Source organism: Poromitra crassiceps, assembly GCF_964638095.1.
Source record: "Poromitra crassiceps genome assembly, chromosome: 11".
NCBI lineage: Eukaryota > Metazoa > Chordata > Actinopteri > Beryciformes > Melamphaidae > Poromitra > Poromitra crassiceps.
In genome coordinates this window covers 25,594,368-25,666,456 of record NC_139643.1, presented here as the reverse complement: position 1 = coordinate 25,666,456, position 72,089 = coordinate 25,594,368, and the positions used below count along the sequence as shown (strand labels likewise).

The 72,089-nt window shown below is 43.3% G+C and overlaps 1 protein-coding gene and 1 pseudogene across 2 annotated transcripts; both read left to right on the top strand.

Annotated features, from left to right (window-relative positions):
• The first annotated feature begins 39,414 nt into the window (after nt 1-39,414).
• Nucleotides 39,415-45,816, top strand: LOC310784559 (uncharacterized protein). The gene is made up of 4 exons (XM_083645550.1): nt 39,415-39,439; nt 40,913-40,981; nt 42,431-42,586; nt 44,644-45,816. The coding sequence occupies exons 1-4, from the start codon at nt 39,437-39,439 to the stop codon at nt 44,749-44,751; spliced, it is 336 nt and encodes a 111-aa protein (XP_083501676.1). The 5' UTR covers nt 39,415-39,436; the 3' UTR covers nt 44,752-45,816.
• An 8,386-nt stretch (nt 45,817-54,202) lies between these two features.
• Nucleotides 54,203-55,162, top strand: LOC310784921 (mRNA turnover protein 4 homolog pseudogene; annotated as a pseudogene). Its single transcript has 2 exons — nt 54,203-54,682; nt 54,949-55,162. The product of its transcript is annotated as an mRNA turnover protein 4 homolog pseudogene (transcript).
• The last annotated feature ends 16,927 nt before the right edge of the window (nt 55,163-72,089 follow it).

The window sequence follows — 72,089 nt, the reverse complement described above, 5'->3', positions numbered from 1 at the left end:
ATTGCCTCAAATTTCCGCCCTCCGGACGGCGGCTGTAGTGCCCTTTTATGAATTTGAGCCCCTGCCCCTCTAATGTTCTCTGCACGTCCCTGCTTACAGCGATAGTTGAAGCTGCACAGCTAGCTGATGTGGAACTTATCAGCATACTTCTGTAGCCTATGTGTTAGCAGCCGCGACAGCGTGTGGCGGGGATTCTTTCCACCTTGTGAGTCTGTGTGTCATCATGGCAAAATGTGGTCCTGGAGACATGTATTCTAGTCGGAACTACCACAGAAGCTGTTTTGAGTACTTTGCCAAGGCGGGTATTTATATGTCTGTGGACATCAGATTTTGTCAATGTGAGTGTCACAACTGTGCGAGATGCAGTCATGAATCTTTACACGTGTGTAGTTGAGATCATGACGACGGCTGAGCTCGAAATTTTTTGGGTGTGATCCGCGCAAGGGTAGGGGGTAGGAAGCAGGCTAGGGGCATTTGGTGCCACTCCACCCCCGCTACTCTCCCCGCCTCAATGTACGCCCCGGGAACCATGTGTATAATTCCGATCACATTGAAGGCGGAGTTTGAAAATGGGTGTGTTAAGGTTCCTCCTTGGTGGCAACTAAGAGTTTGAGCTTAAAGGAACACTCCGCCAATTTTCAACCAGCTTTGTATCATTACAAAATCAGTAGTATATTACAGAACAGTTTTGCAGACATTTATTTAGTTTGACAGTTATTGAGAGTTCATTTGAGTTAGGTTGATGGACCAGTGATGTCATTCATGCACAAATGACATCATTGGTCCACAACTTTATTCAAATCAACTCTCAATAACTCAAACTAAATGAATGTCTGCAAACTGTTTACTGTTTTCAGATATGTGTGAAATATGTGCAAAAATAAATCAGCATTGTTTTTCGGTGAAGTATCCCTTTAAGTTAAGGTATTGGTCTTGTTAAATAAGAAAAACTTTCTCTGAAATTGAAAACTTCACTCCCAGTAGAAAACAGTTGGGAATTGAACCCAGGTTGTTGCAGTTGAAGGTAAATGTATCCGGCTGTTCTCTACTGCCTGTTTCTAGTTGTGTCTCCTTCATGTACAGTAATCCATTCCTGGTGGGAAAACCACCAGGTAAAAGCTATACAGTATATTGTGTCCCTGTGGTGGCAGGAGATATTAAAAGTTGGAGGGAAACTTGTGAGGGGAAAATGAATATGTGGCGTCTCTTATGAGTGAACAAGCGCACTGCAGCAGCTCAAGGTGCTTGGTGGTGCTGAGCCTCCTGTGCACAGCGGGGGGTTATGCAGCGTGAACAGCAGCACCTGTGTGTCTGCTCTCCACACACCACGTCTTCATCAACAGCTTCTTCACCTCCTCTAACCCTCCTCCTCCTCCTCCTCCTCCTGATTCTGGACATGCAACATGTTTGCGACGCTGCCGACATAAAGTGTCTCTCTTCCTGAATCTCTGCAGCCACGCCCCCCGGCTTCATTAGCCAGTCTAATGATATGCACAGGAAAGTAGGTTATGTATTGTTTTCATACCTCTATTTTACCATGGACTTGTGTGGTTTATATCTTTTGTTATGCCTCCGCTGGCGATAATCAGGTCGGAGGCATTATGGATCCGGGTTGTCCGTCCGTCCATCCGTCCGTCCGTACCGGTGCGGTCATTCTAGTTCTTTTTATTGTTGATTGTTCTATTTTGTTTATTTGATGTTATGTGTTACCGTATGTCCTGATTTATAAGACCAGGCCATGTTGGAAATAAGTGTTCACACTTTTACATGTCTAGTTCTTGGATTTTGTTCTGCTATATCCATAAATAAAATCAATCAATCAATTTGTTGAACATTATAGCCAATGTTTCTCTGGTCATAAGAACAGAAAAGAAAAAAGGCAGTTGGTTCCTTGTTTTCTGCACACACATGAATCACAACAAGTCCTCTATAAAATATTTAAAAGGATACTTATTCTAAAAGATTGTTATAAAAAATATATATATACTCTTCCAACATCTGTAAAATCAGAATCTGAATTGTCTTTATTGCCAAGTAAGTACTGAGCAATTAAATCGTTTCTCAGTCTCACCTGTGTAGACTATCATGTGTGACTTCAACTCTTCTTTACGACCAAAACCTTTACCACAGACTGAGCAACTAAATTGTTTCTCACCTGTGTGGACTATCAAGATTCAAGATTTTTATTGTCACTCCATGGTACAAGTATCACGTGTGAAATTCTTGTGCTGTGGACTCCGTTTACGACATAGTACAAATAGGCAACAAGCAATGAGCAATAGGCAATAAGAATCATGTGTCTTTTCAAGTCCTTTTTATCACCATATCTTTTACCACATTCTGAGCAACTAAATTGTTTCTTCCCAAGAACTTCACTGTTTTTCTGTGAGTCTAAACCTGACTGAGTGTTACGACCCAGTCTAGGGTTTAGGCCGCAGCAAGGACGTTCACACAGAAACCAAGATAAATTGTACAAAAATACTTTACTTTGATTAAAAACAGTTACAGGGTATGTTCCTTTTCACTGGTACACTTAACACAATTTAACATAAAGACAGACATTATAATTACCTTAACTTAACAGACACCAACCAGAACCAAATACAAACAAAAGTGAACATGGGTTTCCATGTGAGCAGACCGATGAGAGCGGAGCCCCTGTCGCCTCCACTCTGCTGTTCAACTGTCCGTCCTCCACATTTGTAGAGGAGCAGTGGCTGATCTTCTCCAATCAGCCACCATCAGCAACAGCCTTGTAGAATGACTTCTCTCCTTGATGAAGCAACCAGCATGCAGACACCTAGAACACAGCCAATCAGTCACACAGCACAAACACACTGACATGCACCAGGCTCCCATCAGTCAATCAGGCATGCAGATGAAGAAAAGAAAATACAGAGGATCCCAGTAGGTTACAGGGAATAAAGTCACCTATGACCCCCAGGGTCATAACACTGAGGTCCACTAGTTTCCCTCCATTCACCATCACTGTCTTCAGTCTCAGGATCAGGAGAGTCTGAAGTCTTGTCATCACTAGCTGGTTGTAAACTACTAGGTGGATCGAAGTTCTTGGCTGGTTCTCCACAATCCTCTCCACCAGCTTCGGTTTTCATCTGTTCAGTTGAGCTGCTGGCTAGAGGCTTTGCCTCTCTGTTCTCCTCAGTTTGGCTTTGATGAAGCTGTGAGGACTGAGGTTTCCTCATCTCCATTCTTCACAGAAACAGTAGAGAATGGGAACTTGGTGATATCAGCCTCTTTCAGCCTGTGAAGCTGCTCTCCCTCCTGACTGATCCAGAGTTCCTCCTGTTCCTCTTTAATGTGTGGGGGCTCTGGGTCCTCCTGACTGGTCCAGAGTTCCTCCTGTTCCGCTTTAATGTGTGGGTGCTCTGTACAACTACAGTAGGCTACATACTTGCATACATAAACACTCCATCACAGATAGCAATTAAATGTTTACTCTCTTGTGTGGACTATCATGTGTCTCTTCAAGTGTTGGTTATAAGCAAAACATTTACCACAGACTGAGCACATAAATTGTTTCTCACCTGTGTGGACTATCATGTGTCTCTTCAAGTGTTGGTTATAAGCAAAACATTTACCACAGACTGAGCACATAAATTGTTTCTCTCCTGTGTGGACTATCATGTGTCTCTTCAAGTGTCCTTTTTGCCCAAAACATTTACCACAGACTGAGCAATTAAATTGTTTCTCTCCTGTGTGGACTATCATGTGTAACTTCAAGTTTCCTTTATGATCAAAACATTTACCACAGACTGAGCAATTCAATAGTTTCTCACCTGTGTGGACTATCATGTGTCTCTTCAAGTGTCCTCCTTGATCACCAAAACATTTACCACAGACTGTGCAAATATTTTTTCTCTCTCCTGAGTGTTCAGGTTCAGAAGAGTCTGAAGTCTTGTCATCACTAGCTGGTTGTAAACAACTAGCTGGATCTAAGTTCCTGGCTGGGTCTGATACTCCACAGTCCTTTCCACCTGCTTCTGTTTTCATATGTTCAGTTGAGCAGCTGGCTAGAGGCCCTGCCTCTCTGTTCTCCTCAGTTTGGCTTTGATGAAGCTGTGAGGACTGTGGCTTCTCTTCTTCATCTTGACTCTTCACAGGGACAGCAGAGAATGGGACCTTGGTGATATCAGCCTCCTCCAGCCCTTGAGGCTGCACTCCATCCTGACTGATCCAGAGTTCCTCCTGTTCCTCTTTAATGTGTGTGGGCTCTGGGTCCTCCTGATTGGTCCAGAGTTCCTCCTGTTCCTCTTTAATGTGTGGGGGCTCTGGGTCCTCCTGATTGGTCCAGAGTTCCTCCTGTTCCTCTTTAATGTGTGGTGGCTCTGGGTCCTCCTGAAGCTGCTCTCCCTCCTGACTGGTCCAGAGTTCCTCCTGTTCCTCTTTAATGTGTGGGGGCTCTGGGCCCTCCTGGTCCAGACTGGAGCTCCACTCCTGCTGCTCAGTGGGAGCCTCTTCTTTAATGACTAACAGCTCCTGGAGGTCTGGAGGCAAGGCTTCTCTGTGCAGCTTCTGGACTTTAGACATTTTTATTTTCACACAGTGACAGGAACTTTTCCTCCTGAACTATTACTGACAAATGTTCCAATAGCTTCACAGCTAACGTTAGCTTCACAGCTAAGCTAAACCAATCGCTGAGAGAGGATCGAGCTTCTTCTTCCCCTCAGAGTTAAACAGAGCCCTGGTTCCAGTTTATATATATTCGTGATAATATCATCCACAGATACAAGTCTTGTGTTTGTAAATTAAACTTCTGAAGTACCAAGGATATAATACCAGGAAAAAATAATACATTACTGCTACTCCTTTATTGTCCTGTATGTGAATGAATCAGGGAGCTGGGGCTCTGTGTCTGTCTGTTCCACTGATGACATCATCAGTGATGTCATAAATTCACAGTGATGACTTCATCAGTGATGTCATAAATTGTGACATCATCACTGATGCACACATACACACACACACACACACACACACACACACACACACACACGCACACAAGAGACAGACAGGCACACACATGCACACACAAACACACACACAAGAGACAGACACATCAGCCATGCAGAGATGCCTAGTGATAATAATGTTGTTCAAGAGGGAGAGAGAGGGAAAAAAATGTTACACTTCTTCTTCTTCTTCCCTAATTAATCACGGATCGCAACAACGTGTATAGGTGCATACATACCGCCACCTACTGTACCGGTGCCGGTATAGAAACTGTCGCCCTACCGGATGTGGTTGGGGTCCTGCGACTACAGATTAAGGTTTACAGAGTGCTTATGGAGTTATTAATGTAGCAGAATTGTAGTTGCAGAATTGTAGATTTTTTTCTCTCCCACAAACACAACACAACAGTTACTCCTTCTGAAATTCTTCATTACAGGTGCCCAAAACCTATTATACAAATCACAAATCAAGAAACCCATACACTCACATTTTTGCACTAACTGCTGCAGTGAATTTGGTGCAAAACACATTCACATACCTGTATAAAATAATGTGAACATTTGCACATCCGCAGGTCAGGATTTGACTGTCAATGAGAGTTGTATACCTGTAAATATTTTCTCACAAATATGTTTTTTTTCTTGGATATTTTTAGGCCAAACTGGCTTTGTTTTCTTATTTCCTTCTTGTTTCTGTTGTATTGTGTGCTTTGTACAGATTGTTATTTGGTTTTCTGAGGTAGAATAAGTCCTTCTAGGCTTTCCTGTCTCTACCTGCATAATATTATCTTGTTTGTATTTTGTTTTTAATCCATTTCTGTTATTTCTGTTATTGTGTGCAAATAAACAAAACAAAAATGTTGGCTGGCTTTTCTAGAATAATGGTTTACTGCAATTGACAGCACGCTTTCATGTCACAAAAATCAATACGGCCAGACAAAGTATTACAACCCTAGAACGGGTTGTCCATCCAATATGGCTCAGGATAAAGGAGATCAGTGGGGAGATTGTTTGATTGCCGTTTTAAAATGAAGGTGCACATTCAAACCCACATGCTCCGGCAACTGTTGGTGCCCTCTATGATAGCTAGCCATGTGTTTTTCACACTTGAGAGAGGCCCCTTTTCATTCATTCCACCCCTCTTCTAAGAGAAGCACTTCAGCCCATCAAGAAATGCACCACAATGACACGTCACATGACACATGACATTTCTCTGCTGGCGTTGTACATGTACAAAACATCTTCCTGCTGCACAGGAAGTGTGTTTTTTTACTTTTAAAGGGGAGCTAAGCCCCCAGAATTCAATACAACAACTGGAAGAAGCAGTGTGAAATACAATTCAAATAATAAAGGCAACTGATACAAATATATTCAATTCATATTTACAGATTTATTACATATAAAAGAGACATACAAAGATACAAACACCATAAAAAATGGTGGAACTTTTTTTTTCAGACTCCAATCTACAAACGCATGAAGATAGTGGGAAATCTGCTGCTGCTTCTTCACCAGTGACTTGCAGTATGACTGCTCTTCTGACACCTTCCGCTTGTTGTTCTTTGGGGCCTCCAACTCCATCAACTCTAATAATGGTGGAACACGACAAAGAAAAAAGAAAAAAAAGAAAATGTGTCCAAGAGTTTGATTGATCACAGACGGACGTTTCGTCGTCTGGCAGTGACCTGCCTCCTTGAGGCAGCTGGCTCGGGGTGTTTCGGGGGGGGAGGCGGTGTGTTTCGGGGGCAGGCAGTGCGGTTTCCTGGTAGCTTCTTCTTGCGGGGTCTCTTTGCCCGGGGTGGAGTGTTTTCGTCCCTAGGGCTGAGAGGACGCTTGGCTGAGGGACGGGACACAGGGCTTGGCGTTGGCGTGGACGGGGAGAAGCACAGGCCCCGGGGAGGACAGCAGATCACCGGCTGTTGAAGAGGGGGGAAAATACAATTCAGATTAGATTAGATTTCACTTTATTGTCGGACAAAGTGCGAAATTTGTCCCAAGACACTTTCCCATAATTACAAAAACATTGAAACAAACAACAGTACGACAAAGTGCTACAACATGTATGACATCATCAGAACTTATAAGGATGCAGACATTACAGGAATGGGAAAACAAAAGTGGCTGCAGTGCCTCAAGAATAAGAATAAAAGGCGTGGTCTAGGTAGAAAACCAATGTAGGAGCACATGTGCACTTTGCTCTGAAATAAAAAAAATCATATTTCCCCCGGTGGCAAATGTTCACCATAGAGGCCTCGTTACTTACAGAATCTTGTCCTGTGTTGTTGGACACCAGTGGGGCGCTGAGCAAGCTGGCCATTGCCGGAGTCATCCCAGAGTGCTTCTGTGGGTGAAGAGCCATCCCAGAGTGCTTCTGTGGATGAAGATGGGACGTTGTCAGACAAACATTAAGCAAGGGTATTTTGTGAGCAAAATAATACAATACGACTATATATATATACTATATAAATTATATATATATATATACTATAGACTATAAATATACGACTAGGGTCACTAAGCACCTCAATGTCGTCATCCGGCACGTCCAGGAAGCAGTCGTCCTCATCGTGGTCCAGAGGGCTGGTGAGGCAGAAGCCTCTCAGATGCATGGGAAGAGGGGAGAGCTGGACAGGAAGAAACAGAAGAGGGTTAGATATTTCAGAGAGATCTGCTGGCTATTGTAAGTCCGGCTGTTTCCAGGTCTATGTGTGAGTATGTACTGTGTGGCTGATCATTTGCAAGAAAATGTCTTATACATTCACATTTTACTTTTTGATCAAGTTTTTTTTCCGGATTTTCTCCCATTTTCTCCATAAGTGTACTTGGCCAATTCCCCCCCTGCTGTCCCACATATTAATGCAATGCTCCACCTCCTCTGCCGATCTGGGGAGAGGCATAGACTAGCACATGCTTCCTCCGATACATGTGCAGTTGCCAGCCGCTTCCGTTCACCTGACAGCGAGGAGCTTCACCGGCAGGACATAGCGTGCGGGAGGATCGCGCTATTCCCCCTAGCTCCGCTTCCCCCCCGAACAGGTGGCCCGACTGACCAGAGGAGGCGCTGGTGCAGGGACCAGGACTCTATACCCCACCGGCTTCCCACACGCAGACACGGCCAATTGTGTCTGTAGGAAGTAACGTCTGACCAAGCAGGAAGTACCACTGCCGGGAACTGAAGCCAGATCTCTTGCATCTACACTAACCCAGACATGGTCTTGTACATTTATTGTGCTTGGTGATCAAATGTGATTCTTATCCGTGTGTGTGAAGGCAGGAGTTGACGTACCGTGAGGGCCGCTGCTGCGAAAGCAGTGTCTCCGCTGTTGAAGGAGGGCATGCAGCGCCGCGGCACCGTCTTGGTTGGTTTCTTGAAAGCAAAGCTCTCCTGTAAACTGGTGTGTTTCAGGGGGGACGGCAGTGTGTTTCGGGCGAAGGCAGTGCTGTTTAGTGGTCCCTTCTGGAGGCGTCTGGACTGCTCCGTCTTGCTGCGCTCGCCGGCCCAGGTGCGACTCTTGAGACGAAACGTCCTCAGGTCCTCTCTGAAATCTTCGTGATGCATGGGACGATATGACTCCGGCTCGCATCGAGACTGCAGGCGAAAAGGAGACAGATATTCAGACGACCGAACAACAAGCTGTGTTCAAACTACAATAAGGTCAAAACAAATGTGAATTTTTTGGGGCTCAGGATTCCTATGAAAATACCCCCCACCCCCAAAATAAATAAATAAATAAATAAAATGAAATTAAACATGCCCCCAGGGTAGAAATATGGAGAAAAAGGTGGCATTCTAATGCACGTGCTCCATAAATCATGTTATCTGCCCAGCCATCTGGGCAGATAACACTTATGACATCACTCACCCAGCCTGCTGCTGTACAGCACTGCTGTTCTGAATGAATGAGCCCAGCCTGAGACCAGATCATCATAGCAGTGCTGTACAGCAGCCAGGCTGGCAGTGATGTCATAAGTGTTATATGCCAGTTATATGTCAGTTGCTTTTTACAAAAACCAGTCTAGATGCAGCCATGTGTGAAAAAGAGAGAGAATCCTATTGCTACATACCAGTCCCACACATTTATGCAACGTGGTCTCCAACCTGCACCATGCTCTTTAAAGTATGCAACTGAAGTCCGACAAAATGAGAAACAGATTTGGAAACACAAACCTGAAAACGAGGGAAGAATTCTTTGTATCCTCCCTTGAGGATGTAGAGTTCGGGGTAGTGGAGATTGGGGTAATCGTTCATGTTGCGGTCGCTCTCTCTGACGAAGCGGCACATGCGCGGGCCGCGCTCCGAGGAGAACTCGCAGTGGAAGACGATGAGGACGCGTCTGTCTGGGGAGGACGCCGTGACGGGTACTCTGAGGAGGTAGTCTTCCACCTGCTGCTCCTGGTGTAGGTTCACAGCTCCCTGAGACAACAACAACAACAGCTACTTTACTCACAATGTACAGGAAGTTATCTGATGACATTGGTGCACAGGCGTCAAAACAGAGTCAACACTCAGTAACAAATAACAGGGGGAACAGGACCTCAGACCCAGTAGACTAGAATAATATAGAGATGGTCATACACTTCAATGTACAGCCACTACATGAAGTGGTTAAATACAATGCCAATCTGGGCACAGTCTGACACCTCATAAGACAGACGGCTGATCATATTTGGAAGTTCTGGTGTATAGGGCGGTTGCCCCCGGCAACACTTCCACTTCCATGGGCCGGGTATGGGTATTGGCAAGGACCTCACGACACGATACGTATCAAGATACATGGGTCGCGATACGATTGTATCACGATACATTGTGATACAATATATTGCAATATATTGCAATACTCTACACAATTTACGAAAAAAAAGAAAAGAAAAAAAAAGAGCTAAAAATACAACACACTGTGTACCACCCAGGTAGTGTAATAATATGTACATCACTTTATATTGATAACTTAGTGGACAAATTGAGTGCAAACTACTGAGTGTTGAGTGTGTTACTGAACGCACTGAAATCAAAAGTATTCTTATTGTGTCACTGAACACACTGTTCAGATATCGATATGGGAAATATCGATACAGTATCGCGTAAAAATGTCTAAATGCCTTTTCAGAAGCCTTTCCATCCTACCAAGACATTCCGGCACGAGACAGTCAAAACAAAATCGATTTTTACACCAGTCCTATACTTAAGCAATATATCACGAGAGCAAGTGTGTTGTGGTGAATATATCCTGCTGATAAACTGTTATCCCACGAGGCCGCAGGCCGAGTGGGATAACAGTTTATCAGCAGGATATATTCCACAACACACGCTGCTCGAGTGCTATATTGCTTTTATAAAACGGTTTCCAAGTATGATAATATAATAATAATAATAATACTATAAGTCCGACTCCGACTGGCATGTCATTCTGATAGAGTCAGTTGAAACACTACTGTAAGGCGGGACCGCAAGAACATGCGGGTGATTTGATTGGATCGTTCTGGAGACTGAAGTTGACATTGGCCAATCCTGGCGCTTTCTGAGTAGCTGAGATTTTTCTGGAAACCCCGACAGGCAGCTCGAGCCGCAGCGCTGCATTCTCAGCGCTTGTTGAGAAGCTGAATGCTCTCTGCAAAGCTGACACCAACTAACGTTACGGGGTTAAATGCGGAGTTAAATGCGGGGTTAACAGCCTTTCTTTTGCAAAGAAGACATTAGCCCGCATCTATTCTTGTACAAAACATCATTTTCTGCGAAGTATTAGTAAAGTTATAAGCGAAGATCGATTCACAAGGATCTGACAGCTGTCTCCGCCATTTGTTTTTTTTTAAACCAAAGGCTTTTAGTAAGAGAGTTGCCATGGCAACCAATAACCGAGTCCAATAACCCATGGCCATGGGTTATTGGACTCGGTTATTGGATTTATACAATGGCTGTGAACCAATCAGATTGCTTGATTTGAGAGAGCCGTTTTATAATATAGTCTTATAGTATAGAGGCGGACATGTTGGCAGACGCTCACCTTGATGTGTCCGCCCTCAAACTCGTAGGGGTAGCGACAGTCGATGACGATCACGCGTTCCACGAGCTGACTGAACTGTCCGCTCAGAGCTGCCACCATCTGAGGACCACAGAGGGGACACTTTAATGTCACGTTTGAAATACTGCAATTCATTCAATACAGAATAAAAGACCGATCAAACAAAACAGAAATAGACAAATACTCTACTCACCGTCTCTGGGGTAATGTACTTGAGGTCCACATGTTTACCGTTCACTGTGGGAAGTACGAAAGGCTGAAGGAGAGGGGAATAGGGTTAGGAAAGTAATTATTTGATGCAATTTAGTTATTAGGGCATGAAACACAGCTGAAACAATAGGAGGATCTTATAAGCACACGATGGAATTGCATTTTTTTTTTTTTTACAGTGCACCTGAACGCAATATGCAAGATACCCGCTGAATAAGTGTCCAAATGTTCATGTCATTCTGGCCAATACTCTACTTCTGTTATAACATTTCAGTCTGGAATATGGAATATCTTTCAATAATCTTTATGACTAAAAGGCTAAAAGTAATCTCATGTGTAAGAAATGACTGTTCTACAGTCATTTCTTGCGGCCCTGGGGCCTAGAGTCTAGAGCACACATGGGCAAAATGCGGCCCCAGGGCCGGACTCAAAGAAAAACAAAACGCCCCCAAAAACTCAATAAAAGGCAGAATTATGTTAATAAATCTGATCTGCTACAGCCATTGGATTTGTATCACTATTATATCAGGAGATTAACAAGAAATTACCAATCACAACGGGAGAGAGGGTTAAAAATAGGGAGACTCCCGCGAAAATCAGGAGTGTTGGCAGGTATAATCTCCAATGTGTGGCCCTTTGCTTACTTGATGTAACTCAGTATGGCCCTCAGGATTTTTTTTTTGCCCACCCCTGCCTTATAAGCCTTACCTTGGTGAAATCTCCTATCAGGTCTTCTTCATCGCTGTCATCACCGTCCAGCGGCGTGTCAATCTCCATCTGACAGGACTGAAGGTCTGACGTGGACCTCTGGAGCGGAGAGCAGCCCTGGATAAAGAAGAGAAATTACTTTTTAAAGAGACTAGAAAGCTTGAATAATGCACTAACAAACTAGGTTTTGCAGTGGTTCTCAACGTGGGGGTCGCGAGATTATTTTGGGGGGGGTCGCAGGGTGATTGTCAAAAGAGAGAGAAAAAAATCTCCCATCATTATTAAAGCTCCCATACCAAATGGCTTAATGTATTATAAAGCTATATCAAGTATAAAAACTATTCCAGTGAGTGAGTGAAATCAGTGTGTGAATGCATGCCATGCGCACTGTCATTGGGTTGGGTTGTGGCGGGAGAGGGGGGGGGGGGGGTGTAAACGTGACACAGTAACAAGGTGTTTTCAGCAGGGATACTGTGAATTGTCTGTGTGTGGACGTGTGTTACAGATCTACCTGCTTGCGTGACTGTCCTTCCTCTATGAAGCCGGTTTGCGTCTCAGTTTTCTCCACCTCTCTCTCTGCATTCTCAGGCAGGACCATCTCAAAGTGGTTCTTGGGAAGAGGGCGTGACATCAGGCTCTGCTTCAGCTGCTCCAGGCTCTCCCTCTGCTGTGTTTCAGAGACAGACGGTGGTTCTTCATTTGTGACTTCATTCTCCTCTTTAGCATTGGCAGGCGGTGTGTTTCGGGGGCAGGCAGTGCGGTTTCCTGGTAGCTTCTTCTTGCGGGGTCTCTTTGCCCGGGGTGGAGTGTTTTCGTCCCTAGGGCTGAGAGGACGCTTGGCTGAGGGACGGGACACAGGGCTTGGCGTTGGCGTGGACGGGGAGAAGCACAGGCCCCGGGGAGGACAGCAGATCACCGGCTGTTGAAGAGGGGGGAAAATACAATTCAGATTAGATTAGATTTCACTTTATTGTCGGACAAAGTGCGAAATTTGTCCCAAGACACTTTCCCATAATTACAAAAACATTGAAACAAACAACAGTACGACAAAGTGCTACAACATGTATGACATCATCAGAACTTATAAGGATGCAGACATTACAGGAATGGGAAAACAAAAGTGGCTGCAGTGCCTCAAGAATAAGAATAAAAGGCGTGGTCTAGGTAGAAAACCAATGTAGGAGCACATGTGCACTTTGCTCTGAAATAAAAAAAATCATATTTCCCCCGGTGGCAAATGTTCACCATAGAGGCCTCGTTACTTACAGAATCGTGTCCTGTGTTGTTGGACACCAGTGGGGCGCTGAGCAAGCTGGCCATTCCCGGAGTCATCCCAGAGTGCTTCTGTGGGTGAAGAGCCATCCCAGAGTGCTTCTGTGGATGAAGATGGGACGTTGTCAGACAAACATTAAGCAAGGGTATTTTGTGAGCAAAATAATACAATACGACTATATATATATACTATATAAATTATATATATATATATACTATAGACTATAAATATACGACTAGGGTCACTAAGCACCTCAATGTCGTCATCCGGCACGTCCAGGAAGCAGTCGTCCTCATCGTGGTCCAGAGGGCTGGTGAGGCAGAAGCCTCTCAGATGCATGGGAAGAGGGGAGAGCTGGACAGGAAGAAACAGAAGAGGGTTAGACTCCCAGGAAAAGATATTTGAGAGAGATCTGCTGGCTATTGTAAGTCCGGCTGTTTCCAGGTCCATGTGTGAGTATGTACTGTGTGGCTGATCATTTGCAAGAAAATGTCTCACACATTCACATTTTACTTTTTGATCAAGTTTTTTTTCCGGATTTTCTCCCATTTTCTCCATAATTGTACTTGGCCAATTCCCCCCCTGCTGTCCCACATATTAATGCGATGCTCCACCTCATCTGCCGATCTGGGGAGAGGCATAGACTAGCACATGCTTCCTCCGATACATGTGCAGTTGCCAGCCGCTTCCGTTCACCTGACAGCGAGGAGCTTCACCGGCAGGACATAGCGTGCGGGAGGATCGCGCTATTCCCCCCAGCTCCGATCCCCCCCGAACAGGTGGCCCGACTGGCCAGAGGAGGCGCTGTTGCAGGGACCAGGACTCTATACCCCCCCGGCTTCCCACCCGCAGACACGGCCAATTGTGTCTGTAGGAACGTCTGACCAAGCAGGAAGTACCACTGCCGGGAACTGAAGCCAGATCTCTTGCATCTACACTAACCCAGACATGGTCTTGTACATTTATTGTGCTTGGTGATCAAATGTGATTCTTATCCGTGTGTGTGAAGGCAGGAGTTGACGTACCGTGAGGGCCGCTGCTGCGAAAGCAGTGTCTCCGCTGTTGAAGGAGGGCATGCGGCGCCGCGACACCGTCTTGGTTGGTTTCTTGAAAGCAAAGCTCTCCTGTAAACTGGTGTGTTTCAGGGGGGACGGCAGTGCGTTTCGGGCGAAGGCAGTGCAGTTTAGTGGTCCCTTCTGGAGGCGTCTGGACTGCTCCGTCTTGCTGCGCTCGCCGGCCCAGGTGCGACTCTTGAGACGAAACGTCCTCAGGTCCTCTTTGAAATCTTCGTGATGCATGGGACGATATGACTCCGGCTCGCATCGAGACTGCAGGCGAGAAGGAGACAGATATTCAGACGACCGAACAACAAGCTGTGTTCAAACTACAATAAGGTCAAAACAAATGTGAATTTTTGGGGCTCAGGATTCCTATGAAAATACCCCCCACCCCCCAAAATAAATAAATAAATAAAATGAAATTAAACATGCCCCCAGGGCAGAAATATGGAGAAAAAGGTGGCATTCTAATGCACGTGCTCCATAAATCATGTTATCTGCCCAGCCATCTGGGCAGATAACACTTATGACATCACTCACCCAGCCTGCTGCTGTACAGCACTGCTGTTCTGAATGAATGAGCCCAGCCTGAGACCAGATCATCATAGCAGTGCTGTACAGCAGCCAGGCTGGCAGTGATGTCATAAGTGTTATATGCCAGTTATATGTCAGTTGCTTTTTACAAAAACCAGTCTAGATGCAGCCATGTGTGAAAAAGAGAGAGAATCCTATTGCTACATACCAGTCCCACACATGAATGCAACGTGGTCTCCAACCTGCACCATGCTCTTTAAAGTATGCAACTGAAGTCCTTCGACAAAATGAGAAACAGATTTGGAAACACAAACCTGAAAACGAGGGAAGAATTCTTTGTATCCTCCCTTGAGGATGTAGAGTTCGGGGTAGTGGAGATCGGGGTAATCGTTCATGTTGCGGTCGCTCTCTCTGACGAAGCGGCACATGCGCGGGCCGCGCTCCGAGGAGAACTCGCAGTGGAAGACGATGAGGACGCGTCTGTCTGGGGAGGACGCCGTGACGGGTACTCTGAGGAGGTAGTCTTCCACCTGCTGCTCCTGGTGTAGGTTCACAGCTCCCTGAGACAACAACAACAACAGCTACTTTACTCACAATGTACAGGAAGTTATCTGATGACATTGGTGCACAGGCGTCAAAACAGAGTCAACACTCAGTAACAAATAACAGGGGGAACAGGACCTCAGACCCAGTAGACTAGAATAATATAGAGATGGTCATACACTTCAATGTACAGCCACTACATGAAGTGGTTAAATACAATGCCAATCTGGGCACAGTCTGACACCTCATAAGACAGACGGCTGATCATATTTGGGGAGTTCTGGTGTAGGGCCCCCGGCAACACTTCCACTTCCATGGGCCGGGTATGGGTATTGGCAAGGACCTCACGATACGATACGTATCAAGATACATGGGTCGCGATACGATTGTATCACGATACATTGTGATACAATATATTGCAATATATTGCAATACTCTACACAATTTACGAAAAAAAAGAAAAGAAAAAAAAAGAGCTAAAAATACAACACACTGTGTACCACCCAGGTAGTGTAATAATAATGTACATCACTTTATATTGATAACTTAGTGGACAAATTGAGTGCAAACTACTGAGAGTTGAGTGTGTTACTGAACGCACTGAAATCAAAAGTATTCTTATTGTGTCACTGAACACACTGTTCAGATATCGATATGGGAAATATCGATACAGTATCGCATAAAAAATGTCTAAATGCCTTTTCAGAAGCCTTTCCATCCTACCAAGACATTCCAGCACGAGACGAGACAGTCAAAACAAAATCGATTTTCACACCAGTCCTTTACTATAGTCTTATAGTATAGAGGCGGACATGTTGGCAGACGCTCACCTTGATGTGTCCGCCCTCAAACTCGTAGGGGTAGCGACAGTCGATGACGATCACGCGTTCCACGAGCTGACTGAACTGTCCGCTCAGAGCTGCCACCATCTGAGGACCACAGAGGGGACACTTTAATGTCCGTTTGAAATACTGCAATTCATTCAATACAGAATAAAAGACCGATCAAACAAAACAGAAATAGACAAATACTCTACTCACCGTCTCTGGGGTAATGTACTTGAGGTCCACATGTTTACCGCCCACTGTGGGAAGTACGAAAGGCTGAAGGAGAGGGGAATAGGGTTAGGAAAGTAATTATTTGATGCAATTTAGTTATTAGGGCATGAAACACAGCTGAAACAATAGAAGGATCTTATAAGCACACATGCGGCCTGCGATGGAATTGCATTCTCTTTTTTTTTTACAGTGCACCTGAACGCAACATGCAAGATACCCGCTGAATAAGTGTCCAAATGTTCATGTCATTCTGGCCAATACTCTACTTCTGTTATAACATTTCAGTCTGGAATATGGAATATCTTTCAATAATCTTTATGACTAAAAGTAATCTCATGTGTAAGAAATGACTGTTCTACAGTCATTTCTTGCGGCCCTGGGGCCTAGAGTCTAGAGCACACATGGGCAAAATGCGGCCCCAGGGCCGGACTCAAAGAAAAACGAAACGCCCCCAAAAACTCAATAAAAGGCAGAATTATGTTAATAAATCTGATCTGCTACAGCCATTGGATTTGTATCACTATTATATCAGGAGATTAACAAGAAGTTACCAATCACAACGGGAGAGAGGGTTAAAAATAGGGAGACTCCCGCGAAAATCAGGAGTGTTGGCAGGTATAATCTCCAATGTGTGGCCCTTTGCTTACTTGATGTAAGTCAGTATGGCCCTCAGGATTTTTTTTTTGCCCACCCCTGCCTTATAAGCCTTACCTTGGTGAAATCTCCTATCAGGTCTTCTTCATCGCTGTCATCACCGTCCAGCTGCGTGTCAATCTCCATCTGACAGGACTGAAGGTCTGACGTGGACCTCTGGAGCGGAGAGCAGCCCTGGATAAAGAAGAGAAATTACTTTTTAAAGAGACTAGAAAGCTTGAATAATGCACTAACAAACTAGGTTTTGCAGTGGTTCTCAACCTGGGGGTCGCGAGATTATTTTGGGGGGGGTCACAGGGTGATTGTCAAAAGAGAGAGAAAAAAATCTCCCATCATTATTAAAGCTCCCATACCAAATGGCTTAATGTATTATAAAGCTATATCAAGTATAAAAACTATTCCAGTGAGTGAGTGAAATCAGTGTGTGAATGCATGCCATGCGCACTGTCATTGGGTTGGGTTGTGGCGGGAGAGAGGGGGGGGGGGGTGTAAACGTGACACAGTAACAAGGTGTTTTCAGCAGGGATACTGTGAATTGTCTGTGTGTGGGCGTGTGTTACAGATCTACCTGCTTGCGTGACTGTCCTTCCTCTACGAAGCCGCTTTGCGTCTCAGTTTTCTCCACCTCTCTGTCCGCATTCTCAGGCAGGACCATCTCAAAGTGGTTCTTGGGAAGAGGGCGTGACATCAGGCTCTGCTTCAGCTGCTCCAGGCTCTCCCTCTGCTGTGTTTCAGAGACAGACGGTGGTTCTTCATTTGTGACTTCATTCTCCTCTTTAGCATTGGCATTTCTTAAGTGTGTGTAGTTAGTGTGTACTCCAAGGGTGTGCGTATTTACCATGCTTTTGGCGTATGCAGGGTCAGTCAGCTGCTCTTCACTGTTAATATTCAGTTTGTCTCTCAGTGGCGTGCGGCCGCGGATCAACCATGGGGTCGTGGCCCCGCGTAGGGTCATCGCCCCTCTGTTCTGCGCTTCCTAAAATAAATAAACAAACAAATTAATTAATATACAGAGATAGACAGAGGGACACAAACAGACAATAAGGCAGAGTGGGAGTTAGTATCGATCTAGTGATGTGTATAGAGACACTGCATGAAATAGGCCACGCCCATCACGGGGGAAAAACTCCGTTCATTTCCACACACCAGCGTCATTTTTCTTGAATTAAACATAGCTAAAAGCTGTTGTGTGGTGAGCTGCGCAGACGACAAATGTAAAAAATCGCCCGTTAAAGTTTGTTTGTACTCCTGAGCAAAACAAGTAAGCCATTGAGAATTGGCGAGAATGTGGCTCTAGCTGTCAAGGAAGTATGTTGGAGTGTTCATCTTCCGTATATACGATCTTTTTGTGCAACACGCAACCATGCACGCGACATAGGAGAACGCCAGGATTGGAGGGGGGGTTTCTGTTTTCCCCTGTCTTCGGCGTGGTTTCTGAATGATGACGCATTATGCAGTGTCTCTATGCAGACAAGGTATACAGTGTGTATTATAACATTTCAAGTTTTAATCCAGCCTTTACTATAAGGGAAGTCCCCCAGACTCTGGAACGACCTACCAGAGGAAATCAAAAGACCAAAGTCCTACTGCTGTTTCTGTTGTGTGTGCCGCCTCAATTACCTTATGTTGTCTTATCAAAATTGGGTTTTCTTTTGCACGGTTTGTATCATTTTATCCTGTCTTGCTTTATTAGACACTGGACTAGCACACACACACACACACACACACACACACACACACACACACACACACACACACACACACACACACACACACACACACACACCTAATTTACCTGCTGGCCACAGAATTAAAAAACAAACAGCTTGAGATCCAAAACTAGCAGCTAGGTTCACTTTAGGCATGTTCACATGCAACACGCTTTTATCTTTAACAAGCTGCAGCGTAGAAACAACATTGGCGTTTAAATAGCAAGCAATCTGGGAACCCATCGGTTAAAAAACAACAAAACAAGTCGAAGGTCTGTTTCGAGAGATTAAAAAGCAAGTAACTCCTGCTCCCAGCTAGCCCTCCCGTGAGCTAGCCGCGCACCGCTAGCCTACACACAAACGTTAGATTTGCCCCTTTCACACACAAACGTTAGATTTGCCCCTTTTCAATTGTTTCACAAACAAGTTCCAAAAGGGGCATAAAGCCCTAAACATTTGCGCCTGACTCACCTGCTGATAAGTGTACCAAGATGGTGCTGTGACTACACCTGCTTTACTTCCTGCTAAACACACCTTGAGACCTAACAAGCTAACGCTAAGCTACTGATGTTTTCAGACATGATAGACATTAAAAATATGAATCAGGGACCCCGTTGTGGACCCCGAGCCGAGCACTTCCGGTAGGGCGATCCTAACGGCTCGTCTCCGTGTACTACCCACTGGTACTACCCCTCCCCCCCCACACACACACCCCAACACACACACATAAGCGAGCCGAGTCGACATTAACGTACTTCTCTCGTTCTCTGGGTAGTCGACACAACAAGCTTAACGTTTCGAGAACGTTATTGTTGCTAAATACCCATCACAACTGCTCATGTTTAAGTCCTAACTAGCCACCAGTCTGCCGTTAGCTTTTCAGTTAAATGTCCGTCGTGCCGCAAAAGGCTGTCTTGTCCAGCGTTCAGCAGTAACTAACCACTGATATGAGGGGTAGCCAAGTTAGCTTGTCATACAGATTCCCAGTGTTATCCAAGACGAACACCTGTTCAGTCTTTGAGAAATACTTGACAAAATAAAGTGAGAAAAACAAATAAAACGTGTCTCTTCCTTACCTGCTGCTCCATATGGTCCAAATCACGTTGATACACGAAAGTAATGCAGGCACACAAAATGCAGGTGAGCTGTTAGCTACGCGTCTGGCTCTCATGAAACTGAAATCCAAATGAGCTGGGCAGCGCTTTTCGTTTGAACCAAACGCTCATTCGTCACGCCCACTTCGCGCAGGCGCAACGACAGATGCGCATGTCGGGGGTAGAAAGAGAGAGTACGCGCAGCCCTGGAAAGTACCGTGACGCGTGATTTCTATTCGCACATAGGATAAGCAATAACCACGCCCTGTGGCGCCGGGATTGGCCAGGAGCAACACTGGAGGGCACGTTGCCCCTTTCGGAACTGCTAAGCTAGGTGAGCAGTTCCGAAAGGGGCAAGAGGGCACGCAGCCCAGCGATTTCATGAACCAACTGAATAGCTCTGGTATGTAGGTTTAGCAGTTGGATGGCAGAATCGAAAAGCTGAAGGTCTGTTTTACAGAATCCCGTCAACTCGCACTCCTTTCAATGCTAACCGCAGGCATCTTTGGTTGCAAACCTTAGAAGAAGCGATTGGAACGTCGGCATAATTAAAAATGCCTGACTTTGCAGTGCTCATTTCATATCATTGTTAGCACACACACATGTTGCAGTGCACACACGTGCTGATGCTGATGATCGGTGTGTTCCAGTACCACCAGAGGGCCTACACAGCAAGGATCTATGACATGTCTACCTCCAGGTCCGGCTCCGGTCAGTATCGGTCAGTATGCAAGGCCTACCTAAACTCATAAAAAAGTTTGGATTTGGCTTTCTTTTTTCTTTCTTTGCCCCCCATGTTTCTGATGTAAATCAAATAATAATAATAATAATAATAATAATAATAATAATAATAATAATAATAATAATAATAATAGTAATAGTAACAAATACCCTGAATATTCAATACAGGCATGCACATATACTTTATAGGCATATAAGACATCAGTTGCCAAGAGATGCCACACATAGGCCTAACTCATTGACAACTCAGAACATGGAGAGAAAAGGGTCCAATGTTTTCAGGAAATTCACATCAAAGTGTTGACTAGAATTTCCCTTTTTCAAGCCAGTGTTTCCTTGTTTTTAAGCAAATAAAATAACAGCACGATTGTGCAAATGTCATCCTATAAATATCCAAACAAGAGCCATTCTTAAACTGCAAGAAAGCACAATACACACTGGTTAATGAACAAGAAATGCAAGAAAACACAAGAAACACTGGTTAACTATTTGCATGTGTCTGCTGTCCGTCCCCTGCAGGCTTGCCCCTGTTTGTGCAGCGGACAGTGGCCAGGACCATCGTGTTGCTACAGGAGATCATAGGGAAGGGTTGTTTTGGTGAGGTGTGGAGGGGAGGAGATGTGGCCGTGATGATTCTGTCGTCCAGAGAGGAGCGCTCCTGGTTCAGAGAGGCTGAGATCTACCAGACCATCATGCTGCGCCACGAGAACATCTTGGGCTTCATCGCAGCAGACAATAAAGGTTAGGACTTGTACCATCAAGACAAAGAAGATGGGGAGGTAGAGGGGATATTGATTCAAATGTTGTTTTATATTTTGAAATTCAATTTAACAGCCCTCCATTTTAGATACTGTAAATATTTCTAAAATAAATGATCTCTAGACTAAGACAAAAATACTTTGACAAGACAACATTCAACATGAAAGTATCTGGAGCGAAGAGTTTAAAACTTAACTCGCCCCGGGCAGATGAGACCTCCCCCGTGGGGGTCGAGAATGGGAGAGCTCCCGTCGCCGTGGAAACAGGACGCGCCCACAGCAGCACACTCGCTGCTGTAGCCGGCATAAAGACGTGACGGTCAGGCGATTTGCTTGAGGGAAAAAACTGCAGTTGTTAAGCCCTTGCTAAAGAAGCGTAGCCTCGACCCCTCTATAATCAGCAATTACAGACCAATATCAAATCTTCCCTTTATTAGCAAAATACTCGAAAAAACTGTCTACCAACAACTCAATACCTTTCTATCCTCCAATGATCTCCTAGATCCCTTCCAATCAGGCTTCCGACCCCATCATAGCACCGAAACTGCGCTTATCAGAGTTATAAATGACATCCGAATGAACACTGATTCAGGTAAAATCTCAATCTTAATGTTACTAGACCTCAGCGCTGCCTTTGATACGGTTGACCACGAAATTCTATTGGACAGACTGGAAAACTGGGTCGGGCTTTCCGGCACGGTCCTAGAGTGGTTCAGATCTTATCTGCAAGACAGGAACTACTTTGTCTCCATTGGCAACTACACATCTGAACAAACCAAAATGACATGTGGGGTACCCCAAGGATCAATTTTAGGTCCTGTCCTGTTTAACCTTTATATGCTCTCTCTGGGCCTAATTATGCAAAAAAACAAAATAGCTTATCATAGCTATGCAGATGACACCCAACTCTACATAGCCCTCTCATCGGATGACTATGCCCCCATAGAGACACTGTGTCAGTGCCTTGCGCAAATTAATGATTGGATGTGCCAGAATTTTCTCCAACTTAATAAAGACAAAACAGAGATAATTGTCTTCGGCAAAAAAGAAGATAGGCTCAAAGTTACTGCTCACCTCGAATCCCTATCTTTGAAGCCAAAGGACCAGGTAAAAAATCTTGGCATTATTATTGACTCTGATCTAAATTTCAACTCCCACATCAAGCTTATAAGAAAATCTGCCTTCTATCATCTAAAAAATATAGCAAGGATTAGAGGCTATATGTCCAAACAAGATCTTGAAAAACTAATTCATGCTTTCATTTCTAGCAGGCTAGACTACTGCAACAGTCTTTTCAATGGTCTTCCCAAAAAAGCTATTAAACAACTACAGCTCATTCAGAATGCGGCTGCTAGAGTTCTAACAAGAACCAAGAAAGCTGAACACATTACACCAGTTCTCAAATCCCTGCATTGGCTGCCAGTAAATCTTAGAATAGACTTTAAAATTCTGCTAATAGTTTACAAATCTCTCAACGGGTCAGGCCCACACTACATCTCTGAAATGCTTCTACACTATGAACCATCCAGATCCCTGAGATCTTCAGGCACTGGTCTACTAATTGTCCCGAGGACCAAATCAAAACATGGTGAAGCCGCGTTCTCCCACTATGCCTCTCATAACTGGAACAAACTCCCTGAACACATTAGATCTGCCCCTACTCTGCCTATTTTTAAATCCAAGCTAAAGACCTTTATGTTTACTCTTGCTTTTAACTGCTACTAAACTACTGCCTCTCTCAGCCTGTAATTTAAAAAAAAGATTCCTGTACATTTCCAACAAATGGACTGTGCATGTAATAATAATACTGAAGAATGCCTTGTAACTTATTTAAAACAGAAATAATGTTTCATGTTTGTTAATTTGAGTATATATTTTAACTAAAACTGTCGGCTGTGTTTTTTATGTGTTTTTTATATGTGCATTGCTTTGCTGCTTGTTTTTTCGATTTTTTTTTTTGTAAAGCACCTTGAATTGCCTTTGTGTATGAAAGGTGCTATATAAATAAAATTTGACTTGACTTGACTTGACTTGTAAAGGCGTGAGATGGTTGTGCGGGGCTTCTTCGCCTGTCATCTCGTCCAGACCAGGTAGTGTGCAGAGAACATTTCACTCCGACCAAAACTTAAAAAAAAAACTGAACACATTCTGTGTTATTGAACAGAGTGAAATGTTATGTGGTCTCTCCCGTTTCTAAATATATCTGAACTGTTTGGTTTGACGAAGTAAAACTATTTTTATAAGCATTTTACAAGATGTCTATGGGAAAATAAATGGCGGATGAAAATCTCTGGTCCAGTGCTGAAGCAGGAAGTGATGTTCCACTTTGGCTCTCTATTCAAACCTTTATTGAACATGGCACGTGTCCAAATTGCACCAAATCCGACGCAGCACGTCCTCGGGTCCCCAGCAACACACCCGCCGAGTGTGAAGCTGATCGGACAACGGTTCTCGAGATATGCAAAGGACACACTCATACAGACACACGCTCACAGACAGATAGATTCCTTGCTTTACAATAATGATGATGCATAATATAATTATAATAATGACTTTCTCTTTTTCAGAGTTTCTGGAGGATTTCTATGTAAAGTATTGTGGCGAATCTGGGTTTAGGTAGGAACTGATGTGGAGGGGGGTTCCTGGGGGGAACGGGAGGAGTGCGGACCTCCCTGTCTGACTGCGCATGCCTGAGTGAGTCTGAATAAGCTAGGAAGCCGGTAGCTAGCTAGAACGTGACAACCGCCAAGAGTTGTGGTGTTAACTAATAGTAACTATTGTGGCTCTATCTGAAAAAAAGGAAGGTATATGGCGCCCTCCTTTGGACAAATTGATTCATTGCACACAAAATTAAAAATCTCTGAAGTCTTATGCCAGCCATCCATCCCTCAAACCCTCTCTGTTCACCCATTCATCTTTACTAGCCTGTTTTCTTTCTCTTTCTGTCTCTGTCCCTCTCCTCTCATCTTTCAGAAACAGATATCTGTGTATTTATATCATATTCCATAACACCTCCTCCCTCCCCCGCATCGCCACCCTGACCTCAGGCCTGGAGACTGGCAAGGTATGTTACTGTAAATGCAGGAACTACCAAACGTCCAAAGGGATTTGTTGAATGATCCTAAAGCGCTAAACCAAATTAAAAAAAAGAGTTTGCATGCAACAATAAAATGAAAAAGCGAGGATGCCAGGGAAAACTCAAATTGTCTTAATCACCCATCTCAATGTACAATCTTCTGCTTCTTGCAAGACGCCCATCGCCAAGGAGATCGAGCATTTCACTCACCTGATCACGGGCGTGGCCGTCTTCCTGGGCGTGACCTTCTTCATCCTGTCAATCATCTTGGGCTACAGCTGGCCGGAGGCCGTCATCTTCCTCATCGGCATCATCGTAGCCAACGTGCCCGAGGGGCTCCTTGCCACTGTGAGTGTGTGTGTGTGTGTGTGTGTGTTGTGTGTGTGAGAGTGTGTGTGAGAGTGTGTGTGTGAGAGTGTGTGTGTGTGTGAGAGTGTGTGCGTGTGTGTGTGTGTGCGTGCATGCATGCCTGCATTCGTGTGTGTATGTGTGTGTGTGTGTGTGTGTGTGTGTGTGTGTGTGTCTCAGCGTGTGAAACAAATTTCAGGCCTGGAGGGATTTCGAAATGTACCCCGACCACGATCTATGCCAGGCATGTCCAAAGTCCGGCCCTGGGGCCAATTGCGGCCCGCGGACAGATTTTAAGTGGCCCTCGGCTTGTCTCTCAAAATATACTATATGTGGCCCTCCACACAGTATTGGTTAATCAAGCAAGTTCAATTTGCATTTTTTCCCTTCCCCTAACGATGACAGCACTATCATACAGTTTGTAGAAGCACCAGGTCAGAACAGCACGTGCAGAACTAATGTTTTCAGATGGTAAACAAAGTACAATTGCAGTGTTTCTCCTAGAAAATCTTTCAGGCCTGGAAGGATTTCGCAACGTACCCCGACCGAAATGGTGTGGGCCCTCGCTGGCGACGCTAAACTTTTAGCTAACCTGTTTGCATCTATGTTCGCAATGGCATCCCAAGTATCATCATACTATTATGGGATGCAATGCAAACAGTTGTATTATATATTAAAGATGGTACAGCTGGAACTGAATCCATACTTAATCCACTGGTATGCCTCCTTCCTTACCAACAGGACACAAATGGTGAAAGTGAACCGAACCCTCTCGTCAGCAATAACTACTAATGTTGGTGCTCCCCGGGGCAGCGTAAGCTCAGCTTTTCTTTTCACTTTTTACACTGACGACTGTCGCACTGTGGAATGTTGATCTGAGTGTCGTACCAACTCACCAGATCAATATATTCTAAAATACTCTGATGATACAGTTTTGATCTCGCTGCTTGACAGCTCTAGCGACCCTGGACTGCACCAACATAGAGTAAATAAGGTGGTGGAGTGGAGCGATAACAACACTCTCTTAATCAATGCAAAAAAAGACAGCAGAGATTGTTTTTGGGTCTCCACCTGACACACACAGCTCCTCTGTTACGATCCATAACGAACAGATCAAACAGGTATGCTCCTTCACATACCTAGGCGTAACAATAGACCACCTGCTGTCATGGAAAGACCACGTAGAGTCCCCGTGTAAGAAAACAAAGCAAAGACTATACTTTATTCGCCCGTTGGTGCTAGTAAACAGATTCTTCTATTATTTTTTTACCTCAGTGATTATGAGTGTTTTACAGTACTGTAGTACCACCTGGTATGGATGCCTGCCTGTTACCTTAAAATCACAACTACTAAGACAGATGAATATTTGTTCAAAAATTGTTGGTAAACCACTGAGTCTATATGAGTCTACATACGTCAACAGTGTATTGAGGTTAGCTAGAAATATTGCCTCAAACACTAATCATGTGTTACATGAAGAATATAAATTCCTGCCCTCTGGCAGGAGATACTTAATCCCAACTTTCAAGAAGGTCAGACTAAGTCCTTTATACATCAGTCGATCCTGAGGCTTAATCAAGAACATGGCCGAGGGTCAGTGGAGCAGTGACCAGTGCTCTCTGTGTGCTGTATGTGTGTCGTGTATTTTTGTATTTTTGGTTTTGTTCTCTTTGTCATGTGTTTGTGTGTGGGACTGCCGCTGTCTTGCAAGACAAATTTCAGTGTGAACTGACAATAAAGTATATCGTATCGTATCGTATGGCATGTGCGTTTCCCAGGCAACGACACACGTTGACATGTTTTTGGAACAGCGTGGGCACAATGCTCCTAAAAGCAAAAGGCACCCCTGATCTATGCCTTACAAAGCATTCATAAATGAGATTAAATACAATTGTTAAAATACATTATAAATGAGGTTATTAATCAGGAACAACAAGGTCTCTCCTGTTTGTTCCATGAATTGAAAATTATACATTTCATATTTCAAATTCAACTGGTGGGTGACATTCCTTTTCCAACTCCAGGAACTGAATTGGAATTGACCATGCATTTTCAATTGAGTTCATGAATGGCCCCAACCCTGAAGTTGACAAAATGTCAGACAGTTTTAAAACTGTATTCTAAATGATTAAAATGCATCAGAATAACCATTGTTTTGTCTGTCCCTTCAGAACTTCAGGAGAGAGTGGCTCAGGGTCTACACCCGGAGGTGACGAGGACTCCAGGCGTTGGTGGTTCTCTGGCGTCCAGCGCTCAGCAGCAGTGTGAGGAAAGCCCGGGGGCAGGATGAGAGCGCGACGGCTGTGAGAGAAGCACTGAAGGTGCTGGCTCCGTTTGACGGCATCCTGGGCTTTAGTCAGAGACCAGCTACAGAGTTACAGAAACCGACTCAATGGCTTTTTATGTGGTAAACTGTGATTTATGTAAGAGACTAAGGGTGCGTTCACACTGGCGTCCAGGTACCGTTCCCGAGCACACTTGTCCCCAAATTGACCCCAGTTTCGGAACGTTTGACGCGTGTGCGAACGTTGCGTTCCGTTCCGCGCCCGGGCACGCAACGGGGGAACCGTGACAGGATACCACTTGAAAAGGTGGTCTGGCGAACACTTGCGAGTGTGAAAGCCAACCGTTACGAACCACATAGACAACACACGGAGCGAGGATACAGTGCAGGCATAGTTTTTTTTTTTTTATATATATATTTATTTATTAGAGACCAGCAATATCAACATACATATTAACATACAGTGTGTCTCATACATTTTTTTCCTTTCTTTTTTCCCCTCAACCCTCCCGCCCTAACCCATCAGGTTAGGGCATGTTTTGAATTTCAGAAGACGAGAAAACAAAATAAAAATAAAAACAGAAAACAAAAAACAACAACCAACAACGACAACAGCAATAATAATAACAATAACAAAACAAAAAACAAAAAAAAACATTACCAATGTTCTCAATAGTACTGTTCACAGTTCCCTACACCTATAGAGGCTGGTTGAGGCCTGGTGAGGACCGGTGACGGACAGGCAGCAAGATACTCCCACATCACACGGAGACCCGTAGGACACCACTACTGCCAAACCTCACTGGCAGGTAGCTGATCAAAATAATTAATTAATGGTTGCCAATAGGAGTAAAATCGTTCAACAGATCCTCTTATGGAGAACTTTATTTTTTCCAATTTTAAAAATGACATGACATCACTTATCCAGGATTTAGACGATGGGGGTAAAGAGGACTTCCACAACAGGAGAATCCTTCTGCGTGCAATTAGGGAGGTAAAGGCAATTACGTTAGTTTGAATATTCGTGGTAATGTGTCCCTCTGATGTTCTTCCAAAGAGGGCTATGTGAGGGGATGGTGCAAGCTGAGACTGTGTTATTTCAGATACTGTGTTAAAAAATGACTCCCAATAACTAACTAAACTGGGGCATGACCAAAACATATGTGTGAAATCGCATGGGGAAAGTGAACATCTACTACACTTATCCTCCACTGTATCTGGATATATCTTAGACAGCCTAGATTTACTATAGTGACCTCTGTGAAGTACCTTAAACTGAATGAGACTGAGCCGAGCACAGGAAGAGGATGAGTTGACAGCCTCTAAAGCTTCGCCCCAGAATTCATCCGAGAGGATGACCTGTAGCTCGTTCTCCCAGTCTGCTTTAATCTTCTCCATTTTAGATTCATTTGCTGGTAACAGAAGATCGTAAAGGTAAGAAACATGACCCCTTGTCAAGGCACCTGCTTGGAGTATAAAAGTGCAGGCATAGTTGATGACGCAAGTGCACTCTGTTTCATTCCCGAGCACGGAAGAAATGTTGTAATGTGAAAGCTGACCAGCGTTGGAGGGCGGGCAATCATTCCCTGGTGCGGAACGGAACGAAAGCAATCGTTCCCAGTGAGAAAGCAGCCTAAATTAAACGTGAGCGCAGAATGTTGATTATTTAATGTTGAATGAACTTGTGGGTTTATGTTGGCTGGAAACGCAACACGGTGGAAGCAATTGGCATATCATTACAGTGGCAATTGTACCAATGTTGAAGCGTCCAGGTCAATAATGATCACAATAATACAGAGGGCAGCATCGATAGGGCTACCTGTGCTTGATGTCATCATATAGTGGAGTACAGGCTAGTTAAGTGTTGGTAGTGATGATTTTGAATTAACATGCTCATTGCTCACTGCATATGCTGTTGTGTTTCTGTCTTGGAGTGTGGTTGATTTGATTCATCAAAACGTCAAATTAAGTAATCCTATGATAAAATGTTTCATGCCCTCTTTAACTCCCTATGTTTTGCAAACCTTTCCTTGTTCTGTAGTTTTAATAAACCAAACATTAAGCTTGCTGTATGGTCTTTGTGGAAAAAGTGCAAATGTAGTGTTTGAACATGATTGCCTCTCATATCTTTCTGTTGTGATCAAAATTGTACTTAAAAAAGCTCTGTTGTGTTGACATTATCGATGCCTAGTGGTTTAAATTCCCCGCCTGGGTCACATGACGATCCGGGAACCAATCACACGACGCGCATTCGGAGCTCATCTCTTCAGGTCAAAAGAGACAGTCCAGCAACTCTTCAGTTCGCAGCAGCAGGTGAAGAGAGACAGTCGCAATTGGTGAAGAGAGAGTCGAGCAAGCAGGTGAAGAGAGACAAGCGAGCAACTTTTTTTGAAGCAGCAAGAAGACATCTTTTCTTACAAGGTAACTAACTATCAACTTTTGCTGAGGCAGCGAGACATATTTTCTTAAGGTAACGCTAACTGTAGTTTTGGGGTTCCTTTGCCTTTCCGACATGCTGCCACTCCGAACGTTAACTTCCATCATTCGGACTGGCGGTCGTTCACCTTAGAAGCCGCAATGCCGACCTTAGGTTTAGGCGTGGGGGTGGGAGAGGTTAGGTTTTGGGTTAGGGTCTGGGGGAGGTTAGGTTTAGGCATAGGGGGAGGTTAGGTTTGGCGTGGGGGTTGGGAGAGGTTAGTGAAAAACGGGGAATATAGACCCCCTTTCGGAGTGCCGATATTTCGGAGTGGCAGAACGTCGGAGTGGCAGCACGTCGGAGTGGCAGCATGTAACCGTAGTTTTAGTTATCACCGTGACCCGGCCCGGTCTTCTCAACTGTCTCTGCAACACAGACACGGCATCGTCGGCAGTGAGTTAATGTTACCTAGCTACAGCATCCATTACCGGCTGACGTTAGCGGTTAACGTGATTCGGAGACCCACATATATCTCCAAAAACAGCCCAAACCATACATATTGTACCTCAAAGCGTACGTTAATTTTTCAAAACAGTTTGGTAACGGTTTGATTTCTGCATGTGTGACGTCAACACCGCTTGCTGCTAGCGCGGCAGCGCCACCTTGAAGGCAGTCACACACAGATCAGCGTACTGAGGCAGTTAACTGCTAGTTTAATCGTAATTAGTGTTTAGCCGCTAACTATAGCTAGATTGTGACTTCCCCTCGACATATCCTAGTTGGCATTTGGACTCCAGAAAAATCGGCCTGTCTCTTGAACGGTATTTTTTACTTTTCATCTGAAAAGTAAAAGCAATAGCTGGTCAACTTCAACAACCGTTTAGCCATCTTTCTTTCTCCAAAGCATGATCGTCTATGCACGTTTTAAGACTCATATCGATGATTTAGCCGTTAATGTAACTGTTGCTCTCACAATAATCGCTGTTGCTTTGATGCAATGTAGCCCAAGCGACGTGTTTGCACTTTGCACCTGTGTTTAGCCTGCCTTTTCGACACAAAATGGCCCCCGTGAGAAGGGTCTATTATTTCATTGATTTATTTCTGACACGGGTGCTTTTGGAGTGCCATTGCATGTGGGTTCATATAAGTTACATTGTGATTCTGTGTACAAACCTATCATTCACACCTGTTGCAACAACATAATATCTTATTTCAGCTTAATTTATCTTATGTTGTTATGTTATGATGTTAATGTTATGTTCTCTTACGTTGATCTTATGTTGGGTAACACAAAATGCCATGTCATTTCCACAGAAGTCAAAAGCCCACCTTAAACGATGGGGAAGGTGAAGGTGGTGGTGGTGAGTACGACGGAGGACTCGCCACTCACCGTGCTGGAGAAAATTTACCTGAAGGCGAAGCCCAGGCCTGAAGTTGGTTCTTTCCGGAAGGCCCTGGCAGAGCTCAGCGGGAATGAGGAGGACAGCTTCAGCTTCAAGAAAAAGAGAAAGAGCAAGAGCAAGAGCGTTCACTGGGCTGACGAGGATCACCTCAGTGAATACTCTTACTTTGAGCTGGATAAGACCGAGAGAGGTGAGTGAAAAAAGTTTAACTTGTTTTTTTTCTTTCTGGAACCTGCAGATAGCCGTTATTCATACAGTTCTTTTCCTAATGATCATGTTTTGCTCCTGTGTTTCACAGTCAGCTTCAAACGCGTCATGCGGCGCTTAAAGAAGGCCAACCCCAATGGGGAGATCAGCAGGCGGGCGTTTGAGAGGGCCTGTGGGCTGTACCACGACACGCCCCCTTGGCCCCTCACGCTCACCAACAGCCTGACCACACCTCCCCGTCTGGTCCCCCTGGTGACCACACCTCCCCGTCTCGTCCCCCTGGTGACCACACCTCCCCGTCTCGTCCCCCTGGTGACCACACCTCCCCGTCTCGTCCCCCTGGTGACCACACCTCCCCGTCTCGTCCCCCTGGTGACCACACCTCCCCGTCTCGTACCCCTGGTGGTGAGTACGACGGAGGACTCGGCGCTCACCGCACTGGAGAAGATCTACCTGAAGCCCAGGCGTGGCACGCGCCAGCAGACCTCCAAGCTGCCTCCTGTCCTGCCCCAGCAGAGCTCCAAGCTGCCTCCTGTCCTGGCCAACCTGAGCACCACCACCAGCCCCCAAGCCACCAACAGCCTGACCACACCTCCCCGTCTGGTCCCCCTGGTGACCACACCTCCCCGTCTCGTCCCCCTGGTGACCACACCTCCCCGTCTCGTCCCCCTGGTGACCACACCTCCCCGTCTCGTACCCCTGGTGGTGAGTACGACGGAGGACTCGCCGCTCACCGCGCTGGAGAAGATCTACCTGAAGCCCAGGCGTGGCACGCGCCAGCAGACCTCCAAGCTGCCTCCTGTCCTGCCCCAGCAGAGCTCCAAGCTGCCTCCTGTCCTGGCTAACCTGAGCACCACCACCAGCCCCCAAGCCACCAACAGCCTGACCACACCTCCCCGTCTGGTCCCCCTGGTGACCACACCTCCCCGTCTCGTCCCCCTGGTGACCACACCTCCCCGTCTCGTCCCCCTGGTGGTGAGTACGACGGAGGACTCGCCGCTCACCACGCTGGAGAAAATCTACCTGAAGCCCAGGCGTGGCGCGCGCCAGCAGAGCTCCAAGCTGCCTCCTGTCCTGGCCAACCTGAGCACCACCACCACCAGCCCCCAAGCCACCAACAGCGCCGTCTCAAGCCCTGTGCTACCCGCTGTCAACGTACAGGAGCTGCAGTCATCTATCATGGTACAGTAAATAATCATTTTAAGTTTGAGGTGTTGTGTTGTGTGAAGCATATGGCTGTTGTTGTTATTTGTGCTGTGTTGGTGTCGGCCGAGCATGGCGCTCTTCGTTGTGGCTTCGTTGTGGCTTTCAGTGCTGTTGAGCTGTTTGCTATTCGTGTATGGCCCCGTACTGTACGCTCGTTTGTTCTGTTGGTTGTGTGTAATCGGCTTAAATATTGCATTCTGCTCTTTTTTTCTCTCTCCTCTCGCACACACACACACACACACACACACACACACACTCACTCACTCACTCTCTGTGTGTATGTGTGTCTCTCTCTCTCTCTCTCTCTCTCTCTCTCTCTCTCTCTCTCTCTCTCTCTCTCTGTGTCTCTCTTCCTCTGAGTAGCTGACTATTTGGCTTAACTGTTCTTGTGTTGCATTGAAAAAGCATTGCCCTCTCCTCGTCAATGACTGAGTGAGTCATGTGACTGCAGCTGTTAGGATATGGGACATAGAAGTGCAGTTATTGACTGAGTTAGTATACAGTTGTGCTTTGTAAAATGTTCATGCCTGGTAAGCTAGTAACTTCCATGAAGCTTCAGTGAATAAGCGTACATAGCACTCTCCTCCCTCTCTCTCCCGTCTACTAGACTGTATTAACACACTTCCCTCATACAAAGGGAACATAGTCCATGGAAACAGTAGAATAGACTGGAGCACACAAAATCACTGGTAGAGCTAATTTAATGAGGTACACACACTACAAACGCTAACATTTCGACGCGAGCAGCGTCTTCTTCAGATTCCCAACAGTGAAGACAGATCCTTGGCATTTTAAGTTTGAGGTGTTGTGTCAACAGAGGTTCTGCATGGGGCATGGCATGAAATGTTTTCACATTTTTGTCGACATTTTTGTTTTTTTTGTGCCATTTCACATGTTGGCTTCAAATTGGCATTTGGATGGAAGCATGGCTGTTGTTAGTTGTGCTGTGTTGGTGTCGGCCGAGCATGGCGCTCTTTAGGGCGGCTGGATGATGTGCTGGGTGTGTGAGGTCGCCAACATGGTGGTCCGACCCAGACAGTGGTCCGTCCAAAGGTCCGAACAACCAAATCTCCCCAACAGCTAACATCGCCGGGGTCGGCCGCTAACCTACCTGCTAGTTTTGCATCTCAAGCGGTTTCCGTTTGTTTTTATTCTGTGGCCGTGCCCAGCAGGTAGCTAGGTCTCCAAGCTAACGTTAGTGACTGTCCATTAAATTGTATGTAAGCCTACAGTACGTGACGCAGCAGGCGTTGGATCGCGGGACACGTACTGTATATTGTAAACTGTTCCTTTTTAAATAGGCCCATTTCACCGTTTTGAGGTGGTAAGCAGGAAGTGAAGCAGGTGTAATCAATAACATTAATGAGGGCGGCCTTGGCACTGGAACATGGAATCAATTAATCAAAGTTGAGCAAATGTGTGCAGACATACAACTTTGCTTCACTGATGACATTGATTCTATCTATAATTATCAGCGAGTGATGTCATCAGTGCTGCAAAGTTAAGCAATTGTGCGCAGACATACAACTTTGCAAGTTTGCATCATTGATGACATTGATTCTATTTATAATTCCTATCTCTAATTCCAGGAGTGTCTGTATGTCAGTATGTCTGTATCATTGTGATGTCATCAGTGAGTGATGTCATTAGCAGGGGCGGCTCTAGGGCGGTGCTAGGCACCTAGAATGGCCGTAGCCCTACCAAGGAAATTACCAAGTTGAATAAGCCTGAAACGGAGTTATTTGTGCGCTAGTGAGATTTCCGATTGTAAGTGAAGGCATCACTCTTGTCAATCAATTCCCAGAGACTCCCCAATATCGTCTAACTGCAGATTTCCGATTGTAAGTGAAGGCATCATTCTCAGCTGAGTGGTGTGACGCTTGTCATCTTCATTTCCCAGTCTCTCCCAGCAGATGGCGTCCTGTGAGTGGGTGCCTTTGCAGTAGGAGAGAGGTGTTTGATGACCAGCCGCCACTGGTCATCAGTGATGCAAATCTCCGATTCTCAATTCTCAAATGTTATTGATACAGCATCACACCCCCCCCCCATCATGAATCATTGTAAAGCCACAGAACAGTAAAGAGGATATTAATGTGATGTGTGTAGTTCTTCAGAGATCTAGCATCTTCATTGTGCTCCTTTGGGGGGGGGGGGGGGGGGGCACGCCCCGGACCGCCCTCGGGGGTCTGCTGTCCGGGATGTTCTGATTAGGGGGCCCCCCCAAAGGTCTACACCTAAAACCGCCCCTGCCTACGTCATATACGTGTACTAGGCCTTTGCTAAGGAGAGTAGGAGACATTAAACTGACAGATTTTTGGAAGGAGTTTTGTGCGATTTGCTTCCATGCAAGATATCTGGGCTAAATCTTATGATGTGCCTAATCACCTAATCCCTTGGTTTCAGATGGAGCCAGAGGAGGACATGGACAGAAAGCAGCAGGGAATTGAACTGGAGGCCAAACCCAAAGAAGTGCTGGACGTTGTCTTACAAAGCCTGGAGACGGGAAAAGCGCAACTTGTCTGTTCTGAGGAACAGACAGATGCCTCAGTGCCTCACCCATGGGAGGACGAGCCAATGGTGGTGGACTCCACCAGCACACAGGAGGACAGGAGGGACACCTCTACGATGAAAGGTATTCTATCATTGAGAGAGTATGGCACGCCGTCCATCCAGCGCTGTGTAGTATTTAGACCAGTGACACTCAATTTGCGGCCCGGGGGCCAGATGCGGCCCGCGATAGGGTGCAGAGTGGCCCCCCCCCCCCCGACCATTTTCTAATTCACAGTGAAAACTAACGTGAAATAAAGTTTGACTCCAGCTAAATGGTCAAATACAGCCGTCTGCTCGCCACGCAGGCACTTATACTGTATGTACTTAAAGGGGGACTCACCCCCCCCCCCCCCCCCCCCAGATTTCTTGCAAAACGGTATTCTACTTGATTTGAAAACTCTGCAGGCAAGATGGCCGCCTATACGCCCTTCTGTACCCTGGCAGAATTCCTAGCCCATAAACTAACATAACTTGGCCAATAAGCATGTAACATACCAAATAAAACAAACAGTAATGTCTTTATTTGTTGTAGAATGCAGAGGACTGTTTAGTTAAACTCGCATTCCAGGAATATTGTATTTACTGCGCTGAAAAAAATGTGTTTTGGGGTTTAGTCCTGCTTTAACTAACTTAACCTAACTACAGTAACTTAACGTGACCTAACTAACTATCCTGTTTGCACAAAATTGTCATACTAAACTCCAGCTGACACCCCAAAAACCTACAATCCGCTACAAACAAAAAAGATTGTTTGTTTATTAACTGGGCCCTGGCCTCCTATCATTTGACAAAAGTGGCCCCCGGGCAAAGCAAGTTGAGTATCCCCCATTTAGACATTCTTACTGCAGAGCTGTGTGGACATTGAGACATTTTACAGTCATTGTATGTCATTTTAATACACATTTAATTTGATCCCTGGCAGTTACTCCCGAGTCGTGTTGGGCATATCTCCTGCACCTGGAGAAGACAGGCAGCCCTGACACAGACGTGAACCTCCTTCACAACCTGATGGACCGTTACTCTACAGTATTCTCCGCAATGCCAATTACGGACTACAGCAAGAACGAGAGCTACGTCAGAATGCTGCTCAGACATGCAGAACTCAAGGGGTGAGTGTGTGTGGAAATGTCTACATGACACTTCAAAGAATATGCATGCTATCATGACCGAGGCTGTTGCAGCCAGAACATGTTGGCTTTTGTTTTCACATCAAAGATTTGTCAGTAGTTATCTAAGACTAGCTGTTTGTTTTGTTAGGATTGAAGACCCAGACGACGCACGGGACCTCTTCCAGATTGCAAGAATCAACTGCAGGCGCTTTGCCTTTGTCCATGTGGCAAACGCCCAGTACGAGCTCTCTCAAGGTATACACCCCTACAGTCCATACATTACTATTATTTATTGTTGTTATTTGACAGAAAGCTGATATGTGGAACAGATCAACTCAGCACATTTTATATTTCAGTTAAAGCACCAGAGTTGCTATTGGCGGATTAAACGGCGCTTCTTTCCGGAAGTGAACGATCTTTCTCTAATCTGCTCCACTGTTATACTCTTATTATTATTATTATTACTGTTATACTGTCATTTCCTTTTAGGCAGCAGGTGCTCTCGCAAAAGGCCACCAACAAAATGTGAAACGTGCACACGTGGAGCGGTTTATAACTGTCGTTTTCAGTATGACTGAAGTCAAAAGTATTAAGACAGCCCTTGTGTCAAATCTGTCTTTTTTTTAAATGCCAGGGTGTTATACTTTGTCTGTTTGTTTGTTTGTTTGTTTGTTTGTTTAGATTAGACATAGACAAAATGCTCTCCAAGGAATAGTAAAAAAATTGTGGTCAAATGAACCAGTATAATGGGAGAAAGTGATCGGCAGTGTTTAGACACAGTGACTGTTGCCGTGAGCAGGGCAAGAAATGTTCATTTGATATGAGCACGTTTGTGTAGATCCTACCTACTGCAGCAACATTGTCGTGGACTGTATAGATGCTAACTTGTCTTCCTGGTTCCCGTTAAGGTCGTGCGGACAAAGCGAGGAGGATCCTGCACAGAGCCCAGGCGTTGAACGCGAGCCCAGGCGAGCTGCTCGAGCTCGCCGTTCACAACCTTCAAGCTGGGGGCAAACAGCTGGTGCCGACTGAGGAGGAGGAAAACCCTCCCGCCACCTCCTCCTCACCCTCTTGGCCCTTTCCCACCGTCGAGCACAAGTTCTCTTCCACCATCGTCACACCTCACCTCTCACAGCAGGAAGAGGAGCGGAAGAGGGACTCGGCCGTGCGTCGTCAGGAGCTCGTCTATGGAATCAATAAAGTGCCATATGTATTTTGAGCTTGAGAAACATTGTTTGTAAACTTTGAACTTGAACTTTGAACTTGTATGTCTGTAAATAAAACTTGTACCTGTAAAAATATCTTGTCCATCTGAGAGAAAGTTTTGTGCATCTGCAACCCATTTTTGTATCGGCAACCCATTTTTGTATCTGTAGACATATCTTGTGCATCTGGGAATAAGTTTTGTACACACGGATAGAATTTGTGCGTCTTCAAAAATATTTTTTACAAGTACAAAAATTTCCTACGTTCGTGTGCGACCTTGAATGCAGCACTTGCAAATTTCCTACGTTCGTGTGCGACCCTGAAAGCACCACGGACAAATTCATATTGCGAGCTTGGATGTCTGTTTACAAGTACAGATTTTCTTTACGAGTACGAATTCTGCCACCCAACCATGTCAACTTGGGGCCATAAATCTGAGCGGACTGGCCAATCAGGTTAGACCCAGTCCCCTCCCACTGAATATCGGATCGTATCGAATAAAACAATTGACAATTGACCAGAAACTTCTTCCGCCTAATACAGACAAACAGAGCAGTGTAGTTTGGTAGTTTGGAAAGAATACGAGCTTCAGGTAAGTGGCCACTTTAAGTAAATCGACATAAAATATAAGTTTTGTTGGTTTTATGAGACATTTCATAGCATGTTACGATAGACATGATCCCCATGTTAGTACACAGGCTCTCCCAGTGAGCTAACTGACGCTAGCTAGGTTAGCTAATGTTAGCTAGCTGCTTCATTCAATTTCCCCAAATAAACTAAATCGCTATTTAACCCGCTAGCGTAAGGGGTAATTTGACTAACGTTACAGCTCACGTAAGCTATAAAGACCGTGTCCAGTCTTAGTACAGTTAAGTTAGTAGCTGGCTAACGTATCAGGGCTAGCTAGCGTTAGCTTTCATTGCTACCAATGTTCCAGCACAGGCTGAAGCCACGACCGGGGCTATCAAAAGTATGTCAATGAATCATTAGCCTACATTTTATTATTTAACGCTATATAGCGTTACTGTAGGTCTGCTGTTGTACTGGGTCAGGCGATTGGCTGGTATTAGTAGCGTTATGAGTGAGGTACTTCACACAGCCTCACAAACTAGCTTCACGAACTAACGTTAAATCAAGTACAAAGGGCACGTTTGTATAATAGTAATAGTAATAGTAATAATAGAATAACAGTCATTATATTGAACGTGACATGACGGCCTATGTGACGTTATTGTAAGACCCTGGAGCTTTAGCTATCGGATAGCTATGAACGTTACTACTCCAATCAATCAATCAAATTTATATGAATATGGCGTTACTGTAGGGCTACTGTTGTACTGGGTCAGAGATTGGCTGGTATTAGTAGCGTTATGAGTGATGATTCATCGCTTTAACGTGTTTAGTGTTAGCATGACATTATTGCTGAGAATGTCTATGCTTAGTGAGCGTTTTGAGGTATAAAGCTGTCTTGAGTTGCAGTTGTGTTTCCTTGGTATCGTCCTTTCAATATCTGTCTGTCAGTTTCATTGCGTCTTTGTCAGTCAGGTTGTTTACGTAGCGTTACCGAGGTTAGCCGTATGATATGTGAATAGGTGGCAACTTCCATGACATGTATTTTTAATGTACCTGACTAGCTAGCTGATTAACTGGACAGTGATTGTTTATCTGTCCAGAGATGTGTAACGTTATGGCTGGACTTGGAATGGAGGCTAGCTGTCTGGAGTAGTAATACATACTACTGGACAAAATGAATACATCTGTAAGCAAGCTTATAGAAGTTGACTGCAGCAAGCTGTATTGATTGAGCATCTAAACATCAGTCAGAGGCAACAAAGGTGTCACACCCAAACCATGTGCCAGGACATCAGCCTGTGTTGCATTGCTGTAATCAGAATTATTATGTGCTTGGAAACCATTGTACATGCTATGTACACAATACTATTTCAATACTATTTTCTTTTTCTATGTCTTGCAATTGAACATGACTGTTTTAAACAACCTGCCCAGTGTTGCCAAAGCTAAACTGGTGTCTGGTATCAGATATTGATTTACAAGCTCTAAATACATTCAAAATGTCAACATTTATCAGCAAGTAGTTGGTATGATCTCCGGGCAATCGTTGATTTATATGTCTTGCTCTTATAAAATAGCTGCTGTGACTGACCTTTTCTCTAATAACCTGGGACTTTTTCATCCATTTGCTCTCCGTCTTTCCCTCTTCCTCTCTCTCTTTCTCTCTTTGCCTACCAGCCCAATTATCCTGTTGATTCTACCCTCAATCTTGTCGTGCTCTTCCCAGCAATGGTAATTGAGAATTTGATACTCTGTCATTATACACCGATAAAGCATGAATTCATGGGCCAGAGTTCACCACCAAGGGGCTGAGGGGGAAGTCCACAACAACTAATGAAACCCAGCAATTCTCATTAATCCTGGTGTGACCATGGCTACCTGTACCATCAACCCTGTCAAATGTCAAATCCTTCCTTTCCAAACAAAATCTGTTTTCATGATGGGAGGACCTTTGTTTAATCTGCCATCAGCTTCTAGATTTATTTAGGGTTTGATTAGCCTCAATGCCTGATATACTGTATTAGCAGTAATATGTCTCCCAAAGGATGCATTCCAGAAAGCAGGTTAAATGACTACACAGATTTTTGCAGTGTTGGGCAAGCAACTTTGAAAATGTAGTAAGCTAAGCTGCCAGCTACTCTACATTAAAATATAGCTTCACTACTTTGAAGCTATCCCCAGTAAAATGTAGTCGGAATGAGATGTTTGGAGCGGGGGAGTCTGGTGCAGCGCACAGGTCCTAGACCTGGTGAGACGAGGGAGGAGCCCGGCCGGGTGGCAACCCACAGAGCCCGGTCCCTCTACGTACCAGAGCCCTTCCCCCCCCCGGTCCCAGCAGAGTAGTTCCGGAGCAGCGGATTGAGTGGCCCTGACCGCGTGACCACCTTCAACCCTTCCTAGAGGGCTGACCGTGGGTAGCTACTGGGACGTAAGTTGGGGCTTGGCCAGCCCCGGCTGGGTCACCTGGGCGAGGGTGTATGATGTTGCGAGACCCGAAACATCCAATGACCCCAGGGTACATCACTGAGGATACGTCCCAGTTGCATCCATGCAATGTTTTTTCATTATATAGCACGCTCAGCTACAGGCTCCATGCCAAAATAAAAGTAGCTTGCTACTTTACATTGTGTGTGTGTGTGTGTGTGTGTGTGTGTGTGTGTGTGTGTGTGTGTGTGTGTGTGTGTGTGTGTGTGTGTGTGTGTGTGTGTGTGAGGGAAAACACTTTGAATTCAACCTATTTCTAGATTTATTAGTGTTGGGCAAGCTACTTTGACAATATGGTGAGCTAAGCTACCAGCTACTCTACATTAAAAATAAGCTTCACTACATTTAAGCTATCCCCAGAGAAATGTAGCACGCTAGCAACAAATAGCTTCACTATTTGTTGCTAGCTACTGCCCAACACTGGAATTTTCCCAACCCATAGTTTAGACTAGAGAAATCTGGGATTTTAGATTCCAAGAAGTTCGATTAGATGAACTCCAGGTCAGTTACCATGGTAAGTTACACTCTGAAGCTACCCCGCTCGGTAGCAGCCTCACTTGAACTAACCTCAAGTAATTGGTCGGAAAACCTGTCAGCCTGCAGCTTTTTACTTGGGAGACAGGTCATATTATTCACAGTCACATGATCCAGTGACTGACTGAATATGGTTGAGAATTAAATTTGCAATATCAAATAATGGTTTGCTTTTTACTTCACTAGGACAACGGAGAAATTGTGTGTGCGCCTCCCTCGACCACCGACCCCCCAGGCACTTCTGCTGAATCTCAGGTGGGTTATCAGAAAATGCTTATTTCTATAAACAGAATCTGTATCAGCTGTGCAGCACTACCAACTTCTTGCTGTACAGGAAAGTGCATTGCGTTGTTTCTCTGTTGCAGCCCCATTATGCAACTTTTTCTTTACGTTAATATAATGCCCTTTAAATCATTTTGATGGAACACACGCTGACTTCTAATAGATAGACTGGGATTTCTATCATTCCCACTCTGCACCCTGAATGCCTGTTCCCCACAGCATGTAAACTTTAGGGCTTTTCTACTGACACCTTTGGCCACAACAAGTCATGCCGTTCCGCGCTGATTTCGGTTTCCATTATATCTTTGTATGTGCCAAGTCGTCCTTGGCCACGATCGAGATGGACCCGCCTCTAAGAAAGCTGCACACCCGACTGCCCAACCGCAGTGTTCATGAGTGTTCTCTCATCTGTTTCGGTTTGTACTTTCGGATATCTGCTTTATTTCATTCCCTCATCTCTCAGAGCCGTGTCATGTTAATGCTGAGCTGATGAAAGCATTTCTTAACCCCTTTGTACTAAAAATATTATATTTGCACTACCAAACTAACGGAGGGCATTTATTAGAAAGGGCTTTAAAGGAAATGCAATGTTTATCCACCATTCCACCCGTGACTTATGATACTTTCGATTAGGCTTTGGTCGGTACTAAGGTATTACGGTATACCATGTATTTAAAAATACTGACAGTATGATTTTCAATACATCAAAACCATATTCTATTTTGTTCAGGCAAAATAGTTGCAACTGTCCTTGCCTGTGCTCAGCTTAGCCTAAATTATTTTCAATCATTTTTTATTTTTTTTCGCCATTTGTAGGCTACCTTACTAATAGGCAAGCATATATGTGTTACAAGCAACACTATATTGTGTGAGACCCAGGCTTGCCCATAACAGTGTCCATTCCATTAGACATTCGTTCAATTGTCAGTCTCCATTGAGGACATTTAAATACTTTTCTGAAAAATAGAAGTTGCAACTTTTTCACTCATGGACCTGAATTTATATACCGTATATAACAGAATAATTATTTGGAGGTAGAAAAGAAACACTTTGCACAATTGGCTGGTTACTCCAAGGTTACTTAAGTTACTTACTACAAGGCTGATACCTGAATGAGAAGAGTAGCATGTAGGTGAGGGTGCAGTTTCCCCAAATAGTGGGGCTTTAATGTTGATGTCCCACCACAAGCTGTGACTTTGGGTTGTGACTTGTGATTTAACTTGTGTTTTAACGTCTCATTTCCACTTGTGCAATTGTAAATCAATTTGATTCACACATGTTTTGCTTGTTTGGTGTAGGCTAGGTTGCTGTAGTGTTTGTGTTTTTATAGCACTTGATAGCATCCTGGACTGTGTATTCAACGTATTTTCCAATAAGGCCTGATGCTTTTATATAAAGCATATTTCATGATCTCTTTGACAGGTGATGGTGGGAAGTCTTGTGTTAAACAGACTGCGCTCTAGATTGGAGCAGGCCTGTCAGCGACAGCCCTTGGACGTGGACTATGTTGAGTTTATCTGCCGGAGTGAAATGACTCTAATAAACTCACTCTCTGCTCGCTTAGACTTCCCACAGGAGGTAAGTTCACTGCTCTTTCTTCCATGTGCCTTGATATCTCAGCAACCTCGCTGACATGGACACAAAGTGGCATTGTCAGACAATCGAATGCACATTCCCAAGCAAGAGTATGTTGAATTAAAAGGCAGAAGTCACTATACTTATTCTAACCATTTGAAAGCGGTGCTATTCCTTAACTGCCCTTGTATGTAAATGGAACTCGTTCTTCTTTATTCATTTCATGGATTATGTCTGGGGCATATTTTCACCTTTATCGAATAATAACAATTAAATGTATTTTGTATAGCTGCTTTTCAATGACTCAAAGACGCTGACAATCTCGAGTCCACAGTAAACAGAAAAAAACAAACATACAAATAACACAACTAATCGGGTGGAGGGGAGTTGAGGGGGCGTGACATGGGCGGAAGATGTGGTTAAGGGTAGGGTAGGTTGTACGCTTGGGAGAACAGGTAGGTCTTGAGTCGGGATTTGAAAGTGGAGAGTGAGGGTGAGTCTCTGACAGGCTTGTGAAGAGAGTTCCAAAGTCGTGGTGCTGCTCTCGAGAATGCTCGATCTCCAAAGCTGTGGAATTTGTATGGAGGAACAGTGAGCGAAACAGTGGATGAGGATCGGAGGGTTTGGGTGGGGCGATGGGAGAGGAGGAGGTTAGTCAGATAAGGGGGGCGCCAGGCTGTGGTGGGCTTTGAAGGTGATGCGTTGTTTGATGAGGAGCTATGGAGAGAGTGGAGAACTGTAGGTGTCTTTTTTTGGCCTTTATTACGTAGGAAAGTTGTAGACAGGAGAGAGGGGGGATGACAGGCGGCAGAGGGCCATAACTTCATCCACTCTACAACTGCAGAATATTGTTTCTTTTTTTGGTGTAACATTGTACTGACAGTAGTCAGTGTCAGAGGGTGTTATATTAACACATTGACTGCCAGCCATTTTTTTTTTGCTGTAGGTAGCTTTTGCCAAGCCGTTTTTTGAGGATTCTGGCTCATTTTACAAGAGCCGAGGATTCTTTTCTGCTTGGAGTTTGTCAACACAAAGTTCACAAAAGTACTAATAGAATGTGTGCTTTCTCTGTCTAAAAGAGTTAGTTTGTAGAGTTAGTAGTTATGTAGATATTAGCCGTTGAGTACAGCATGGTTTTAGCGTCTGAGAGTGAAAGCTGAGATAATCGCAGTTTTGTGAAATTCAATCAAACAGGCAGAACAGTCACTTTAACCATTTATTTTTGACATCAGTGAGAGATCAGACATCTAAACAATATAGTTCCGAACGCCCTCTCCTTCAACTCCTCCCTCCGTGGGCGTGTCTAGTGGCTTTCAGCCTGCGTTTGTCACAAGCGAGTGCTCTGCTGCTGCTGCTGCTGCTGCGAGTTTGAGCAGCCTCCCTCCCTGGCAGCGAGTTTGAGCAGCCTCCCTCCCTGGCAGCAAGTGTGGATAGGTCTCACTCGTCTCTTGGGTTTGAGAGCCCCGATGAAGCCCCGTGCGACTCTAGGCTTTATGCTGCCCACCCAGTCCATTTCTGGAACCCCCCACCGCAGCAGCGCGAAAGCGTCCCCGCCTACAGTATGAGAATGAGGCTCGTTCGTTTCTGACTGTAAAATCGCCAAGCCATTTCCTTGAGAATGGAGGAAGCAGCCGCCTTGGTTGACTTTCTCTCTGTCGGGAGAGGACCGTCGCCACCTAGCTGGTCGGTAAAATAGATTATACACATTCAATACTTCCAATATCTCCATAGGAGACGCGGGGAACATTGATCCACGTAGCACCGTCAAAAAAAAGAAAATCGATTTTTTTGACGTATTAATACGTCAATGGCAGTCAACCGTTGGATTATTTTTGACGTATTAATACGTCAATGGCAGTGAACGTGTTAATCACTATTATCATTTTAAACTTTGCAGCCCTAAGCCGAAATAGATAAAATAACAATCCTGTTGTTTGAAATATGAATACAATTGTTTTATGCTCTAAAATTATCTTACTCTGCTTTGACAATTGAGGCCTGTGAATGAATGAATGAATGACTATGTTGACTTTTAGTGACAAATATAAACTTTATTTAAGGTACTTGAAGGCCTTTCCCAGCTGGTCACCCTCATCGACAATGAAATCAATGGGAGAAGAACAGCACACCAAAGCTGGTTGTTTCCAAAGAATACCTCCGGGACCTGATCCAGACAGACCTGCCTGTCCACTGTCCAAACCTGCTTGGGAAACTTGTGCAGTTCTGGGTGGGCTGGAATGTGCTTCCCAGTGCCGACTCCGCAGGATGGCTTCGCATACCCAAAGTCTTCAACCTGCTTCAACCTGCTTAAACTCCCAGAACGTTACAAAGACTACGAAAGATTTGAAGAGGAAATCCTTGCCGCTATCGCGAGTGTTGATGTTGACCCGGGTTATGGACTGTCGTAAGGAGATGCATATATGTTCTTGTTTAATTGTTAATGAGTTTATTTCTGCAATAACTGCATTTATGGTTCCGTTTTAACGTTTGGTGAGGCATGCTTGATCAGAGATACTCAAGTCATTTTTTGCAAGTCTAAGTCAAGTCTCAAGTCTTTGAGCTCAAGTCCAAGTCAAGTCTCAAGTCTTTGAGGGGCAAGTCCAAGTCAAGTCTCTCAAAAAAAAAACATTCAAAAAATATTTTCTTTAAATCTGAATTTTTTGGACGTTTTAGTCCGAGTGAAATGTTATGTAGTCTCTCCTGTTGTCATTGTCCATTTCTGTTCTTATTTGTAGGATTTGAATCATGGGTGGTATTTTACACCAGTGGTATGGGGGTCCGGGGACCCCCTGGCACTTGCCTGGGGTTCCGCGAAAAGTTTTCAAGAAAATAAAAATGAAAGCTTTTTTTTGCAAAATCTTCATAGTTCAATGAAAATATTTTATCCTTTGAATCTAAAATGGTTCATGGATTACATTCTAATCTAACAAACCTATCAATTTAAAAGTAAAGCACGTTACCGTGGAAACAATAAAGCTTAGCCCAAAATCACAAATCAGAATGAGGGGGTCCCCGGTATATGTTCCATCTTGTAAGTGGTCTTTGGCTGAAAAACATTTTGACCACTAGATGGTAGTATGTACCTAGTCTTCTATGAGGTAATGCTGATCTCAGGTGTCAAGCTCACAGGTGAATGGGAATTTTAACATAGGTCTTAGCCTAAGTGTAGAGAATAATTGTCAAGCCACTCTGTTAAACAGCAAATCATGTGGATCACTTCACGATCATGTTAATTGCATCAAGGAAATCTATTTCTGTCTGCAACATCATTCTACAATAAATGAAAACCTCAAAGATACATCATTGTTTGGACATTCACTCACTAACTGGGTAGACTGGCTACACACTGGGTCAATAACATTCATTTTCACATTATGCAAGTGAGCACCAATATGAAAATCTTGGCCAATACCGATAACCAACATTAACATTGCCGTTATGGCTGATAACAGATATTTACCTATGTCGATATGATCTGTATAAAAGCAAGTTTTGATGATAATCATATTTTGTACATACTGAAACACATGTAAACACTGAATTTGAAAAACAAGAAGAATCCCTACAGACTGTAGGAAAAAAGCAATAGTCAAATAAATAGTGCAGTGTTCATAAGAGCGACATACCAGAGGTGACTGATATCTGACATCACTACAGTAGGGACTTAGCAACAGCTTGATAATGACATTTTTTTTTTCAAGATTTATTTTATTTTTCGTACAGTTGCTCATTCGTTGACAATATTACAGATCCATAAACATCTCTGCTTGAGCACACGCACATTGCGTAAAATAAAACAAGACAAAATAAACAAATAAATCCCAACCGCATCCCTCCCCCCACCCATCTCCCTTGTATGTTGATAATGACATTATGTGAGACATTCAGTCGACAGATATTTATACAGTAGGCTACATCAGATTCCTCAACAGTGCCTGGAAGGTGTTAACACATGCCGTGACAAACATCTCACTTGCAGAGCTCCATCTAGGTCTCCTGAGCAATATTCTCATGGCATTATATGCCACTTCAAGTCTGTGCATGCTTGACCTCCGACTCCTATAATCTGACCACAGGTGAGCAGTGTAGAGTGGTGTGCAGTATGCTCTAAACAGAGACACCTTCACTCCATCTGTACACATGTTAAACTTCATCTGACAATTGCTCTGAAATAAAATGACCTAGATATTTAACATTATCACAAACAGTAAGGTTATTATCAGACAATTTAAAAACAGGAAATGTCAAGCATTTGTCCTCTTTGGTCCTGCAAATTAAGACAACACTTACTGGCATTGTATTTGATATCATGTACCAAACCATATTCAGTACATATTGTGAGGAGCTGCTGGAGACCAGCACTACTTGGGCTCAGAACAACAAGATCATCTGTGTACATTAAATGGTTCACTAGGGTATTACCAATAAGGCACCCAGTGTTACAACCATTCAGTTGCTTGGACAAATCATCAACATACAGATTAAAAAGAACTGGGAAGGGATAAGATTCCACCTTGACGGACCCCATTACTAACCCCAAAAAGGGTTGATATGTTGCTCCATTTAACTTGCATAGTCTGATGGGCATACCAAAAGGCCAGAATCCTAACAATATAGCTGGGCAAACCTCTTTGACATAGCATGAGTTTTTTTTATGGTTGACGGTCAAAGGCTTTAGAAGCATCAATAAAACATAAAAGAAATTAGAGGTTTTGCCATCTGTATTTGTTTACAATTTCCTTTAAGGCATACAGAGGTCAGTGTGCCATTTGCTTTAAAACCAAACTGCTTGTCTGTGGAGTAGATTAACTCCTTAACTCTGTCCAGCAGAATTCTCTCCAGGACTTTTGACAGTATATATTATATTAAGTTGATATCTGAAGCAACTTGTTGTTAATGTTTTATTTGTTTATTTAATGTTGACTTTCAACTGAAAATATTATTTTACTCATCAGCAATGGTGCATTTTGTATAGTCTAGACTAGCCATCTTGTCTCAGTTGTTGAGATCAAATAATCATTATCCCCTAGGCATCCAGGAAGTTAGTGAAACTATACAGTAAGCATTCCTGCATAACCCAAGAGTCTGTTGGGTTGGCCTGCATTCATGGGAACCAGTCTGTGAGCGGCCACACTCCAGTCAACTTTCTGGAGCTGTCGCTTTCTTTTTCTGAAAGACATCTGGAAAACACTTATGGCTAAACAATAACAAATTGGCAAACACATATTTTTAAACATCCTTATCATCTCATGAGTGCAAATGATCACCAAAGATGAAACTACAACATTTAAAAGGCTTTACTTGGTAAACAATGTTTAATAGTTTTTATCCACAATTACAATCACAAGGACAAACAATGTCCCCCCCACCCCAAAAAACATTTTTCAATAGTAAATTGCTATGTATACAGATGTAGTGTTCATAGTGTAAATGTTTTGATTATATTTTAGGAATAAATGTATATATTACTTTACACTTCATAGAACTTGTCTTGATCCCGCAATACATTGCACTGCCGGGATTGCCCACCAAATTACTGTTCTCAATCTTCCCTTGTTTATTAAAGCAGCATGATCACAAATATCAAATGTTTGATGCACCCAATACATACTGTTGTACTATACTTTAAGATTCTACTATTCTACTACTATTCACTGTTTTTCAAGCATGCAGCGTGCTGCACTCGAGCAGCCAGGCATGAAGTGGGTAAGGTGTGAGCAAGGTGTGAGCGGGACAGGGCAGCACCGGGCAAAACAGAGCGAGGCGTGGACAAAACACAGTGTTTCTGGTGTGAGTTTCAATGACTAGAAGTTAGCCCAATAGAATGTAGTGCATATACTTGGTAATAGCTTTCACTCTCTCCTGTTATCTCCCCATCTACATATATTTGTGGTGTTCAGCTGCGTCGAGGAGCTGCACACCAGCTGTGATCTTCATCCACATAGGCTGATGCGGTGAGCACTCCACTGGCTGATATCCCGATCAGCCCCGGGACTGAGACTGGTGGAGATGTTACGGGAGGAGAGATGAGGGAGAGATGCCTGAAGGATCTATAAGGGCAGAAATTAAATATAAACAGTTTGTTTTGAACCCACAGCATATTACTAAACAGAAAGCTTAGTGATGGGAGTCACTACCTATTGAATATTGGCCATGCATGCTGTGGAAATGATCCACAATGCCCCAAACATATCTCACAAGGGCAAAAAAAAGCCCTTAAAAGTGTATTTTTCCTACCCTGCTCCACAACATAACATTATGTAATACAACATTGTTATACAACATTATAACATTTAAATTCCCAAAATATTCAAGACCTGTAAATTATTAGATTCATTTTTAATGCGTTTCCAGACTTTCCACACCTGTGTAGGTACCCTGTGAACACAGGCCAAGATCAAGTAATGTAGCTGAAGAATAATTTGCGGGTAGATCATCATGATTAGATATAATTTTAGTATTCATTAATGCTGTCAAGTAAAAAAAAAAAGTTTGTTTCATATCAATATTAATTTCAGCTGAATTATTATTTTCCAAGGACAGGAAAAATGTGTAACAAAACAAGAGCTTCAACATAATATTGCCTGTGTACTTGTATTGCCTTATTACCGACTCTGGTAGAGTGGCTTGTTGTTTCTGTCCTGCTGTCCTCTGTGTCTTCTGCTGTCAGATGTGACTCCTGGCCAGTGCCAGACAGGGTTGTATCTGGTTGAGGATGGCTGTAACACATGAGAAAATGATTTAACAGTTTGCTCTTACTACCTTCTTCCATGCAAAACAAGACTAGAACCTATCCCTGATGCATTTATTCAGGACCAGGCATGTCCAAAGTCCGGCCCTGGGGCCAATTGTGGCCCGTGGACAGATTTTTTTATTGGTTAATCAAGCAAGTTCAATTTGCATTTGTTTCCTTCACCTAACAATGACAGCACTATCATACAGTTTGTAGAAACACCAGGTAGGAACAGCACATGCAGAACTACTGTTTTCAGATGGCAAACAAAGTACAATTGTATGTGATTTTTATTTATATTTTTTAATAACACCCATATGAGGTGAGAAGCACCTGCACGGCCGCCTCACCCCCAATTCAAAAAAGTTTGGACAATCCTGCACTAGATGGACAATGTCGGCGTGGCAGAGAGAGAGACAGTTAGACCAGACTCAAATGGGGGTCCGTGGCACTTTGCCAGGGGGTCCACGAAAAGTGTTCAGGAAAATAAAAATAAAAACTTTTTGTGTGTGTGCAAAAGCTTCATAGTTCAACTAAAACATTGTAGGCCTATGCTTTAAATTTAAAATGTTTATTGTCTTATATACTTGTGCCTGCTTCAATAAAATTGTCTCTCCCTGTCCCTGATCACTCACCTGTGTACTCCCTCGGCTGGGTGTAATTTTCAACCAGGAACTCCTAGGTCAGCTGATTCCTACTGAATTGACCAAAACAGTTCAATAATTGCAACCCTGTCAAAATCTTATTGCTATGCTAGTTATTGTTATTAGTTATAGTATGAGTATTAGTTGACCAATTCTATGGGTCAGTCATAATTTTGTAGAAAGAATGCTACTGTCTGAAACTCATTCAAAAGAATCCATCCTTACATAATGAAAAATTAAATTGTTGATATTAACACTTCAAGAGACAAAGTAGTAATAATTTTGTTTGATATTTTTTCTAACTAATGGATTGCGTGAGCATTGAACACGTCACGGTGGCGCAGTGGAAGGCTCGGATGATGCCCTCCTCCACGTACGGCTTCAACTGCTTCAGGAACTCCGCGGCTGCCGCGACCTGGAGACAGAGGAATAGAAGGAAAGGTCTGAGGATGGAGATATCGCATTAACTGTGATAGACTAGATATCAGAAGGAACAGCCTCCATGCAATCCTACACCACCGGCTTGTTTTATAGCTCTTTGGAATCTCAATGTTGTATTGGCAACATACTGCCTTCTTATAACACTTAAGCCATTACATTCCCATTAGTGGACAGACTGCTGCCATGGCAACAGAAACAACACCATTAAAATACAGCCATGGGCCATGGGGCTAAAATGGTTTTCCCCCACCATCTAGTCTCGTATCTATACTAGACTGTATCTATACTATCGACCCTACCCCATATTTATCTACATGATATTCATCCAAAAGAAAGGTTGTGATTTACAGGGAGGAAAAATAACAATATGAGGAAATGTAAGCTATGTATGAGGGAATACAAAGAAACACAAAACATTAAAAAGAAGAATAAAATAGAAATCAGATGAGAAACAAAAAATTGTCAAATATTGTAGGCCTAGGCTACTCACCAAGCTGGCCTCCCATCATGGTACCCAGGCCAGGCCAGTGTACACACCATTAACCACTGACAACTTGATGGAGGACAGACCAGCTGCAAATAACAAGGCAAGTCACAACAACACTCACCTTTAAGAACGGGGTTTCCACGGTTCTCTGTGTCAGGGACATTGTGGGGCTGGATCTGGGCTCTCTGACTGCGGTGTCGGAGAAGATGACTTTGTCCAGGCTACGCTCCATCATGAGCAATGACTCGCACCCATTCCACGGCGTGCTAGTCAAACACAGGAGTACGTTCAGTGAGAGGCTGATCCCACCTAGATGCAAGGAGAGGCACAGGAAATCATTCCTGCCTGTGGCCATTGGACTCTGAAAACCTCTGCTCTAGGTTAGATAGCAAGCTACAATCTGCAGTGCTGTACACATGACTACATTAGAGCTATACAGAACTATACAGACACAGCACAGCTATAAACATGTCACGTGACAGACTTTACTGTAACAGGTATCAGCATGCCATCTTTGTATTATACTCTGATGATAACGTTTACACAGGAAATATGCAGCTAATGCAAATCAGTGACGCTGACCTTAGTTGGGTTATGTATCGCAATTTTTAAGCATAATAAAGTGGATTACATGGCGCCACTCTTCAATTCGACATGCATTGAATACACTGAGCAGTTACTCTGAGGGAATACAATTACTATTATAACCTGAAACGCCTGTTATTGTCACTTTTGAACCGCAGCAAAACGGCATGCATTTGAATTGAGTTTGGCTAGCCCAAGGACGCTAACGTTAATTTAGACTATTTCACGATTTTAAGGCATGAATATGTATTCATTGCTTTAACGTTACTCGGCTGACCCGTACAACAGTAGCCCTACAGTAACGCCATATTCATATACATTTGATTGATTGATTGTTTGGAGTAGTAACGTTCATAGCTATCCGATAGCTAATGCTCCAGGGTCTTACAATAACGTCACATAGGCCGTCATGTCACGTTCAATATAATGACTGTTATTCTATTATTACTATTACTATTATACAAACGTGCCCTTTGTACTTGCAGATTTAACGTTAGTTCGTGACACTAGTTTGTGAGGCTGTGTGAAGTACCTCACTCATAACGCTACTAATACCAGCCAATCGCCTGACCCAGTACAACAGCAGACCTACAGTAACGCTATATAGCGTTAAATAATAAAATGTAATGATTCATTGACATACTAGCCAAAACCATGAGGTGTCGGACTCGTGAGGTATCGGACTAGGGGGCAGTCCCCAGCTAGCCAGGATACGTTAGCCAGCTACTAAATTAACTGTACTAAGACTGGACACAGTCTTTATAGCTTACGTGAGCTGTAACGTTAGAGTCAAATTACCCCTTACGCTAGCGGGTTAAATAGTGATTTAGTTTATTTTGGGAAATTGAATGAAGCAGCTAGCTAACATTAGCTAACCTAGCTAGCGTCAGTTAGCTCACTGGGAAAGCCTGTGTAGTAACATGCTATGAAATGGCTCCCTGGTCGTGCAGTTAAATGTCTCATAAAACCAACAAAACTTCTACTTTATGTCGATTTACTTCAAGTGGCCACTTACCTGAAGCTCGTATTCCTTCCAAACTACCAAAGCTCTGTTTGTCGTTTGTCTGTTTGTTTAAGGCGGAAGAAGTTTCTGGTTGAGTTTCTGGTCAATTGTCAATTGTTTTATTCGATACGATCCGATATTCAGTGGGAGGGGACTGGGTCTAACCTGATTGGCCAGTCCGCTCAGATTTATGGCCCCAAGTTGACATGGTTGGGTGGCAGAATTCGTACTCGTAAAGAAAATCTGTACTTGTAAACAGACATCCAAGCTCGCAATATGAATTTGTCCGTGGTGCTTTCAGGGTCGCACACGAACGTAGGAAATTTGCAAGTGCTGCATTCAAGGTCGCACACGAACGTAGGAAATTTTTGTACTTGTAAAAAATATTTTTGAAGACGCACAAATTCTATCCGTGTGTACAAAACTTATTCCCAGATGCACAAGATATGTCTACAGATACAAAAATGGGTTGCCGATACAAAAATGGGTTGCAGATGCACAAAACTTTCTCTCAGATGGACAAGATATTTTTACAGGTACAAGTTTTATTTACAGACATACAAGTTCAAAGTTCAAGTTCAAAGTTTACAAACAATGTTTCTCAAGCTCAAAATATATTTGGCCCTTATTTAATTCCATACTCGTCAAGTATTGGAGGGACTGTAAGTGTTTACCCAACCTCCCCTCTGTCATTGTCAGATTCAAATCCATCAGTCTGCATTTGTCAGTTTGGGATCAACTGATTTTAACACTTTTTTTGTTACAGACGCCGAAAAGATCAACCGGGACATCGACTCGGAGAGTTGCTGGTTATGTCGTCCTCTGGCTGTGAGTGTGCGCACACACACACACGCACACACACACACACACGCACGCACACACACACACACACGCACGCACTCACGCACGCACGCACGCACACACACACACACACACACACACACAGCCTCTCTGTGTATAGGCTACTATGGATGTAACATGTGGGAAGGGTTTATTGTGAGGAATGTGTGCATGGCAGCTGATATATAAAAAGTAGAAATGTAAAAAGTAAAAGTTGTTTCTCATTTTTTGCGCTGTTGTTTTCCTAGGCTTCCCCTTCCCACATGCCATCCAGGAAAAGACGTAAGGGGACAGCAGAGCAACCGGAAGCTAAGCGGCGCAAAAGCCAGGTAGAGAACTCACACACACACACACACACACACACACACACACACGGCGCACACACAAACTCACAATCACACACCCAGTCTTTCACTCACTCACACGCACGCACACGCACACACACACACACACACACACACACACACACACATTGGTGCGTACAGGCACATCATCAGTTCTCTCTCTAACAAAATGCATCACTCTGCTTACACCTGTCAGGAGGAGGAAGCCCCGCCCCCCCGTGTGTCAGAAGACACAGCCGATGTCTCCATGGAGGAGGAAGAGGACGTCCTGCTCCCCCCAGAAACCACGCCCACAACGGGGGAAAATAGAAACTCCTCCCCAATCCTGGCGTTCCCCTTTTTCAGTCATGTCTGGGAACGCCCACAAAATGTTGAACGGCTGGCGCGCGAGTGGGGTAAAACCGGCCATATATCTCATGGGCTGACTCACCGAAAGACGCTGCTGCGGCTCTAAACTACAGGTTTGGGGGTTCTAGAGCAGAGCACAAGACGTCTGCTCAGATGTGCGTTTACTGGCTCCCGACAACATGAGAGAGAGAACCATGCCGAAGTCCAAGAGGGACAAGAAAATGTCTTTAACGAAAACAGCCAAGAAGGGCCTAGAGGCAAAGCAGGGCTTAATTGAGGAGTTGCGGAAATGTGCGGACATCTACACAAATGTGTTTATATTTTCTGTGGCCAACATGAGAAATAACAAACTGAAAGACATCAGGACAGCATGGAAACACAGCAGATTCTTCTTTGGCAAAAACAAAGTCATGATTGTTGCCCTAGGCAAACGACAAACAGACGAATACAAAGATAATTTGCACAAGATCAGCAAGTATCTGCAAGAAGAAGTGGGTGTGTTATTCACAAATAAAACAAAGGATGAGGTACAAGAGTACTTCAGTCATTTCAAAGAGATGGATTCTGCGCGGGCAGGCAACAAGGCACAGATGGATGTCACACTGGAGCAGTTGACCCACTCCATGGAGCCCCAGCTGAGGCAATTAGGACTTCCCACTGCACTCAAGAAGGGAGTGCAGTGGGGCGGCTTTAGCTCAGGAGGTAGAGCGGGTCGGCCAATGACGCAAGGGTTGGCGGTTCGATCCCCGCTCCCTCCCAGCTGCTGTCGTTGTGTCCTTGGGCAAGACACTTAACCCTCCTTGCTCCCGATGGTGTGTAGGCACCCTGCGTGGCAGCCTGCCGCCATCGGTGTATGAATGGGTGAATGTAGACTGCCTACTGATTGTAAAGCGCTTTGGATAAAAGCGCTATATAAATGCAGGCCATTTACCATTTACCAGTGGTGACGTTACTAAAAGACCATGACGTGTGCAAGGAGCTAACGCCTGACCTGAGCAGGCTCGTATTCTGAAACTCTTTGGTATCGCGATGGCGGAATTCAAAGTGCAGATGAAGCGCATGTGTGGAATTCACAAACAAGCAAGTTTGACAACTTTGCTGGGGAGGAGAAGGGACCGATGCAGGAGGAGGAGGAGGAAGATGATGCAGAATGAAACTGTTGCAAAGGCGAGTTTCTATGTTTTTACGTCAACTTTTCTTTTGCCAGCCTTCAATAACACAGGGACATTGAAACCAAAATGTCCTGACTGCCGCTACACTCCCTGGAATGTGTTGTGTCTCTACACTTTGTTCATTTTTCACCCAAAAGCGTTCACTTGAATTCTGTCCGTCACTTGAGAATTTTATATTTGGGCTGGATTGTTGATCAGTGAGCACCAATTTGTGGAGAGAACAAACTTAATGATCTTGTACATGTATGATGTCCCATTCAGAAATATTTTTTACTGTATGTGAATTCTTACCATTCATTCAACACAAATAAGAACCAAGTATGATCCTATCAGTTCATGTAAAATACAGCTTTTCATTGATGTGATAAACATTTGACTGTCATTGTTTAGCAGTTTATTTAAGATGAAGACACAGCCTCCAGAAAAGGTTAGGTTTTTCCCTGAAAACACATCTAAATGTCATTTGAAGATTAACAATTAAGTGCTGTTTAGCCATTAACAAAATTGGTCTGCAATTGCTCCATTGATCAGAAAATGACATTGTTTCAAGTGTGATTTGTAAAATAAACATGTCTTACTTTTCATTAACAAAAAAACAAAAAAAAGATGTGCGTTTACTGCGGTGGTTAAATCCCCGATCGTGTCTGCCTGGGCTGGGCTATCAGCTAAATTCTAACTTTGCTGAATGGATAGAACGGGGGTTTTTACCCCACCCTGACCACGCCCCCAGCCAGGCTGAGCCAGCTAAACCAGCGTCTATGACGAGACGTGGCCTCAACCTATTGTCGGGTGTTGCACGTAAAGATCATATATATACGGACGTTGAACACTCCAACTTACTACTTCACTGATGGCAACCTCCACATTCTTCTTCTCGCCAATTCTCAATGGCTTCCTTGTTTTGCTCGGGAGTACAAAAAAACTTTTAAAGGCGATTTTTTTTTATTACATTCGTTGTCTGCGCAGCCCACCACACAACAGCTATGTTTGCTATGTTTTTTTTAATAGCTATGTTTAATTCAAGAAAGTGTGTGGAAGTGTGTGCTTATTTTATGCAGTGTCTCTATCAGTTTCAGCTTCTATTTTCTTTTTCTATTCTATTCTTGTATTCTTGTATTTATCTTCTATTTTCTCTTCTTGTAAATAAATGTTCAAATGTTTTGTGTGAGAAAGTCTAGGATCGTTTATTTGAAAGGGGAACAAAAAGAAGTGTTGCATTGATATTTAGAGAGTGGCAGAAACACACAGACGGCCAACAAACAAGTGCCTCTTTCAGACTACAACAGTGTTTTTACAGGGACTTGCTCTTGGTCTGAATAGACCCGTGGCTCACCACCTCCTGCTGCTGTCATGTGTTCTCCATAAAGAAGTTGTCGATCAGCTCTGAGACTACTAAGGCCATGTTCACATTACAGGCAAATCAGATTTGCTGCTAAAGTCATTAATCGTCATTATCTTGATTGGTTTCCCAAATCTGATTTGGGAGTGTGTCCACACACTGCCACAAATCTGATTTGGGCAAGTGTTCAAGTCGGATCGGTGTGTCCGGACCTCCATATGTGGTTTGGGACAACTGACACAAATCAGACTTGGAGCGTCCAGACTCCTAAAACCAATCTGGATAGAATCGTTAATAGGTCACTAAAGTTCACAAATCAGATTTGGCCTCCTAGTCTGAACATGGCCTAAGACTCATCTAATCTGTGACTCCTGCCTCCATGTGGCCAGTTACACTAGGGCTAGGCTACTGTATAGAGGGCTAGGCTATAGAGGGGATTTAGAAGTGTGTATATGGTCTGAAGGAGATGAAGCAGATCAGTTGACATGCAGCTCACCTTTTCACCAGCTGTTTGCTGTCTGTCTATGTAGAGAGCAGAATGCATGATGAAGACCTTTATCATGTCAGTTTCCAAAGCCAACATAGTGCAGAGCAAATATTGGTCACATTGGAATTGTCCCTCAGGTGTGGAACCTAACAAATGCTAACCGAGTTATTTAATCTTTCATATATTATGTGCTAAGGTAAGCTCCCAGTTTACCCACCTGTTTCGGGCTCACACCAATCCTTTTGAGAGGCAGTTATTCACCTTATGTAGCCCCGCCCACTTGACCCAGTTGTGTTATGACTTCCTGTTCAAAACACCGTCTGTTTTACCTGCTCACTAGTACTGTACTGTCACAGGAAGTGTCAACACAATAGGAAGTAACTGGCTGACCCCTGTGTTGGAACATAAGGTGAATATCCATCACAATAAGAAATATCAAGCTGATGCGAGATAACTGATGCGTTTTAGGGGGGGAAGCCATTCTGAAAATGTAATTCATATTTGTTTCTATTAATGTTGTTATTATATTGTTATATAAATAGAGATCAATTAAGATATGCAAAGATCTATTGATATACATTTTTAATATTTTTAAATAGTATATTTAATATACACAAATTAATATAATAATGATTAATAATTAATAGTCATTATTCTTGGACTAGCTGGAGTATTGCACATAGTAATTCTAAAATGTAGGCCTATAAAAACTGGCTACTGAAGATATAGAAGGCACTCAAAATGGCGATTGCTTAAAGAAAAGGTTTGATATCAAACTCCTCATTTAAACCATTAGGGGACATGGTGTTAAGAGAATAAATGATTGGATGAACGCAACCCAGTGGCCGCACACTTCAAACTAGCGGGGCACAGTGTCAGCGCCCTCAGATACATTGGAGTGGAAAAAGTAGAGAAACATCCACGGGGGGGGGCGACCTTGAAAGAAAACTCCTCCAGCGAGAAACTTTCTGGATTTATTCTCTTAACACCATGTCCCCTAATGGTTTAAATGAGGAGTTTGATATCAAACCTTTTCTTTAAGCAATCGCCATTTTGAGTGCCTTCTATATCTTCAGTAGCCAGTTTTTATACATTTTAGAATTACTATGTGCAATACTCCAGCTAGTCCAAGAATAATGACTATTAATTATTAATCATTATTATATTAATTTGTACTAGACATGGCTTTTGATTTTTTTATCTTATGAATTATTGCTGTTTTTATTAGCATTCCAGTTGTGGTGTAATTTGTCATATTCACTGTTGTTTCTTTCTCCTTCTCCTTTTCCCCTTAGGCTATATTTACATTGTATTTTCTAGGCCTACTTAAATTGTTTATCTATTTTGATATGTAATATTGTTGTCTTCTTCCTATTAGTTTTACCATTATTATTAATTATTATATCCCCCGCCCGGCTGTGATGACTTGCCTTGATTGTACCTGGTGACGTCTCATACGCACAGGCCTATTTATTCTCTTCTGTAACTGCTGTCATTCATTTGCCTGATGAAGACCCAATAGGGTCGAAAGCTTGCCAACCTTGAGCGCAAATAAAAACGGGAGCTGCTAATCAGTGTGCGGACAATTCCTTTATTTTTTAATATAATTCATCTTAACATGATATCAGCCTAATCACATTTCACTGATAACAACAACATGTTTAAAGGAAAGATTTGAAATGTGATCTTACCTGGAGATGCATCGTGAAACAAAAGCAGCAACAAAACCAACGCCTTCATCTTGTTTTGATAAAGAAGTTGTATTTAACGATAAAGATATCTCAGTGACATTCAGTTAAGTCCTGTTTGCAGGGCCGTAGCCAGGGTTCCGAAATAGGGGAGGTCCAGCAAGGGGAGGCGGATTCGGCGGCGCCCTGACGGGCGCCGCCGAAAAAAAATTGAGGTTTTTCCCCCCCCTTTTTAAGCCATATTTAGAGTAATATATCATTTTAAATCAACATTAGGATTATACTGTTGTGATGTCATTATTCAGCGTTTGAAGCTCAATTTGGGCCGTTTGAAGCCCAATTTGGGCCGTTTGAAGCCAGATTTGGGCCGTTTGAAGCCCTATTTGGGTCGTTTAAAGCCAGATTTGGGCCGTTTGAAGCCTGATTTGGGCCGTTTGAGATGCACCCACTTTAAACCTGAATAAAGTAATAAAACCACTAGTAAACCAGTAGGCGGCGCCTGGCCTGCTGTTCAGTGAGTGGCCTGGCCTGGCCTGCAAAAAAAAAAAAAAAAAAAAAAAAAATTTTTTTTTTTGGCAGGCTGAAATATTAGGGGAGGTCCGGACCTCCCCGTCCTCATAGCTAGCTACGGCCCTGCCTGTTTGTATGTTTTATAGCTTTGTCCTTGATAATGAGGTTGTAGGCTAGTTGTTATCTTGTCTCAGATGAGGTTATAGGCTAGTTGTTATCTTGTCTCGGTTATAGGCTAGTTGTTATCTTGTCTCAGAGGCACAGCAAAGGCACAGCATCAAAGCTGCTCATGTATGTGGACATGCTTTTATTAGTTGAGGGTGTGTCTAGTCACAGGAAACAAACATTGTGGTCACAGCAAAGGAACATGAGCTGTTTAGCTTCTTCTTCTTCTCAAACACATCATACTAAATTACATCTTCAGAATAATCTTCCCTTTGTTCCCAAACATATGATGCATAGCTTGTATTGCTTATAGCCTATCTAAAATAAATCGTCTACAAATTATATCAATAACAAACTTTTATTTTTTATTTATTTTTTGTCTGACCGGTAAATAAAACAAGTAGATAGGCCCGGTCTGGCCCAATCACATCTTTATGATGATGAGGAGAGGGAGAGAGATGAAGGTGAGAGTGGAGGGAGGAACTTGCACTAAGCAGAAGCTAAACTGTATTAAATATAAAAGCTCCTGTGTTCTGGTCCTGTGTTTGGTCCTGTGTTCCGGTCCTGTGTTCCGGTCCTGTGTTCTGGTTCCCACATAGAAATGCAGCAGTAGGCAGCCTAACCTCACCAGCTACGAGTTAGAGAAGAAATAAGAAGCATGACCATACCAAACGAAATAATCAAAGAAGTAGCCTACTTGAAGAAACTTGCTGGATCCATAACATCACGTCTGAACAGAATCTTTTCCTGGAGTTCAGCACTTTGGTTCCTATGTTCCTTCCATAACGAACACCCACCCCTCTATTTCCAGCCCCCTTGCCTTGACCACACCCTTCTTGGGACTCCGCCTTCTATGATCTGAACTACATGCCTGTAAAGTTCCATGACTGCATCTTGAATGTTTAAATCCTCTGATAAACTGAGCAGCGCTGCTCTCTACTGCTGCTCAGGCGGGGAGGTGAAGTTACTCTTAAAGGAACATGCCAACATTTTGGAAGATTCACATATTTGCCATATTCCCGATAATAAGATGAGAAGATAGATGCTTTCTCTTCCCTGTGCGTGCAGCAGAAAGTAGCGTGGCCCCCTTCCTGCTACAGTGGTAGTGAACGGTACAGCAGCCTATCCCCTGTCTAGAACACTAACGTGATTTAAAGTCACCCATAAAACATACTTCTCATCAAAATATCTTAAAGTACGACAATACATGGCAAATTGAGGTACTCTTCTTTTGTTTTTAAATGTGAAATATCACAAAAAACACAAAAAAGTTTATTATGGGGGACACTATAAACAAGGCCAGGTCGAAACCTGGCATAGGGCCGGTGTGCTCAGTAAAGTGCAGAACTCTGCCAAGGTGTAGAGTCATTTGTGTTCAGTCTAAAATTTTGGCCCCTTGAAACCAGATTAGAGGACCATTTACATTAAGATTAGACTGTTTTTCAGTCTTAACCATCAATTTGCTGAGTGAGTGGCACTGCTCTTGCCCAGATGTAGCCATATAGGTAAAACACTAATATTTTCTGACTCACCTCCACCACCACCTGCTGATGTCTATATTATTTAACCATCTCATTCTCTTTAACAGTCCAACATTAAATCTATCAAATAAAATTAAAGCAAGAGCTTGTCCTCAAATAAAATTAATATAGTGCAATTCAAAATAAAATAGTAGAATAAATTAAATTCAAGTCACTTTCAGGAGGAATACCAAAAACCTTGTGCAATGTCAACTTAGTTTTGCAGCAGTCCAACATAAAATCATCATCTTACAGTACAATGGTGTGCAATTTTCAGTAACAGTGCTCTTAATTTTGGAGAAAGACAAAATGCTCCATGTAAGATGGTCACACACATGGACTGTACACACATCATCCAGACACAGGGCCGTAGCTAGCTATGAGGACGGGGAGGTCCGGACCTCCCCTAATATTTCAGAGGATTTTTTTTTTTTTTTTTTTTTTTTTTTTTATAAAACAATCTGCATGGAAAAGCATGAAAAACACGGGATCGCTTTTATTTTGAAACGAAAGGCAGGTCAGGCAGGAAGTCATCTGACGCCGCGTCCGTGGTAACTTGATTCCGAGAGAGCAGCAGCATGGTGGTGAGTGATGACTGTCTGTCTGCCTGGCGAGATAATTGAAGGTGAGCGAGCTGCAAGACAGAGTGAGCGAGTGAACGACAGACAGTGAGTGACACTGACAGATTTTTTAGCAACAACCAAGAAAGTAAGTGTCTAGTCTGTCTCTTAAGTAATGTTACCTGTGTGACACGTTGGGATGCTACTGGCTAATCATGCATGATGCCAATTGCCAAGCTCCCGAAGTCAGATATGCAGGTGGCTATATGCATGGTTTCAGTTTCATGACCCAATAAGTAACAAAAAGAGGTGGTGTAAAGTTAAAAACATAATATATTTTATTTTATTTTTCAATCGTTCCTATCAGGAATAAATAAATGTCCCTCTGTATGTTTTTTTTATTATCGATGATGACTTTGTGTGTTGTGTACGGCTTGGGTTGTGTACCTGTGTTTGTAGGTGTCATTTTGATATGAATTTGGCTAAAACAGTTTGTGTTTGTTAGTTACAATTATGTTGACAGGAGAGCTGAGCAGGTGGTGACATGAAAGAGAATATACTGAATAATGACATCACAACAGTATAATCCTAATGTTGATTTAAAATGATATATTACTCTAAATATGGCTTAAAAAGGGGGAAAAAAAACCTACATTTTTTTTCGGCCGAATCCGCCTCCCCTTGCTGGACCTCCCCTATTTCGGAACCCTGGCTACGGCCCTGTCCAGACACAAGACTTTTAGTAGCATCCACACCCAACATGGGTCCATGTGAAAGGATGGGAATGCGCACTGGAAGCATGTGTGTGTTTGTGGCCATCCGTGCATGTGTTGATGTGTAATCGTGTGACAATAAAGACGGGCTTGTCCGTCTGAAATCGTGGACGTGGAATCGACTGGAATGAGGCATGCGACATGTTTGGAAGAGTGTGCTGACGTCAAATGACGCTCCGCTGATGGGTAATGTGGCTAATATGTTAGCGGCTAACTGTTACTTGTCGTTACTTTACATGGCAGTAAAACGCCACCGAATGACCAAATTGATTTAACTTTTAACCATCTCGATTTCCACTTTCCATACGGACCGCCAGCATTGGTTAGTTTATAACGTGACTATATTTATAATGTTTATAACGTGCTCCAGCTTCCGGTTTATACTATCAGTCTGAATACAGCCAGGGGTTGGAGCTATTGCGCAACACCGCAAACCAGTCGGAGTACGTTATAAACGTTATAAATTGTCACGACGTTAACAACTAACCAATGCTGGCGGTCCGTATGGAAAGTGGAAATCGAAATGGTTAAAAGTTAAATCAATTTGGTCATTCAGTGGCATTATACTGCCATGTAAAGTAACGACAAGTAACAGTTCAGCTTCTGGCATACTCTTCGCGCACGCGCTGGAGGCGGGGCTCCGAGGAGGGCGCATGCACTCTGCGCAGGCCAAAACAAAACATACTCAGTGCTCAGCTCGCTCCTCCAGGAAGTCTGAATGAAATTGAATGTAACGTTCCCAATTCTATGTATTAAATTCTAAAAAACGACCCTCAACATTTGGGAAGGCTAAACCACACAACTAGTTCGTTATAATCGAACATCATGCTTCGAAGGCGACTTTACGACGGTGAGGACTCAATCACAGCAGATATCCACTGATAGCCTACCACGGAGATCTCACAGGCACAGGCAGCAAAACCCGACGCGCTGATAGAAAAATCTCCATGGACGCGCCGCGCTGCGCTCAGGCCTCGTCCCCCGACACGCCCCGTGCGATGACGTCATAATCGCCGCGCGCCCTATGCGCTTGGCTGGGCGCGAAGAGTATGCCAGAAGCTTTAGCCGCTAACATGAGCTACACTATTTTTATTTTGTGACGATTGGGGCGCGTCGAGGCACGTAGCGTGCGTCGACGTCATCGATTACGTCGACTCGCCGGGACAGCCCTAGTCCGAGGAGCAAACGATTAGTCACATTCACAGCTGCTTTACATTAGGACAAAAAAGACGATACATGTCAACTCCTCAAAAATCGAATCAATAAATTCCTAGTCGGATCGAGAGAGGCACCAGACGGTGAAATGTCCGACGACCGGCTCTTGTGGAACTCTCTGAACGAGCTAGCCACAATATTAGCCAGAGGTGCATTACCTAATTCACAAGCATGTCTCAGAGGGCTTTACAGAGATGATGTCTAGCTAAAGGCCCTGGACCTGGATACATAAAGGGCCTTCCCCCTCACAGCGCACATGCACACAATTAAGGCCAGAATAATAAAAGACTCTGGGCCAGGTTTATCCATATATCACATCAGGCGAGTGCCCAGGGGCACCAGTTCATTTGCCTTGTTGGGGGGGCACCACACATTCAAATTCAATTCTTTATAAGCTTGGTCATATTTTCTTTATATATTAGGCCTATACTCCGCGGCCGAAATTAATCTTCAATACTAAAAGAATATATGCATAATGAGAAAGAATCATGATTGGTGTGTAGGTGCCCCCTCCCCCCTCCATCACATTTGAATGTATCCAGTTCAAGCATTTTGTGTGGTGAGAGAAAACCTGTTCACCAGAGGAACTGCAAAGAAAAAGTAGGCTGAAAACTACTTCCCCAAGTGTGCTCACCACAGTCAGGCTTTTCTTAACCCTGCCTGGTAACTGTGGGTGAGAGATCTAAACAATTTAAAGAGCTCTGTCTCTCACCCTGTAGACTAATGCAGCTTTCACACCTAAACCACACTTTGCACTGAACAAGAATTGCGTGCTGAAATAACTATGACAGCATGATCACATCCGTTGGAGTATCTTCTTCATATCCTAATTAATATTCACTCACTAATAGATGAGTGTAATTGTGTTAATATTCACATCACGTACTTAAGACCTATGAATTCAAAATGTTATTTTATCATGTTAGGAGGAGTGTGAACTGGTCAAGATGAGCTCTGATAGGAAGACTGCAGAGCTGAGAATGGCTCACTCTAACCACAACACGTCACTTCCTTTAAGTTGTTTTTAGTCACACGCACACACACACGCACGCACGCACGCACGCACGCACGCACGCACGCACGCACGCACGCACGCACGCACACAGGCAGCCAGAAATGAAATTACAGGTGGGCCTGAATCAAAGTGGATGGGCTTTGTATATAGAAGAGTCGCGACATCTCCATTCACTCCAATAGACAAGTTTTTTACTCTCAAGAGTTCCAGTAAGTAAGGTCCTGGATTAAGCAGCACTGTCGAGTTGCAGCAAAATGGACAGTTTGTGTTGTACTTTGAAAGTTGTTTTTTTCTTGAATCAAATTGTACATTATCAGCTTTATTTTAGCATTCAAAAGTAGCGCGAGACCCTTTCCTGGCTGTTCATTGGCTAATGAGTCACGCATTTTGGTCCTCTGCTAACGCCACTCTCTCTAGAGGACACTAGGCCACACTATTGATGTAATTTGCATGATCAGAATCAGCTTTATTGGCCAAGGATATAGACTTACAGGGAATATGACTCCCGTATATGTTGCTCTTAATGTACTTTGAAAGGGAAAGAAAAGGTATGCATACAAGCTAAAATGAACAAACAAGGCCTCAAAGGTATGGTTAACTGCTATTTACATTATACAATAAGTGTGATGTAGAATGTCCACTATAAGCAGGAGTAAGATACAGAAATAATTCTATAATGTACAAATCATTGTGACTGTAAAGACAGTACAAGTAGGGTTTGTTTGCTGTCTAAAGGGTGTTACTGCATGTATGCCATTTTGACACCTAGCAAAACCCCACTTTTGACACTGACCAAGCCTTGTGGGTAGACTGGAGGATCCTAACAGCGCTTAAGTCAGCTCAAAATACATGCTGACATAAGTAATGCTAGCATTGCAACACGATAACATCATTTCTACTATCCTATGTTCGAATTCATATTTTAGGTCAATATTAGATTAATACAAATGTTAATATTCCCATTAAATACTTAGGCTTATAGATTCAAATGTTATTTTATAATGTTAGGGGTGTGAACTGGTCAAGATGAGCTCTGATAGTAAGAGTTTTACAGGGTTTACAGTTCTTTGAATGTGTCCCAGCCAGGACACATCAATAAGTGATGTGTCCTGGGACACATGGTCCACCTGCTCTTTAGGTCACATGGCAGGTCATTCTATTTGTCCAAAGGGTCAGGGAACTCATTGTATAGCGTACTGCAAAGGGTGTAATTGCACGTACGCCCTTTTGACACCTAGCAAAACCCCAAGCCTTTTGGGTAGAGGATTCAAACAGTACTTAGCTCAGCTCAAAATACATGCTGACATAAGTCATGCTAGCATGGCAGCATCATCACATCATTTCTACTATCCTACAGTATATTCTAATAACAAGAGTCTCAGCTTTCCACTCATACCCAATTTATGCAATTCCAAAATGGTTTAGGGACCCCAGTATGCAAAAAAATATTCAAATAGAATAGGTGGGAAAATAATTATACTGCATGCAAAAAAACAAAATAAAAATCATGTTTTTTGCAAAACTACATGGGATTAGCAAAAAATGGGCATGTATGTAAAGGGGATACTCATGGGTACCACTACAACCCATTCTCATTCAGATATCTTGAGGTGAGAGGTCAAGGGACCCTTTTAAAAATGGACATGCCACTTTTTCCCTGACCAAAATCTAACCTAAATGTAGAGCATTATTTGAAGGGGGCATTTTTTAGTCCCCTTCAAGTTAACATGACATGGCACCAATACATGTCTTAGGTCTTCTAGTTTCATATGATAGCAGGCACCAATACATGTCTTAGGTCTTCTAGTTTCATGATAGCAGGCACCAATACATGTCTTAGGTCTTCTAGTTTCATATGATAGCAGACACCAATACATATTAGGTCTTCTAGTTTCATATGATAGCAGGCACCAATACATGTCTTAGGTATTCTAGTTTCATATGATAGCAGGCACCAATACATGTCTTAGGTCTTCTAGTTTAATATGATAGCAGGCACCAATACATGTCTTAGGTCTTCTAGTTTCATATGATAGCAGGCACCAATACATGTCTAGGTCTTCTAGTTTCATATGATAGCAGGCACCAATACATGTCTTAGGTCTATAGTTTCATATGATAGCAGACACCAATACATGTCTTAGGTCTTCTAGTTTCATATGATAGCAGGCACCAATACATGTCTTACGTCTTCTAGTTTCATATGATAGCAGGCACCAATACATGTCTTAGGTCTTCTAGTTTCATATGATAGCAGGCACCAATACATGTCTTAGGTCTTCTAGTTTCATATGATAGCAGGCACCAATACATGTCTTAGGTCTATAGTTTCATATGATAGCAGGCACCAATACATGTCTTAGGTCTTCTAGTTTCATATGATAGCAGGCACCAATACATGTCTTAGGTCTTCTAGTTTAATATGATAGCAGGCACCAATACATGTCTTAGGTCTTCTAGTTTCATATGATAGCAGACACCAATACATGTCTTAGGTCTTCTAGTTTCATATGATAGCAGGCACCAATACATGTCTTAGGTCTTCTAGTTTCATATGATAGCAGACACCAATACATGTCTTAGGTCTTCTAGTTTCATATGATAGCAGACACCAATACATGTCTTAGGTCTTCTAGTTTCATATGATAGCAGACACCAATACATGTCTTAGGTCTTCTAGTTTCATATGATAGCAGGCACCAATACATGTCTTAGGTCTTCTAGTTTCATATGATAGCAGGCACCAATACATGTCTTAGGTCTTCTAGTTTCTGATAGCAGGCACCAATACATGTCTTACGTCTTCTAGTTTCATGATAGCAGGCACCAATACATGTCTTACGTCTTCTAGTTTCATATGATAGCAGGCACCAATACATGTCTTAGGTCTTCTAGTTTCATATGATAGCAGGCACCAATACATGTCTTAGGTCTTCTAGTTTCATATGATAGCAGACACCAATACATGTCTTAGGTCTTCTAGTTTCATATGATAGCAGGTACCAATACATGTCTTAGGTCTTCTAGTTTCATGATAGCAGGCACCAATACATGTCTTAGGTCTTCTAGTTTAATATGATAGCAGACACCAATACATGTCTTAGGTCTTCTAGTTTCATATGATAGCAGGCACCAATACATGTCTTAGGTCTTCTAGTTTCATATGATAGCAGACACATGTCTTAGGTCTTCTAGTTTCATATGATAGCAGGCACCAATAGGGGTCGACCGATATGGGTTTTTCAGGGCCGATATCGATATCGATTATCGGCAATGAAAGACACCGATAACCGATATTTTGGAACCGATATATGTTTGCAGTAAAAATTTAAATCTTGGTGTCAAAATTTAGAATAACACGACCCGTTGTTGAAATTCATTTTCTCCAGTTTATCCAACTACAATATTATTTGAAAATATTCACTCTATTAATATTGATATGAATCAAAGTGTGTGTGTGTGTGTGTGTGTGTGTGTGTGTGTGTGTGTGTGTGTGTGTGTGTGTGTGTGTGTGTGTGTGTGTGTGTGTGTGTGTGTGTGTGTGTGTGTGTGTGTGTGTGTGTGTTTGTTCAATCTAGTGGAGACTTGGGCACATTATCAAGATAAAGCTGTGTACTTTAAACAAACTAACAGTTCACCACAGCAACAAAATAATAAAGAGGGTTTCCCTCAGCTTACACTACTTGACACTAACCTCGCACCAGGCTCTCTCAAAGGAGAACACAAACAGGTTCATGCGGGCATCTGCTGACCAATGTCTCATCCTAGTTTATTCGGTTCCCTTTTTATTGCAAACGAGTCCGCTGACATACTAATGTCTCATCCTACTTTATTCGGTTCCTTCTTCCTCCTCCATCTGAAAAGTGGTGCATGTGTTACGCGCAAATCAACCCCCCTGTACATGCGCGCCCCCCCTATGTAAACAAACGCATTGGACAGACCTGCCTCCCGTAGTACCACATTTTAGCCGCCAGGTGTCATCTGGACATAAAAACACTGCTACATTTACAGGCAGGCAGTAGGTTACCTCAGATCTTCAAATCTCACTAAATATAGACAGTTTTCACGGAACGATGTTGCGGGAACAGTTTGAAACCTAGCTTAATTCCTGTCAGTTATTGTATTAGCAAACAAACACTGCAACTGGAAGTAAGCTAGGGACAATTTAGAATGCCAATTGTCAAGTTAAAACCGTCTAAAGTTGGATTGTAAAAACGGGTCTTTGTAATTAAGAAAATAAATAAATAAAAAATCATAACTTGACAAGTAGGCTATAGGCTAAGTGCTGTAGACATACTCTGTTATAATAAGGACATGCAAAAGACATCACACTTGGGATTTGAACTCATGCCTCCCTAATCTGCAACATAGACCAGAAGTCAGCTCTTAACCCACTCCACCACAGAGACCATTAATGGTAATTAATGTGTTTTGCATTAGTTAAATCGTTTCTATGTGCAACCTTGCTCTCCCGTACATGATTGTCCCCCCTGTCTAAACACCTCTCCTCACCTTCCACTTGTGTCTGTACAAAAATGCCCCCCCTGCAGTACCGCATTTCCACCACCATGTGTAGTTTCTCCCATGGAGGCTTATGTTTAACTGTAAAAACAGGTGCTAGTGAGATAGATAGATAGATAAATAAATAAATAAATAAATAAATAAATAAATAAATAAATACATACATACATACATACATACATACATAAATAAATATATAAATAAATAAATAACATTTCATCTCTAGGTCTCTAGATTGCCATAAGATGGACTGTAAAAACAGGTCAGTAAAATAAATAAATGAATAAACTAAAGAATTCATGGCCTTACAAGTGGGTAAACATACTATATTACAATAAGGACAAGCAACAAAGATTACAGGTGGGATTTGAACCCATGGCCTCCAAGTCTGCAGCATGGACCAAATGCTAACTCTTAGACCACTGTACCACAGAGACTGCTTGGTGGCATTCACGCTGCTTTGCATTAGTTAATTCTCTATGTGCAACCTTGCTCTCCCATACATGATTGTCCCCCCTGTCTAAACACCTCTCCTCACCTTCCACTTGTGTCTGTACAGAAATGCCCCCCTGCAGTACCGCATTTCCACCACCATGTGTACAAATGTTTCTCCCATGGAGGCTTATAAAAGAATGGAACCTCATCAAGTCTCGTCTGTACACACTAGCCCATTTAAAGGAAAAGGTTTCCAAATGTAGCCTATATTTAGGTTTTGAATTAATTGGAGTACCAACATTTCATCTCTTGCCAAAGGATGGACTGTAAAAATAGGTGTTAGTAATCAATCAATCAATCAATCAATCAATCAATCAATCGACTAAAGAATGCATGGCCTTTCAAGTAAGTAGACAAACCATTATAAAGACATGCAACAGACAGTGGGATTCGAACCCAAGGCCTCTGCAGCCAAAAGTCAGCTCTTAAACCACTGCACCACAGAGAGCTTTGATGACTGTTGCTGTCTTTTGCATTAGTTAATTCCTCTCTATGTGCAATTCTGCCCTCCCATACATGCTTGTCCCCAAGACCTCACATCTCTTCCACTGTCTATGTGTACGCCTCATGCAGAAGTGTCCCCTGCTGTACCACATTTCAGCCACCAGGTGACTGGGAAAACCAAACACCTTGGCTCTAGTCTTCCTAGTTCCTCTTTATTGGGGTCACAATATGACCGTAAGTGGTCATTTTGACGTCAAGATTACAAGCTCTCTGATGATAAATTACTCAATTGGGAGATTCATGCATTTATTAATGCATTTGTTAATATCCTTTAGAAAGATACTTAATGTGAAGAGGCAATTTTTTCTATTCTTTACAGGCACAATTAGATTGACCACACCTTGCCCTTGTTGCAGGTGTCACCTATTTCTCACAATCATCCTGATTACCATGTCTCATAATTGCATGTATGAGAGAATGCAACAAGCAGAGGTTCTTTAAATAACAATTTATTTTTGCACTGGACAATTTAGGATAGTCTACATTCAACCATTTAAAGTGATTTATGGGTTAACTCCTTCCAGAAGTCTAAGATGTTGGTACTGCAATTCACAGCCTGGATATATGTTTGGACCTCTTTCCCTTTGAACATTGTGTAGCCTACAGAAAATATTCAATGAGGTTATTATTTTTGAACATGATAAGCATCCACAGGGGACACATTTGTACAGCAAGCATGTGTGATGGCTGAAATGCGGTACTGCAGCAGGGCACAGGGCATGTATGTCTATAGTTCATACAAGGATTAATTCCAGTCAACTGAAATAAATGTGTCTGCAGTGGGGACAACGACATTTTTCATGGTTCAGAGTTGCACCATGTGTGCTGACTGGGGGCTTATTTATTTCCCTCATTGACTTCTCTGTTACTGGCACATTGACAATTAGATTAACCACACCTTGTTGCAGGTTGTTTCTGACAATCATCATGCTAACCATGTCTGTCTCTTTCATGTATTGCATGTGTGAGAGAATGCAACAAGCAAAGGTTCTTGAAATAACATGTATTAATGGTTGGTAGGCTGATCAACAAGGAATAGGCCTACATGTGTTTTGCTTGAAAATAATAGCATTTCAGCATCTGTCACTAACTAGATTAAAACCTATAGGCTATCTGTTTTGTTTCAGACAGCCTTGTGACTTGCTTTGAACACAGAAAGAAAGAAGGAGCCTGCCTGCATATCAAAATGTGGCTAATAATTGCATTTAACTTGTTTATTTAAAATAGTACTTGACCAAATAAAATACAACAGAATATTGAGGAAAAACCATCTTGTCTCTAGCACAAGTCTGGGTAAGGAATGCTTATGAAAGATTCTGAGGCCTTAGTAGAAGTGTAATGTTGAAGGCAAGGCAAGGCAACTTTATTTCATGCCAAAGGCAATTCAAAGTGCTTTACAGAAATAGAAGAGATAAAACAATACAACAATGGAACACATGAAATTACATCAGAAAGAAAATTACAATCACAGTAAAAAGTGAGAATAAAAAAGAATTGAAGTTGAAGAATACAACATGAATCTCCTGGTAATTCAACATATTAGCAAGATACACCTGGGTGTATATTCTAACAAAGCTTGTTTGCTGGTCGGACAAAACTGCTTCCCCACCAAGCCCCGCCCCCGCAGCAGACATATGCAGACTCGAGTTTGCCAATGATATGAGTTTTCTTCAAGAAAGTCAAGACAGGCAGATTCAATGGTGGAGTGCATGCGCTCCCTAGTGGATGCATGCATTTACATAAGGGGGGGCACGCATGTACAGGGGGGTTGATTTGCGCGTAACAGCAGTCAGACGCAGCCGATGACGTGTTTGGCGTCTCCATGTTGTGATTGGTCAGACGTCGGAGAGAACGCCCTTTTTATGTGCACGAGCTCATGTGCACGGGCATTTTCATGTGCACGAGCTGTAGGCTCGATTAGAAAAACCTGGTTCCACTAAACTAGTAGCAAACGAGGTTCGTAGTACAAGTTAACTACAATCGAGCTGATCTGGTTTAGACAAACCAGATCAAGGGACAGATCCTGGATCTTCTTATATAACATTCGTAGTACAGGCCCCTGGAGTAGCTCTATTACTATTAGTAAACAAACAACAGCATTTGAATGAGGCTGTCTG

What these genes read in the sequence shown, in the direction of transcription:
- LOC310784559 (XM_083645550.1), top strand. An exon ending in GCACTTCTGCTGAATCTCAG is followed by an intron (nt 40,982 to 42,430) that starts GTGGGTTATCAG and finishes TCTCTTTGACAG; the next exon opens with GTGATGGTGGGAAGTCTTGT. An exon ending in GCTTAGACTTCCCACAGGAG is followed by an intron (nt 42,587 to 44,643) that starts GTAAGTTCACTG and finishes ACTTTATTTAAG; the next exon opens with GTACTTGAAGGCCTTTCCCA.